The 72,089-nt window shown below is 47.1% G+C and overlaps 4 protein-coding genes across 4 annotated transcripts in view; 2 read left to right on the forward strand and 2 right to left on the reverse strand.

The window, feature by feature from the left end:
* The first annotated feature begins 14,379 nt into the window (after positions 1–14,379).
* Positions 14,380–40,693, forward strand: LOC144107413 (uncharacterized). Its single transcript, XM_077640403.1, has 4 exons — positions 14,380–14,522; positions 24,610–24,864; positions 36,622–36,823; positions 40,643–40,693. The coding sequence occupies exons 1-4, from the start codon at positions 14,380–14,382 to the stop codon at positions 40,691–40,693; spliced, it is 651 nt and encodes a 216-aa protein (XP_077496529.1).
* Positions 40,694–51,581: 10,888 nt separating this feature from the next.
* Positions 51,582–52,673, reverse strand: LOC144107415 (kelch domain-containing protein 3-like). Its single transcript, XM_077640404.1, has one exon. The coding sequence runs from the start codon at positions 52,671–52,673 to the stop codon at positions 51,582–51,584; it is 1,092 nt and encodes a 363-aa protein (XP_077496530.1).
* A 6,736-nt stretch (positions 52,674–59,409) lies between these two features.
* Positions 59,410–60,477, reverse strand: LOC144107418 (kelch domain-containing protein 3-like). Its single transcript, XM_077640407.1, has one exon. The coding sequence runs from the start codon at positions 60,475–60,477 to the stop codon at positions 59,410–59,412; it is 1,068 nt and encodes a 355-aa protein (XP_077496533.1).
* Positions 60,478–72,028: 11,551 nt separating this feature from the next.
* Positions 72,029–72,089, forward strand: part of LOC144107419 (kelch domain-containing protein 3-like) — a 1,041-nt gene continuing 980 nt past the window's right edge. The window contains exon 1 of the mRNA XM_077640408.1: positions 72,029–72,089. This exon is cut by the window's right edge and continues 980 nt beyond it. Within this exon, the coding sequence (XP_077496534.1) occupies positions 72,029–72,089 (61 nt within the window).

Here is a 72,089-nt window from a genome sequence, read left to right on the forward strand (position 1 = left end):
TGCACTTGGCACCGACGCTGCAGAACCTGTGCGTACTTGCAGTAATTGATGCACAGCTGGATCTACGTGGCTCACCACCCTTCATTAGAAAAATGGTCAACGCTTTTACTTCCCACCCATCGTAGTCGACGGTAGGTGCTGCATCTCAAGCAAACGGTCCGTCTTCGGTGTAGACAGCTTGGTGGCACGGCGATAATATAACTTTGGCATCGCAACATGAGACAGCAATAAACTCTTGTTTTATGAGCAGAGAACGCTTTCCTTCGTGCTTAATTTTCGCGCAACCGAGAAAGTCGCTTCCGTTTCGTTTATATACAGACCGCTCTGGTGCGCTACTTTCTCTGAAGGAATAACGAGAACAAAATTTCCAAACGAAGAATTATTCACCGATATCGATTAAACTCCAACCTGATGATTTACTCTAACGAATCGCAATAACATCACTTTGGCTTGAAGCTCGTGATTCTAGACGGCAGTTTAGCGTTTGCTATTCGTCCTTTTCAAGGCAGCCGGAAACGATTTGACTGATCTGCGATGTCTAGAGAAAGCCAGCCCCGCCGCCGCGGTGGCTCAGTGGTTTAGCGCTCGGCTGCTGAACCGAACTATGCGTGTTCAGCCCCGGCCGCGGCTGTCGAATTTCGACGGAGGCTAAATTTTGGAGTGTCGTGTACTGTGCTATGTTATTGCAAGTTAAAAAGCGCCTGGTGGTTGAAATTATCCAAAGCCCTCCATTAAGGCGTCGCTCATAGCGTGAGTAACTCTGGGACGTGAAACCTGCCTTAAGCCTTAAAGCTATTAAGAATGCCCTTCACCGCGCCACTACTTCGATGGATTAACACTCTTCTCTGGGCGAGTTGGTTCATTTCTAACCAGGAATGTGCTTGCGCAAAGAACGCAGGACACAACAAAGTAACACATACGACAAGTGCAGAGCGTTGTCGTATGTGTTACATTGCTGTTTCCTGTGTTCTTTGCGCAAGCACATTCTTCGTAACTTCGATGGGCAGATGGCTGATTCCAACGTTTCCTGCGGCCAGGGATTTTTCTTTTTCTTTTTGTTGTCTGTCTCTGGCCCGTCTGGATGAAGTGGTATCAAGACTGATTTAGATGCACAAGTTTCGCCTTTCATGCACATGCCCGAGCTTGGGCGACGTTTTCCTTGTTCCTAATATTTCCTGCACTTCAATCAAACGATCTGTAAGGAAAGCAATAATTTTTGCATCCTTTCGTTCCAATTCAAAAACATAACGGGCTCTAAACTTCGTACAGTGAATGAAGCGCCTTCAAGACCATAGTAGACAGCTGTGGATGATGCACCCATAAGATGAAACAATGTATGTGCTCGATTTTTCATTTCTTCAGCGGCTACAACCTCTCTCTACAACCTTTGTCCGTAAAGTTCCGAGACAGAGTCCATTAAAAAATGGGTTAAAAATTGTAATCATCTGTGCAGCACCCCTTCGAAAAAGTCTCCCTTGCAGTCTATACACACCTTCCAACGCTTCTTGAGGTCTTGGAAACAGTTTGAAAATGCTTCTTTTGACTGCGCTGTCAGCTCCTTTGTCCTGGCGTCTTGAATGGCCTCCACCCTCACCATACAGCTACTTTTTATGGCTCTCTTCACAAGAGGAAATAGGGAAAAATCGCATGAGAAGAGGTCAGGCGAGTGTGGTGGATATAGAAGTACAGTAATGCTGTGCTTGACGAGAGATTTTATCACGCTGAGAGCAGTGTGCGTCCTTGTGATATCCTGGAGAAGGCTCCATTATCCAGATGCCCATAAGTCGGGCCGATGGCTTCGCAGTGCACCCCGCATGTGTTGGAGCACGCGTATATAAAACTCCTGATTCACCGTCTGCCCTTTTGGGACGAACTCGTGGTGTATGACACCTCTCGCATCGGAAAAAACTATCAGCATCGTCTTTGTTTTCGTCTTCTGTCGCACCTTTCTCGACGCCGGAGAGCCTGAAGAACGCTATTCGGCGCTCCGGCTCTTTGTTCGGGAATCGTATTTAAAACACCATGTTTCTTCTTCAGCAATGATGCTGCCGACGAATGCAGCATTCTCCTTTGCCTCGGGGAGCAAATCAGCGCTCACTAATGTATTCATGTCCTTCTGGTCCTGTGTGAGAGAGTGCGGCAAAAGTCTGGAAGTGAGCTTTTGTTTTCCCCAGTTCTCACGCCAAATTTGGTGGCATGTTGTCTCACTAAGGTGGAGAGCATTTGATAACATGCGGACTGTAAAGGTGCGGTCTTGCTGTACGATTTCCGCGATCCGAGCCACGTTGTTTTCATTCGGTGAGGTTGAAAGGCTCCCCTACCTTGTGTCGTCTTCCACCGACGTTCGCCCCGAAACAGATCTGTCGTTCCACTCGAAAACTCGCGCCCGCGATAATGTCTCGTTGCCGTTAGCGGCGCGAAGGAGCTCATACCTCTGTGCGGCTGTCTTGCCAAGCTTCACGCAGAATTTTATGTTTACACGCTGTTCGAGGTAGACGTTCATCTCTCCACGTCCACTCACACTAGATGCGCACACGACAAGTGACAACGTAATTTCATACATGTTGTGGCATCTAGCGGCTGCCACAGCAAGTCACATAAAAAGCTCAGGTTAACCCGAAAAGATTACGCTATACATACGCACCAACTAGCACCAACATTTGTTTTGGGGAATCATTTCTAGATAAGAAAATAAATCGCTCTCGGAACATCACGGGCAAAGGTTCACTTTCTTGACGCCACGAGACACGTGGTTAATGCTTTCCAATCGAGTATTTCGCTAAATTGATTGGTAGTGCCAGTCGCATTGATAGGGTCTAAACATCTTGCGGCCTGACCAACTGCATTTGAAATATATATTGCTTGAATCTTGGCGAACATTTTTTTTCTTTTTCGTTTCACATGTGTTCGATTGCCGCCTTATCGTCTAGCAGGTGTTTGATATCGGTGTCATACAGCACTCGCCTATTCATATCGCGAGCAACAGCCTTTCTGTTCAACCCTACCACGATTGGGAAAATGTGGCGTGAATCGTTAGCATTTCAGATTTGCATTTTCTCTTCTAGCAAGAATTGCCTAAAATGGCTGAATTCCTGCAGCTGCTTCTGATGAACTAGGAACTTGTGATTTGGTCACTGTGCCTTCCATATTTACCTATAAATTTGTGGCTTTTCAGGAAAAAAATGGCGCTGAATTGTCTGATTTCTCGGTCGAGACACCAACCACACCGTGAGGGAAGGCATAAAGGAGGGACTAAGGCAAGAAAGGAAGAAGGAGGTGCCGTTGTGGAGCGCTCCGGAATAATTTCGACCACCTGAAGATCTTCAACGTGCACTCACATCGCATAGAACACGGGCGCCTTTTGTGTTTCGCTTCCACTAAAACGCGGCCGCCGCGATCGGGTTCGAATCCGGTACTCCAGCTCAGCAGCAGAGTGCGCTACCCACCGCCCCATCGCGGCGGGTATCTATCGTTAGTGGGAAAGTGTTGCGATCGCTACGCCGCAGGTGGAAGTTGATGAAGAGACGATTTTCAACACACAGCGCGAGAGCGTGCTGCATTTTAGCCCGAGGCGTGATCGGTTGCGGCGATGGCATTGAGCCCTCGTGCAGTGGCCAGCGAAGTTTACCTGTTTGCTCCGCCGCGGGTTCGAAACACAGTTGTGGCAATATTAATGTTTTGAACTCCTGCGCAATAATGGTGTCTGATAAATTACACTAGTTTTACCTCGCTCGAAGTGTGTGAATTGACAAATGAAGTCGACGGCTAGTTTGCAAGCATCTCTCGCTGTTGTCTTTTTTTTTAATCAGGGGGCACAATTTCTTTAGTTATTGAGCAGCAAAAAGAAAAACGTTAACACTATATCTGGATGATATGTACCGACTTGATCGCTCTGTTTTAACTCGACAGTTTTGCATCGACTTAATCGCGCTGCTTTAACGCGATAGCCTTGTATGGAATTGATCGCGCTACTTTAACGCTACGGCGTTAAAGCAGCGCGATCAAGTCGATACAAGAGCAGCCAGATAGACTCTTAACGTTCTTCATTGTGCTGCTTAATAACTAAAGAAATTGTGCCCCCTTATTCAAGAAATAAGAGAACGGCGAGCTGTGTTTGCAAACAAGGCGTCTAGTTCATTTCTCAATCCACACACTACGAGCCGGTTAACACCATTGTAAACTATCAGACACCGTTAGTTGGCAGGAGCTCAAAACATTAATATTGTCGGCGTCGGCGTTGTGAGCGAAAAATCACGGGAATGACTCTGGCAGGTTGTCCCCAGAGAGTAACCTGGGAGGCAGGTGGGCCACCAAGGTCACTTTACGTTGTTGCGTCATCGCAACCTACCCGCCATATAGCGAGCAGACTGCCTACCGTGGCATTGAAATAAACTACTGGTCGCTGGGGAACAGCAACTTTGGTCCCACAAGGCCCACAGCTGGTAGTACCTGCCATTGCGGACCCAACGCTTAACCACTCCACGAGTGTGATAGGAGGGATATGAGGATATGAGCACTCCCAAGGATCTATCAAATGCAAACTAGCGAACGACCTTCTGCATATATGGCAATTAAGCCATCAGGCTATCGCGTCATGCTCTTCAGGCGGAACTTAAGTGTCCCCTGCATTTTTTTTTTTTTACCGCGACAGCGTTAAAGTTTCCGTTCGGCCGGAAATCCTTCGTCAGCGACGTTATTAAGAAAATTCTGATTGGTCGAGACTGTAGTGAAGGACAAAAGCAGTTTTGCTGATATACTTAAGCCGCTCGTCTACTGAGCCGGAGTACCCGGAGTGGAACCCGGCCGCGGCGGCCGCGTTTCGATGGCGGCGAAGCGCAAAAAGGCTCCCGTGTGCTGTGCGATGTCAGCGCACAATAAAGAAGATCCAGGGGGTAGAAATTAATCCGGAGACCTCCACTACAACACCCCTTTCTTTCTGTCTTCTTTCACAACTTCCTATATCCCTTCCCTTACGGCGCTGTTCGGCTGTCCACCGAGGTATGCGAAACAGTTACTGCACCATTTCCTTCCCTCAAAACCAAATTTCATTTTTGATGATAAGAAAATAAAAGGTGGCCATTGGTATAAATAGAGGCCTTGTACGAGTACCTCACACCGAACCACAGAGAATTACATTAGAGGACCACTTAGTTCAATAATTTCACCAATTAGCGTCTCTAAATAATATACACGATGATGTGCAATACACCGTATATGATTGCAACAAGCATTTTGATGTCTGCGAAGGGTGCGGCCGTACTCACCCTTTAACGCTGTCGCGTCGTACTGTTAAGGTGAACTTAAGTTTCCCAAAGCTTTTCTTCTCAAGAATGAATCCTTAATCCCGCCGAAATATCACTCCTGTATTAAAACTGACACGAGCTGTGTACAACAGGATGTAAAGCTGGGCTAGTTGAAGGACGTTCACAAAGAAATTTGTAGGCGCAAATTTTGCAAGGAGAGACACTAGAGAGAACACAGGTCAAGCGCCGTTTTTACAAATTGGTTGTGAGAACAAAACTCTACAAAACTCAACTGAGTAGTGAAGCCTACGAGTGGCTCCGTTTGGAACAATCACCTGCCAGTGCAGGAGCGCATCGCGTAGCCACTACACCGGTGGTGACATGACTAAACGCCTAAACAGCTATAAAAAAATCCCGCGTTACACATCCGTAACTGTCGTGTATTTTTTTTCTCCTTATTTTGAAACCTTGCGCCTACAAATTTCGTTATGAGCTGTACACCGCTGTACAAAAGCTGTATCTTACCGGTACCCACCTATGGGGCGCAAACGTGGAAGCTAACGAAAAGGATTAAGCTTAAGTTAAGGACAACGCAGTCAGCTATGGAAAGAAAAATGATAAGTGTAACGTTAAGAGACCGGAAGCAGGAAGAGTGGGTGAGGAAACAAACGCGAGTAAAGGACATCCTAGTCGAAATCGAGAGGAAGAAATGGGCTTGGGCAGGGCATGTAATGTGAAGGCAAATTAACTTATGATCCTTAAAAGTAACGGAGTGGATTCCAAGAGAGAGCGAGCGTAGAATGGGTGGGGGGGGGGGGGGGGGGAACCTTAGGTGGGCAGGTGAGTTGAAGATGTTTGCGGGGATATGTTGGCCGGAGCTGGCAAAGAACATGGGTTAATTGCAGAGGCATGGGAGAGGTTTTGCCCTGAAGAGGGCGCAGTCAGGCTGATGATGATGATGATGATGATTGAAATTGACGGAACAGTTACCACCAGTAACGGCAATTCCAGCGACCGATTGGTTTGGACGCAGAGCTGATGACTCGTTACGGCAACGGCAGGGGTTATCGGTGGCGTTTATAAAAGTTCAGAGCGTCGAAATTTTACTGACAATTTAAAGCTCACGGATTCAGCCACCCCACAACAAGCGCATCCAATCCAACAAGGCGGCGCGCACCAGGCCGGCTGTTCCGCTGGTAGTTCTCGCGCTGGACGCTGCCAACTCAGTTATTGATGCTTTTTATCGAGTAATGTTATCAAGCAGGACTTTCCTATATTTGATTACACTGAGCAGCGCGCTGGCGGAAAAGTAATGGATTGCGATTTGCCTTGCGGCGTTTCCGCACGCAGGCGAGGCACCATCACGAAAAATTCCGGTTGAATTGCATAATTTATTCAACTAGGCATCACTCTAGATTGTGAACGTACTAATCTGGCGTATCTGCGTATTAGTGGTTATTACAAAGAGAGCCATTGAACTTCTGTGCACGTACTACAATAAAGTAAGAGATCACTGAGCTTAAGCACGTTCAAGTATTTTATTTTAATCATATTAACATGTTGCTCATAAGATGAATCGAAAACAAACTCCCCTGAAAAAAAAACCACAACAAAACACTCCTGTACGTTCAGCCATAGCGGTTTGAAATCACGACGGTAAGTTGCCTAATGGCCGCTGAGAGTTTCTTTAATCAGCGCATTCGACGCGATTGCATGATTACAGCATGCTGCATATTTGGCATTCCGATTTTTGAAGAATCTCCTGCGCTAATTACTGCCATATTTAGGTTCAAAAACAGACCACAATGTACCTTCTGATGATAAACATTTTTTTTATAAGTAGTTTAGCTTGACTGGATTTCTCTGAACTGGCGAAACACTGCAGTCTACTGCAACACAACTTTCCAGAAAAGGATTGTAGCGCCCAAAAAGACTTGCACATAGCAAGCGAGACGGGACAGGCGAAACTTCCAACTGTTTATCCACCGCTAATGCGAGAGAATAAAAGGACAACAATCAAGAAGGGTAGCAAGAACCACATAAGCGCACGAGGGTTTTACAAAAAAAGAGTGGAGAAATGATAGGTGAGGCACACACGTATCTCACCCGCGCGTATCTAAAAAAGTAGTTTAATTGTTTTAAATGATGATAGATGGGGCACTAACACAATCGCTGCAGTTTCCTTTAATATAGAAGGCCTCCAACAGTTCACGGGCTGTCTGGTCTTTACTTCTGTTTAAAACCTTTGCTTCTTTCAGCCTTGCCGCACACTTAATCTTCCTTTCTTCTCCGCAGGCTTTACAATGAAGCGGAAATGAGAACCAGTGCCATTTTGTAAATCCCGATTGTGTTCTGCTAATCGGTCGTCAATACAACGGCCAGTTTGTCCGATGTACTTCTTTCCGCATGTGAGAGGAATCTGATAGACGTCTCCCACGGCACATTTAACAAGTGGAGCTGCATGTCTCTTTTTACATTCAGTTTTGTTTACCTTGTTGGCATCGGTTTTAACGCTCAAGCAAACGAGCTTCTTTGGGGAGAAAAAAACACAGGAACCTTATATTTTGTTGCTACATGCTTCAAATTGCGCGCCACCTTATGGGTGTACGGGATGACAACCGGTCTACTTTTACTTTTGGTGACCTCATCTTGGTAACCTTTTTGCTACGTTCTTCCTTCAATTTTCGCAGCAAAGCTTCAGCTACGTCCGGAGGACACGCCGCGAATACCGATCACGATCTCGCTGCTTCAGAAAAAGGCCGCATAACGCGCCACCATCGCTGGAATTATCGACCCTTGTTACAAGATGTGGACGCTGCGGCTACAAAAACGTTCCGGAACATGTTACTCCCAAGGCTGTCTGCATCAACGGCAAGGTCTACTCGTTCAACAGCTACGACGCCGCCAGAAAGATCGTCGACGTGTTCATCTTCGACCCCGCTTCGTGCAGGTGGGATACGGTGCAGACGCGGCTTCCCTCCCGCGGGCAGCTCCACGTTACCCTTGACACAGTCGTAGCGTACGGCCACTGCGCGCAACTGTGGTGCGGTAGCAGCTGGCCATATGCGCGTGCCCTTTATCGCTTCGACACAAGCACCATGGCATGGAGCCGTCTGGAGGTGTCCGGTGAGGTGCCGATATCGAGTTGCAACGACACAACTTGTGTGGTAGGTCACCGTAGGTATATGTTCGGTGCCTTGGATCATTCGCCATATGTGCGGTTCCTTGGCTTTCATACGCTGGAGTGGCATCGCGAGTCCACCAGTGGAGAGTTCCCGGTTCGGCGTTAATACCACACTGCGTCTGCCATCGGGACCCGCATGTACGTGTTTGGCGGCAATCTAGCAGACCCTTTACCCGCCGCCCCAATCGACAGCTCCATATACTTTCTCGAAACGACCAAGCTTTCCTGGGTGCACCCACAGGTGCCAGGCGTTCCATTGTTTGTCGGCGAGGACATTCAGTGTTCGTGTACAACGAAACGTTGTACACTCTCGGAGGCTGCATCGATGTCGTGCGGATCCACTTCGCAGACGTCCACCAGTACGACCCCGAGACGTCGTGTTGGACAGAAGTGAGGCCATGTGGCTCACTCACAGTCAGCTTGCCCCCAGAAACTTCGTCGATGTGTTCATCTTCGACCCCGCTTCGTACCGGTGGGATATGGTGCGGACGCAGGTTCCCCGTGGCGAGCAGTTTAATGTTTCCCTTGACACAGTCGTAGCGTACGGCCAATGCGCCTATCTGTGGGGCAACCCGCTGAGCTGGCCATTTCAAAGTGTCATTTATCGCTTCGACACAAACACCATGACATGCAGCCGTCTGGTGGTGACCGGTGAGGCGCCGAGAACGCTTATCGGCAACACAGCTTGCGTGGTTGGTCACCGCATGTATGTCTTCAGTTTGTTGGGTAATTCGCGCAACTTGCACTTCCTTGACTTGGATACCCTGGAGTGGCATCTTGTCCGCGCCAGCGGAGAGGGCCCTGCTCTGCGCTCCTTGAAAACTGTGTCTACCATCGGGACCCGCATATACGCGTTTCGCGGCATCCCAGAAGACCCTTCCTTCGCCGTTTACTATTTTGAAACGACCACCTCTTCGTGGGTGCGCCCACAGGTGCAAGGCGTTGCCCCTATCCGTCGTCTAGGACACACGGCCTTCGTGTACAACGGTGAGCTGTACATTTTCGGAGGGTACAGCAATATCCTGCAGAACTGCTTAGCAGATGTGCACAAGTACGACACCGAGACGTCGTGTTGGACCGAAGTGAAGCCATGTGGCTTAGGCCCGTCTGCCAGGTTCTGGCATGGCTGCTCAGTGATGGGCGAAAGAGTGTTCATCTTCGGCGGTCTTGGCCCGGCACCCAAACAGGATCAAGTGCTGGTTTTTGAGAGGCGAAGAGCGCAGAGTGATCTCCACGTGTTGCACTTGGCACCCACATTAGAGAACCTGTGCGTACTTGCAGTAATAGATGCAAAGCTGGATCTAAGCGAAGCACCATCATTCATTACTGAAATGGTGAAGGCTGTCACTTCTCGCCCATCGTAGACGACGGCAGGTGCTGCAGTTCAAGCGACCGGAGCGTCTTCGGCGTAGACAGCTTGGTGGTACGGCGATAATACAACTTTGGCATCACTACACGACACAGCAATAAACTCTCCTTTTGTTCGAAAAAAAACGCCTTCTGTCGTGCTCGGCTCCGCGCAAACAAGAATGTCGCTAGTGTATTGTTTATATTCAGGACTGTCTGGGGCGCCAATTTTTAAAAAATAACGAGAACAAATTTTCTGAACGAATAATTATTCAGTGATATCGATTGAACTGCAGCCTTGTGGTTTCTTCAATCGAATCGCATTAAAGTACATACCTTTCGCTTGAAGCTCGGGATCAATTCCAGGTCGCAGTGTGACGTTTGCTGGTCATTCTTTTAAAGGCAGTCGGCAGATTGAGTTTAGTTGCTGGATTAGGTGCTAGCGGTGGATTTTTTTTTTCCGGAAACAATTTGCATTAACTGCGATGGCTTCACAAAGCCAGCTGTTGCTTATTTCCTTATGTCTGCCCAGAGTTTATGCTGGTGTAAATGTTTGTTGATTTTATCGCTTTATATCCGACTATTTGCTGTAAATTTTTCCTTATATATTCCAAGTGCAATTCGGTAGCACCCGAACAGGTCCGTGTCTTGAACCTGAGCCGATAGAATTCGTCCAGGCTTGTGTAACATATCGTATCAGCTGCAGATCCTATTGGACGGTATCGACAGCTTGCTCGCCAGTATTTGAACAGGTTATTTATACTGATGTAGGAGCGTTCCAGAGCACCGGGCGCGCAGCCATCCCATGATGGTGATAAAAGTTGGATCTGCCCCTGGCGATAATTCGACCTGATATCAGAGAACAGACGGACAGGCGTACTTGAGTTGAATTAAAATTCTCTACGGCAAGGTAAGCGGAATTTTCGTCTTTCGTTGCTTGAGAGAACCACGTCGATATTACATCTGTTTACCCCGGCTTACCCCGACGTTTTTTGGTGCAACACCTTTTATCATTCATATAAAGAGTGCCATAAATAGGGTATCTACTCTCTATATAATCATTTCCGGCACCATTTCACGCTCATTAGGAGACCTTGAAACCTATTAATACTTACCCCGCGTTGAGAATTGTTAACCAGTTGTGTTAAGAAATTCAGTAAGTGTCTTATTTCAAAAATTGTTTATTTTGGAAAGCAATAAAGTAAGACAGATGCCCTGATAACGCACAGCTAACATTTCCACATTAGTACGTCAGGGCAGTGCGTAGAGCTGTTCGATGTCTTAGGTCCACTTCCTGATACACTGAAGTGTCCATCGTAAGTGCAAATGCATTTCAGCACCCTTTTCATTTTTTATTTGTAACGCCCCCAGGACCAGGGTCGGGCGCTAAAGGAGGGCGTGGATTTGCACATGATATTCAATAATTTAGAGGAAAAAAGAAAACGCAGACACAAATAGAACAGTTTCTACTACAAATAATTATACAGTGTGTAAATATTGTTTACTCGGAACACCAGAATGAGCTTTGGGATCACTTTAAACAAATGAATATATGGTATTGAATTTAGAGCATCGTGTTATTGGTTCACGTTCTGAATTGAGCGAGTCACGAATCAGTGTAAAAATCATTCGTGTGCCGTGTAAAAAGATGTGAAGTTTTTCACGGTGGTACAAGTGGCGTGATGTGCATGTGGGTCGCTGAAGCAAAACATGGTGATGTTTTTTATGGTAGCTCATTTATTAGAATAAGCATAGCCGCAAAATTTGAAGACGTACTATTTAAGGTTATCGTCCTCGGTTAGAGCCCAATTTATGCTCTGCAGCAAGATCCTGAATTCCTCCACTTTGCCTCTTACGTCTAACACGTTGAAGGGCTTCTTTGTTATTAGCTTATTTCGTTCCCTGTTGGTCTGTTCTAAATCGACACCTCAGAGTCCTACGCCAGCTACATTGCACCTTGCCAAGCACCTCCGCATATTGCACGATACCGCCATCAATATGATGTCTATCTCATTGTCAGTCTCCCCATTCAGGCTGCTCTGTGCCCACTTTCGGATCTCGCTTTCGTGGAGCAAGGTATTCATGATCCGTAAATTATTCAGTTCTGCAATCGCTCCTAATAATGCCCAATTCTAATGCTTGAATCTATTCAGTGTGCAGTTACTGCCGGTGCTCGATCCTGCCTGCCTCTTGCCTACCTTGGCATTGAATTCCACCGGCCAATATTACAGTATACTGCGTTTTTACTTTACTCATTGAAGATTTGTTACCTCTTCACGGGAGCTTTAGTGTATCTAGTCATCGTGGCTGGATGTATGTGCGAAGCCCAGTACCAGTCTCAATTTCTACCTCTTATTAAGTTTCTCGACGATAACTTCCCCCTTCTCGTTAAGTTTGCAGGATTGCCGTATGTTGCCAGCTCTATCCTTATTGACCACAGATCCCACGTATAGCTATCCTGTGTCCGCTAAACCATGATAGCATACTAACTTCCTTTCCTTTTACGCTACATATGATTCACCTGTCCTCCTAACCTCAGTAAATACGATGATACATTTAAAGCTCGATCAACCAAAGCTCGATTCCACGAAGCTCCCAGCCTAGCAAATAAATTTTGATTCCGCAGCAAGTACCCATGGAGTTATAATTTCTCAATAACCATAGATTACGAAACAAGTGACGACTATTCTCGGATTAACGGAGTTCCTCAAGAATAGATGAGTAAAGAAAGGGGATTTATCATTTATTCTGCCTACAGTGTCTCGCAGCTTATGCCAGCGTGCTAACAGTAGCATCTAGGCGCCAAAGTCACGGCCCATGTTTTTATTTGAAGGGGCTGCAAGCTGCGCCTCTGCACGGAACAGAGGACGCGCCAATCGGCGGCGCTTCCGCCTTGGCTTCGAATCTGGTTGCGCAGATGGCGCTTTCATGCACAAGTCATTCGGGGTGCTTTCTTGGACTTCTTATGTACGCAGGCGCGAGTTGGCGGCAACTATTAATCTATGGCTGTAATAAATTAATTGTTGCTCAATAAAAGATACTACGCTTGTGTGAGAATTACAAAAGCGACAGGCGTAACCTGCGAACAAGGCCTCTTTTCATTAAGTATAATGCTAAAAGCAAGCCAGATCTATTACCCCAAACTACTGCAATGGATCTATCGAAATAAACTGCATGTCCCTCCTGTAGAACATATGAGCACATACCCGATCCGCGATCTTAAAAGGATAGCGCCAAAGATACGAACCAATTCCCGTAGGCGAACGATAACTTTTCAGTCCACTAAACTGTTGAACCGTTCATGAAATAGACGTGAACATCAGCAAATCCTTTCTATTTTTAAACGTGAATGTAGAAGCATCTTGGTTAACTCCGGAATTTCATACACGGCTCAATGACTTGCGTTAACAGTTTAATAACCATGTTCTAGATTTTTTCGGGCTGTGTACATGAAAATTGTATTGCCCCTGAACATGTATTGCGCGTTACTTTGTTCCAAAACCAAATTATTTTGAGATTCTGTTTTTTCCCTTTCGTGGTGTAAATGGTTCTGACGTTTTATTGCGGGTTTCGCATTCGATGCATAATGTTGCCTTTGCTTTTTGTGCAGACTTGCGAGCGTAACCAGAAATCTTGTTTTGTACTGCATGATTGAATTGTTTCCGACTGATCCACAGGGTGGTATATTTTTTTCCGCCTTTTTAAAACTTCTTTTTATCGCAATCGTTGTACTGACCCAAGTGTATCTGCGAGATTTGTTCATCAATGCAACCGCATGTACAAGGGGCCAAGGCTTCGTCAGGCTCTTAGCCTTTAGTCTTGGCCTCCTATTAGGCACAGTCTGAGAAAAAAAATATGAAGGAAAAATACGATGCCAAAAAAGTTTCTGGATGCCGTTACGTTAGTATTTTTAATTTAGAAGGTTGAAAAGTGCTTTCCTGAATTCTGAAAATTTCTCGGTTTAACTAAATAATTTTTCTTTTAAATCGAGTTTTAAAAGTACCCCATTGAACACTAATTTAAAGGCAGATATGGAACGCACAATATCCAAATCAGAAGTTTCTAGCTCACCAGGAACAGCTGCAGGAATCCAGCCACTGTAGGCATTTCTTGCTCGAAGATGAAATATCAATGTGAAATGCAAACCATTTATGCACGATTTTCACTAATGTGGCGGAGTTGAACAGAAAGTTTGTTGTTCGCGATGTGAATAGACGATAGCTGCATGACACCGATACCAAGCACATGCCAGACGATAAGGCGCAATCGAACACATTGCAAACGAAAGAAAAATGTTACCCAGGAATCAAGGCATATATATTTCACGTGCTACTTTTTAAGGCCGCCAAATACTTAGACAATTTCAATGCGGCTCGCACGACACATCAACCTAACGAAATTCTCGATTGGAAAGCATTAACCACGTGACTCGTGACGTCAAGAAAGTACTTCGCTCTGAAACAGACGCGTAAAAGCAGAAGAGCCTTTCTGAGTGCCGACAGTGACCCTTCGACACACTACATCCATACATCACGATCTCGCTACTTTACGAAAAGGCCGCCTAACGCCGCCGCCATCACCGGAATGACCGAGCCTTGTTGCAAGATGTGGACGGTGCGGCTGAACGGCGTTCCGGAAGATGTTACTCCCAAGGCTGTCTGCATCAACGGTAAGGTCTACTCGTTCAACAGTGGCTTCGAACCCAGAAACTTCGTCGACGTGTTCATCTTCGACCCCGTTTCGCACCGGTGGGATATGGTGCGGACGCAGCTTCCCACTGGCGAGCAGTTCAACGTTTCCCTTGACACAGTCGTAGCGTACGGCCAATGCGCCTATCTATGGGGCACCCCGCTGAGCTGGCCATTTCCCAGCGTCATTTATCGATTCGACACGAACACGATGACATGCAGGCGTCTGGAGGTGATCGGCGAGGCGCCGCCAACGATTATCGGCAACAGAGCTTGCTTGGTTGGTCACTGCATGTATGTATTCAGTGAATTGGATAATTCACATAACATTTGGTTCCTTGACTTGGATACCATGCAGTGGCATCGTGTCCCCACGATCGGAGAGGCCCCTGTTCGGCATATTTTCTACACTCTTTCCGCCATAGGAACGCGCATGTATCTGTTTGGCGGCAGGCTACAAGACCCTTCCTTCGCCCTTTACTATTTTGAAACGACCACCACTTCCTGGGTGCGCCCACCGGTGCAAGGCGTTGCCCCTGTGCGTCGTCTAGGGCCTTCAACCTTTGTGTACAACGAAGAGCTGTACATTTTCGGAGGGTACAGCGATATCCTGCAGACCTCTTTAGCAGATATGCACAAGTACGACCCCGAGACGTCGTGTTGGACCGAAGTGAGGCCATGTGGCTTACGCCCGTCTGCCAGGTCCTGCCATGGCTGTTCAGTGATGGGCGAAAGAGTGTTTATCTTCGGCGGACTTGGCCCGGCACCCCAACTCTATGAATGGCAGATTGCTAATGTGTACTGGACTCTGAGGGATCTCCACGTGTTGCACTTGGCACCGACACTGCAGAACCTGTGCGTACTTGCAGTAATTGATGCACAGCTGGATCTACGTGGCTCACCACCCTTGATTAGAAAAATGGTCAACGCTTTTACTTCCCACCCATCGTAGTCGACGGTAGGTGCTGCATCTCAAGCAAACGGTGCGTCTTCGGTGTAGACAGCTTGGTGGCACGGCGATAATATAACTTTGGCATCGCAACATGAGACAGCAATAAACTCTTGTTTTATGAGCAGAGAACGCTTTCTTTCGTGCTTGATTTTCGCGCAAACGAGAAAGTCGCTTCCGTTTCGTTTATATACAGACCGCTCTGGTGCGCTACTTTCTCTGAAGGAATAACGAGAACAAAATTTCCAGACGAAGAATTATTAACCGATATCGATTAAACTCCCACCTGGTGATTTCTTCTAACGAATTGCATTAACATCACTTTGGCTTGAAGCTCGTGATTCTAGACGGCAGTTTAGCGTTTGCTATTCGTCCTTTTCAAGGCAGCCGGAAACGATTTGACTGATCTGCGATGTCTAGAGAAAGCCAGCCCCGCCGCCGCGGTGGCTCAGTGGTTTAGCGCTCGGCTGCTGAACCGAACTATGCGTGTTCAGCCCCGGCCGCGGCTGTCGAATTTCGACGGAGGCTAAATTTTGGAGTGTCGTGTACTGTGCTATGTTATTGCAAGTTAAAAAGCGCCTGGTGGTTGAAATTATCCAAAGCCCTCCATTAAGGCGTCGCTCATAGCGTGAGTAACTCTGGGACGTGAAACCTGCCTTAAGCCTTAAAGCTATTAAGAATGCCCTTCACCGCGCCACTACTTCGATGGATTAACACTATTGTCTGGGCGAGTTGGTTCATTTCTAACGAGGAATGTGCTTGCGCAAACACAGGACACAACAAAGTAACACATACGACTTCAGAGCGTTGTCGTATGTGTTACATTGCTGTTTCCTGTGTTCTTTGCGCAAGCACATTCTTCGTTACTTCGATGGGCAGATGGCTGATTCCAACGTTTCCTGCGGCCAGGGATTTTTCTTTTTCTTTTTGTTGTCTGTCTCTGGCCCGTCTGAATGAAGTGATATGAATGAAGTGATGCCCGAGCTTTGGAGACGTTTTCCTTGTTCCTCTTATTTTTTGCACTTCAAACAAACGATCTATAAGGAAAGCAATAATTTTTGCATCCTTTCGTTACAATTCAAAAACATAACGGGCTCTAAATTTCGTACAGTGAATGAAGCGCCTTCAAGACAATAGTAGACAGCTCTGGATGATGCATCCATAAGGTGAGACAATGTATGGGCTCGATTTTTCATTTCTTCAGCGGCTACAACCTTTCTCTACAACCTTTGTCCGTAAAGTTCCGAGACAGAGTCCATTAAAAATGGGTTTAACATTGTAATCATCTGTGTAGCACCCCTTCGAAAAAGTCTCCCTTGCAGTCTATACACACCTTCCAACGCTTCTTGAGGTCTTGTAAACAGTTTGAAAACGCTTCTCTTGACTGCGCTGTCAGCTCCTTTGTCCCGAATGGCCTCCACTCTCACCATCCAGCTACTTTTTATGGCTCTCCTCACAAGAGGAAACAGTAAAAAATCGAATGAGAAGAGGTCAGGCGAGTGTGGTGGATATAGAAGTACAGTAATGCTGTGCTTGACGAGAAATTTTATCAGGCTGAGAGCAGTGTGCGTCCTCGTGTTATCCTGGAGAAGGCTCCATTGTCCAGATGCCCATAAGTCGGGCCGATGGCTACGCAGTGCACCCCGCATGTGTTGGAGCACGCGTATATAAAACTCCTGATTCACCGTCTGCCCTTTCGGGACGAACTCGTGGTGTATGACACCTCTCGCATCGAAAAAAACTATCCGCATCGTCTTTGTTTTCGTCTTCTGTCGCACCTTTCTCGACGCCGGAGAGCCTGAAGAACGCTATTCGGCGCTCTGGCTCTTTGTTCGGGGCTCGTATTTAAAACACCATGTTTCTTCTTCAGCAGTGATGCTGCCGACGAATGCAGCGTTCTCCTTTGCCTCGGAGAGCAAATCAGCGCTCACTAATGTCTTCATGTCCTTCTGGTCCTGTGTGAGGGAGTGCGGCAGAAGTCTGGCATTGAGCTTTCGTTTCCCCCAGTTCTAACGCAAAATTTGGTGGCATGTTGTCTCACTAAGGTGGAGAGCATTTGATAACATGCGGACTGTAAAGGTGCGGTCTTGCTGTACGATTTCCGCGATCCGAGCCACGTTGTTTTCATTCGGTGAGGTTGAAAGGCGCCCCTACCTTGTGTCGTCTTCCACCGACGTTCGCCCCGAAACAGATGTCTCGTTTCACTCGAAAACTCGCGCCCGCGATAATGTCTCGTTGCCATTAGCGACGCGAAGGAGCTCATACCTCTGTGCGGCTGTCTTGCGAAGCTTCACGCAGAATTTTATGTTTACACGCTCTTCGAGGTAGACGTTCATCTCTCCACGTCCACTCACACTAGATGCGCACACGACAAGTGACAACGTAATTTCATACATGTTGTGGCATCTAGCGGCTGCCACAGCAAGTAACATAAAAAGCTCAGGTTAGCCCGAAAAGATTACGCTATACATACGCACCAACTAGCACCAACATTTGTTTTGGGGAATCATTTCTAGATAAGAAAATAAATCAGTCTCGGAACATCGCGGGCAAATGTTTACTTTCTTGACGCCACGAGACACGTGGTTAATGCTTTCCAATCGAGTATTTCGCTAAATTGATTGGTAGTGCCAGTCGCATTGATAGGGTCTAAACATCTTGCGGCCTGACCAACTGCATTTGAAATATATATTGCTTGAATCTTGGCGAACATTTTTTTTTCTTTTTCGTTTCACATGTGTTCGATTGCCGCCTTATCGTCTAGCAGGTGTTTGATATCGGTGTCATACAGCACTCGCCTATTCATATCGCGAGCAACAGCCTTTCTGTTCAACCCCGCCACGATTGGGAAAATGTGGCGTGAATCGTTAGCATTTCACATTTGCATTTTCTCTTCTAGCAAGAATTGCCTAAAGTGGCTGAATTCCTACAGCTGCTTCTGATGAACTAGGAACTTGTGATTTGGTCACTGTGTCTTCCATATTTACCTATAAATTTGTGGTTTTTCAGGAAAAAAATGGCGCTGAATTGTCTGATTTCTCGGTCGAGACACCAACTACACCGTGATGGAGGGATAAAGGAGGGACAAAGGCAGGAAAGGAAGAAGGAGGTGCCGTAGTGGAGCGTTCCGGAATAATTTCGACCACCTGAAGATCTTCAACTTGCACTCACATCGCAGAGCACACGGGCGCCTTTTGTGTTTCGCTTCCACATAAACGCGACCCCCGCGATCGGGTTCGAATCCGGTACTCCAGCTCAGCAGCAGAGTGCGCTACCCACCGACCCACCGCGGCGGGTATCTACCGTTAGTGGGAACGTGTTGCGACCGCTACGCCGCAGGTGGAAGTTGATGAAGAGACGATTTTCAACACACAGCGCGAGAGCGTGCTGCATTTTAGCACGAGGCGTGATCGGTTGCGCCGCTAGCATTGAGCCCTCGTGCAGTGGCCAGCGAAGTTTACCTGTTTGCTCCGCCGCAGGTTCGAAACACAGTTGTGGCAATATTAATGTTTTGAACTCCTGCGCAATAACGGTTTCTGATAAATTACACTCGTTGTTTTACCCGGCACGTAGTGCGTGAATTGACAAATGAAGTAGACGCCTAGTTTGCAAACACCGCTCGCCGTTCTCCTTTTTTTAATCAGGAGGCACAATATCTTTAGTTATTGAGCAGCAGAAAGAAGAACGTTAACACTGTTGCTGAGTGCTCTGTAACGACTTGATCGCGCTCCTTTAACGCGATAGCCTTGCATCGACTTTATCGCGCTGCATTAACACCGTAGCGTTAAAGCAGCGCGATCAAGTCGATACAAAGCTATCGCGTTCAACCAGCGCGATCAAGTCGATAAAAAGCATCCAAAAACAGTGATAACATTCTTCTTTCTGTTGCTCAATAACTAAAGAAATAATGCCCTCTGAATAAAAAAAAGGAGAACGGCGAGCGCTGTTTGCAAACTAGACGCCTACTTCATTTGTCAATTGACACACTACGTGCCGGGTAAAACAACCAGCGTAATTTATCTGAAACCGTTACTGCGGAGGAGTTCAAAACATTATATATTGTCGGCATCGGCTTTATCGGTGTCGGCGTTGTGAGCGAAAAATCACGGGAATGACATTTGCAGGTTGTCCCCAGGAAGTATCCTATAGAGGCAGGTGGGCCACGCAGGTCACTTTATCCTATTCTGTCATCGCAACCTACCCCCCACATTGTGAGCAAACTGCCAACCGTGGCATTGAAATAAATTATTGATCGCTGGGGAAGGGCAACTTGGGTCCCACGAGGCCCACAGCTGGGAGTACCCGCCATTCCGGGAAGTGGACCATAGCTTAACCACTCCACGAGTGCGATAGGAGGAATATGAGGATATGAGCACTTCAGGGATCTATCAATGTAAAATAGCGAACGACCTTCTGCATATATGGCAATTAAGCCATCAGGCTATCGCGTCATGCTCTTCAGGCGGAACTTAAGTGTCCCCTGCATTTTTTTTATTACCGCGACAGCGTTAAATGTCCCGTTCAGCCGGAAGTCCAGCGTCAGCGACGTTGTTAAGAAAATCCTGATTGGTCGAGACTTTAGTGAAGGAGAAAAGCAGTTTTGCTGGTAGGGTTAAGGCGCTCGGCTACTGAGCCGGAGTACCCGGAATGGAACCAGGCCGCACGGCCGCGTTTCGATGGAGGTAAAACGCAAAAAGGTTCCCGTGTGCTGTGCGATGTCAGCGCACTTTTTAGAGATTATCCAGGGGGTCGAAATTAATCCGGAGACCTCCACTACGACACTTCTTTCTTTCTGTCTTCTTTGAGTCCCTCCTTTATCTCTTCCCTTACGGCGCGGTTCAGGTGTCCACCGAGGTATGTGAGACAGTTACTGCACCATTTCCTTTCTTCAAAACCAAATTTCATTTTTGGCACGAAAAAAAAGGTGGCCATTGGTATAAATGGAGGCCTTGTACGAGTACCTCACACCGAACCACAGGGAATTACATTATAGGACCACTTAGTTCATTAATTTCACCAGTTAGCATCTCTAAATAATATACACGATGATGTGCAATACGCCGTATATGATTGCAACAAGCGTCTCGATGTCTGCGAAAGGGTGCGGCCGTAGGCACGCTTTAACGCTGTCGCGTCGTACTCAAAAATTGGTTGTCAGAACTGAACTGTACACAACTCAACTGAGTAGTGAAGCCTACGAGTGACTCTGTTTGGAACAATCACCTGCCAATACAGGAGCACATCGCGTAACCACCACACCGGTGGTGACATGACTAAACGCCTAAACAGCTATCACAAAATCCCGCATTACACAGTCGTAACTGTCCGGTGAGTTTTTTTTTTCTCTGTCTTTTGAAAACTTGCGCCTACAAATTTCGTTATGAGCGGTACACAGCTGTACAACAGCTGTATATTACCGGTACTTATCTATGGAGCACAAACGTGGAAGCTAAGGAAAAGGATTCAGCTTAAGTTAAGGACAACGCAGTCAGCTATGGAAAGAAAAATGATGAGTGTAACGTTGAGAGACCGGACGCAGGCAGAGTGGCTGAGGAAAAAAACGCGAGTAAATGACATCCTAGTCGAAATCGAGAAGAAGAAATGGGCTTGGGCAGGGCATGTAATGTGAAGGCAAGATAACATATGATCCTTAAGAGTAACCGAGTGGTTCCAAGAGAGGGCGAGCGTAGAATGGGGGGGGGGGGGGGGGACGTCTTTGGGCAGATGAGATTAAGATGTTTGCGGGGATATGTTGGCCGCAGCTGGCAAAGGACATGGGTTAATTGCAGAGGCATGGGAGAGGTTTTGCCCTGAAGAAGGCGCAGTCAGGGTGATGATGATGATGATGATGATGATGATGATGATGATGATGATGATGATGATGATGATGATTAAAATTGACGAAACAGTTACCACCAGTAACGGCAATTCCAGCGACCGATTGGTTTGGACGCAGAGCTGATGACTCGTTACGGCAACTGCAGGGGTTATCGGTGGCGTTTATAAAAGTTCAGAGCGTCAAAATTTTACTGACAATTTAAAGGTCATGGGTTCAGCCACCCCACAACAAGCGCATCCAATCCAACAAGGCGGCGTGCACCAGGCCGGCTGTTCCGCTGGTAGTTCTCGCGCTGGACGCTGCCAACTCAGTTATTGATGCTTTTTATCGAGTAATGTTATCAAGCAGGACTTTCCTATATTTGATTACACTGAGCAGCGCGCTGGCGGAAAAGTAATGGATTGCGATTTGCCTTGCGGCGTTTCCGCACGCAGACGAGGCACCATCACGAAAAATTCCGGTTGAATTGCATAATTTATTCAACTAGGCATCACTCTAGATTGTGAACGTACTAATCTGGCGTATCTGCGTTTTAGTGGTTATTACAAAGACAACCATTGAACTTCTGTGCACGTACTACAATAAAGTAAGAGATCACTGAGCTTAAGCACGTTCAAGTATTTTATTTTAATCATATTAACATGTTGCTCATAAGATGAATCGAAAACAAACTCCCCTGAAAAAAAACCCGCAACAAAACACTCCTGTATACGTTCAGCCATAGCGGTTTGAAATCACGACGGTAAGTGGCCTAATGGCAGCTGACAGTTTCTTTAATCAGCGCATTCGACGCGATTGCATGATTACAGCATGCTGCATATTTGGCATTCCGATTTTTGAAGAATCTCCTGCGCTAATTACTGCCATATTTAGGTTCAAAAACACCCACAATGTACCTTCTGATGATAAACATTTTTTTTATAAGTAGTTTAGCTTGACTGGATTTCTCTGAACTGGCGGAACACTGCAACACTGCAGTCTACTGCAACACAACTTCCAGGAAAAAGGTTGTAGCACCGAAAAAGGCTACACATAGCAAGCGAGACGGGACAGGCGAAACTTCCAACTGTTTATCCACCGCGAATGCGAAAGAATTGAAGGACAACAATCAAGATCGGTACCGAGAACCACATATACGCGCCAGGTTTTTTTGCAAAAAAAAGTGGAGAAATGATAGGTAAGGCACACACGTATCTCACCCGCATGTATCTAAAAAAGCAGTTTCATTCTTTTAAATGTTGATAGATGGGGCACTAACACATTAACACGTTTTGGCGGGCTAGTTGGTTAAGCATCTTGAATAAACAGCGCGAACAAAGACGAGCACAAAAGACAGGAAAGCGAACGACACGGCGCTGACTAACAACTGAGGGTTTATTGCTGATCACACAAGTATAAATACATAGATGTCGGCAATGAGGGAAAGGTTTACAAAGTGCAAAAAAAACAAAAAAAAACAAAACATAAATGTGACAACAGCAACATAAGCACGCTAGAAATCAGCAGAGATTATCAACCCCCAGGAGTGACAGCTCTTTTTGCAGAAGTGTTAGCGAAGGGGTTCTTATACATGCATTTCCCTGCTTGAATATGTTGTATGCCTCGATAATTTCCCTCGCAGTTTTTTCCCGATTTTTGGCAATGACCTTGGTTTCATGATATAGCGGTACGCACTGTTTTTTCTCTTTCTTTGCCCATTCACAATCCCGGCAATGAATGCCGAGATGACCTGAAACTACTTTTGACACCTTATAGCTGTGTTCGGTCAGCCTTTTATTTATGCAACGTCCCGTCTGTCCAACGTACTGCCCTCCACAGGGCAGAGGGATGTTATAAACAACCCCCTTATCACAAGGGACGAAGCGTGACTGGTGCTTAGTTGTGCACTTCGCCACTGATTTCTAGCGTGCTTATGTTGCTGTTGTCCCATTTATGTTTTGTTTTTTGGTTTTTTGCACTTTGTAAACATTTCCCTCATTGCCGACATCTATGTATTTATACTTGTGTGATCAGCAATAAACCCTCAGTTGTTAGTCAGCGCCGTGTCGTTCGCTTTCCTGTCTTTTGTGCTCGTCTTTGTTCGCGCTGTTTATTCAAGAAGCACTAACACAATCGTTGCAGTTTCCTTTAATATAGAAGGCCTCCAACAGTTCACGGGCTGTCTGGTCTTTTCTTCTGTTTAAAACCTTTGCTTCTTTCAGCCTTGCCGCACACTTAATCTTCCTTTCTTCTCCGCAGGCTTTACAATAAAGCGGAAATGAGAACCAGTGCCTTTTTGTAAATCCCGATTATGTTCTGCTAACCGGTCGTTAATACAACGGCCGGTTTATCCGATTTACTTCTTTCCGCATGTGAGAGGAATCTGATAGACTTCTCCCACGGCACATTTAACAAGCGGAGCTGCATGCCTCTTTTTACATTCAGTTTTGTTTACCTTGTTGTGATCAGTTTTAACGCACAAGCCAGCCAGTTTTTTGGGGGCACAGGAACATTATATTTTGTTGCCACATGCTGCAAATTGTGCGCCACATTATGGGTGTACGGGATGACAACCGGTCTACTTTTGCTTTCGGTGACCTCATCTTGGTCACCTTTTTTATGACGTTCTTCCTTCAATTTTCGCAGCAAAGCTTCACCTACGTCCGGAGGACACGCCGCGAATACCGATCACGATCTCGCTGCTTCAGAAAAAGGCCGCATAACGCGCCAATATCGCTGGAATTATCGAGCCTTGTTGCAAGATGTGGAGGATGCGGCTGAAAAACGTTCCGGAACATGTTACTCCCAAGGCTGTCTGTATCAACGGCAAGGTCTACTCGTTCAGCAGGTGCGTCGCTGCCAGAAAGATCTTCGACGTGTTCATCTTCGACCCCGCTTCGTACCGGTGGGATACGGTGCAGACGCAGCTTACCTCCCGCGGGCAGTTTCACGTTTCCCTTGACACAGTCGTAGCGTACGGCCACTGCGCGCAACTGTGGTGCAGTAGCAGCTGGCCATCTGCGCGTGCCCTTTATCGCTTCGACACAAGCACCATGGCATGGAGCCGTCTGGAGGTGTCCGGTGAGGTGTCGATATCGAGTTGCAACGACACAACTTGTGTGGTAGGTCACCGTAGGTATATGTTTGGTGCCTTGGATCATTCTCCATATGTGCGGTTCCTTGGCTTGCATACGCTGGAGTGGCATCGCGAGTCCACGAGTGGAGAGTTCCCGGTTTGGCGAGAATACCACTCTGCGTCTGCCATCGGGACCCGCATGTACGTGTTTGGCGGCAATCTAGCAGACCGTTTACCCTCCGCCCCAATCGACAGCTCCATATACTATCTCGAGACGACCAAGCTTTCCTGGGTGCACCCACAGGTGCCAGGCGTTCCATTGTCTGTCGGCGAGGACATTCTCGTTCGTGTACAACGAAACGTTGTACATTCTCGGAGGCTGCATCGATGTCGTGCGGATCCACTTCGCAGACGTCCACCAGTACGACACCGAGACGTCGTATTGGACCGAAGTGAGGCCATGTGGCTCAGGCCCCTCTGGCAGGTACTGGCATGGCTGCTCAGTGATGGGTGAAAGAGTGATAATCTTCGGTGGCTTGGGCCTGGCACAGGAGGAAGGGCAAGTTGTTGGAGAGAGAAGGGCGCAGACGGATCTCCACGTGTTGCACTTGGCACCGACACTGGAGACCCTGTCCTTGCTTGCAGTAATTGATGCACGGCTGTATCTACAGCCTGTACCACACTTAATTGCAGAAATGGTCAAAGCTATAATTTTGAACCCATCACCGTCGATGGAAAATGCTCCATCTCAAGCGAATGGAGGGCAGCGCTAAATGGCAGCGATTTGACTTTTTTGTGTCGATTACTTTTCTTAGTTATGGTGCGTGTTAAGACCTTGGCGATGCAAGCATTCATGGGGGATTGGAATCGTCGTTGAATGATGATATGTCGCGTGAAATGTTTAATGCATCCAACCAGTTTTGCTGACATAAACTGAAGGTTTTGTTGCGACAGGTTTCAGTAATGTTAGAAGACCAGTCAACAGATTAAATCGTCTGGACAAATTCATCTTGGTTAAATAACAATTTAGTGAATGGTTTACGGTGAAAAAGTTTTGCAGCACCGGAGCACACACACACACAAAAAAAAGATAGTGATTGGTGATAGGGTGCTCAAATACGAGGGCATTATGATCTAAGGTAATGTCAGATAGAATATGGTCAATTAAAGTGCTAGAACCGGAAGGCCCACACCTCATCCTGGACTCAATTAAAGATTCCAGACCACAACCGAGAAAACGGTTTATGTAGCCAGAGGAATAAGAACTGCTAAGTTGAATCATATTGATAGTTAGTTCTCCAGGGATAATAATGTTTGTTTTCCAAATTGGGGAGCTCAGAACGTTCCTCAATCGGAAACCGATGTCTGAGTGCGAAGCGGATGGCGCACGACAAATGGAAGTAATTATTGCAACACGGTTCTTGACAGAGACAAATTTATTATCAAATTCTGACCGAAGAGACTCGCATTGTGTAGCGTTAAAGGCAAGATTAGCACGACGTATGTAATGCAGCAATGGCTTTAAAAATATGGCACAGCGACCCCCGCTGCAAATATCACCACTGGAAAATTCGGAAACATATCCTTGTAAACTCCACAAGTTTTTTTTTTTTTCATCAGGTGATAGCCGTGTTTCGGATAAACATACGAGAGAGAATGCATGGATAAGAATGGTAAGGAATGTGTCAAGATAGTCGTGGTGGTTACATTGGCTGCGAAGAAGTGTATCAGTGTTTATACTGGTGACATTTCTTATAAAAGTAGTTGTGTTCAGTACTCGAAATTTCTGAATATGCGCACAGTCTTACTTCTTGGTAATTTCGTGGATTGAAATCTAAGGTTGTTCCGCTTCTACTAGCAATTGCCATAGTAAACTCCTGATCCGAAGCGTGCAGTCAGCTGATCAGTCCGTAATTTTTACAGTCCTTCACGTCCATTTTTATGGGTTACAGATAATTTTAGCCTCCTTCCAGGATTCCATCCGGCAAGATCACGAGGCACTGCGCATGGAAGGTGGCCAGTTTTTCCAGTAGCATGTCCCCACTATCCTTCCCTATACATGCTGTTATGTGATCTTCATCCGATGCCTTGCTCCTTTGCACTGCCTCTAAGGCTACTTTTATTTCATACTTGGTTACTGGCGGGATGTCAAAATTTTTCTGCGTTACTACCTTGTTGTTATCCTTTCGATTACTTCGGCTGCTATATAGATCTCTGTAAAACTCCTCTCTACATTAACTGTCCGATCGATGACACTGTACTGTATATTTAATAGCGTACAAATCTAATTTTTCCTATGCCTAATTTCATCTTGAATGCTTTTCACCGAACATCCGCTCTTTTGGGCATGCTGGTTTCTCTCCATATTACAGTTCCGTATGTCGGTTATCTTACGCTGATTAATTTTGATAGCTGTGTCTTTTTCATTCTCTCGGTAGAGTTAGAGGCTTTCATATTCTGACGTATTTTTAACAATATATTCATTCTTCTAAGCGAGCTTACTGGTATCCTGCCTAACTATTCCACTGCCTACATTCAAATGCGCATTCCGTAATGTCATTTTATTTCTATATTGATTAAAGAATTAATTTATTTATACATTTACCTACTCACGCTCGCAGGGTCATTACAGTAGGTGGGTGTACAACAGTATTCTTCATATATTAGCGCCGAGGAAAGAAATATATAAGCAAGTAAAACAATAATAGAGGATAATGTAAGCACTGAAATAGGACATGGCAAGAGCATGCGACAAAATATCGGTGTAAACGAACACTGTGAATTGAACGGAAATACATGGTAATCTCGCTGCGCACACTAACAATTTGCTAAGTTTAAAACGTGCTAAATTGAACGAATGTTCTCCCCATCATGTTGACATACTCACCACGACATACACACATACTGAAATTCGACATACAGACCACGGAAATCAGTGTTAGATACGAGTGAATTCTTTGAACACAAATGTTATCATTTTCGATTTGATCCGAACATTCTTTCTGCAGCGAGATCTTAAATTTCTTCTAACTCTTGCCGCTGATTCGTCGATGGGCTTTTTTCTTACTAGTGTCTTCTACTGCCTCTTAGTCTATTCTCAATTAATACCTCACAATCCTATGGTAACTTCTTCGCCCCTTGCCAAGCACGTCCACACCCTGCACGATGCCACGATCAGTATCATGTCCATATTTTTTTCAGTGCGAAGGCAAAAATCCGGATGTTGAGAGCTCTGTAAAATCATCTATGGCTGATTTATGTCCGGAGGTTCACAGGCTGGAAAAAGAAAGAAATTACGTCAATACCCAAGACTGAGGGGCCGAACCCGCGGCGGCGCGAACAGATCAGCTTCAACAGCCGCTGTGCAGGCACACCTGCCGAAGGCGGAGCATCTGTTCGTGCAGTTTAAGCCCGCACCCAAAAAGTAGTTCGCCATTTATCCAATGTGAAAACAAGCAAATATCGTTGCGAAAAACCTTAAAGGGGCTGCGAAACGCCGCTTGAACGGTTGCCGGTTACTCTTCAGATGGATTCTTTGTCACACAGATGCTGTCTCAAGAAGAATTACGAGGATCGATGCATAGGAACGGGAGTTATTCAATGAAGAAATTTCAAAATACAAGCAAACAAAATGCTGCCCTCAACTCGATTTTCGCGCACCTTTCCATTCCCATTTCACTCTCCCAATGACGACACTCAGGGCTACCAATCAAAGCAGATTATCTTATCACGTGCCGGAGGTTTGCATTCCATGGTTCTCTGATCTCTGTAAGTCGTTCATGCCAAGGCTGGCAGCGCCGTTTGCATGGTTGCAACAACCATGTGAACGCCTAGCTGACCCAGCGATGCTTCACCATCACGTCGACGGCGCAGAAGGGAACACTGATCAGTGACATTCCCTTACATATGGATCCGAACTCAAGAGCGAGATACTGCGACGGCGTGACAGCCTGCGCAAGATATCAGACACATTTAGCGTAACCCCTACCACTACTGCTTACCGCGAACCGTCGCCCGAAGCTCCTAGCGCGCTGGTTGGCCACGGCGAGCAAGGAGTGCGCGCTGTTGACTGGAACGTAGCGCCATCTGACGCCACCGCCCAGTGATTCTCCACAAGCTGACGATGCGCACTGCCTGCTAAATGTGAAACGTACGCATATTTTCTTGGGACCGGAACGAACGCTTATAGAGTGCAATGGTTCGATCGGGTCGATTCCGCAAAACCGCTCTAAGATACATAGAGAGTAGCCATAAGTGTTTAGTGCTAGGTCGTAGGATATACAGAGAGGCGCAAAGACCTTCGATGCAAAAAGTAGCCAGTGCCTCTGGTGGCGTGTTTTTGTTTTACTTGATATACAGTGCTTTTATCTAGGACAAACAAGTTGGTTTTGTTAATGTAATATAAAACACAAAAACTTCACAAAACGTATCTCTAGTTATTAACCCAATTTGCAGCATATTTAATGTTTGTCCCATTATCAAGCTCGCACTAAGTGATTTCATATCGGCTGCTCAGAAACGGCACTGTATGGTGACATCGTCAGCGCCACGAATTTGTTTTTGCGAGCTAATTAAAATATTCAAAACCACAGTTTACGCAGCACGACCGATGCTAATAGCATCACTATAACTCATTCTATGCACCCAAGAAGCAAAACAATGCACTGAAAATTTGTTTCCAGGTCCGTTTAAGTGCCGTGAATGGCACCTCTCGGACTTCGTTTTACCTCGTGCCACATATTCGTCCTACGACTCATGTATTCTTCGAGAAGCAAGAGAAGCAAGCAAGAATCCGGCATGATACGCGGATCGTAGGGCGAATCGCTCCTACTCAATCCGCGCCCAAAAAGCAGTTCACACACAATTCACATATTAGCCAGAGGACCCCAACACTCAGTGCCTCACAGCTTCGACTGTGATTTTCAATGCTTCTGCATATTTTGATACCGCACTTTGTTGTCGTCTGTAAACTAACCGAAGTATAGAAAGAACGAATGATACATGGCAGAGTAATACAGTTTCGCGGACGCAATACTTCCGCCGCCTCCGCGGCACTGCCTGTTATATATTTATTTATTTATTGCAATTACCTACAGCGCCCATGAGGCATAATTGTAGGAAGGATATAACTACATACAACAACAAATGCAAAGAAGATATTGGGAAACATGTCAGCAAGGTAGCACAACATACTGAAACAAGACTAAATGAATTCACGAGTAGTATGAGTGACAGCATAACATACACCTGCACAGCGCTGGTGAACGCACGAGTCCTGGAAGAAATACATCAGATCATCGTTTCAACAGCACTTTGGAAACCAGGTGCACAAACCACATCATGCGGAAGCTTATTCCAGTCCAGAATTGTGTTAGGAAAAAAGGAATACTTAAATACATTAACGCACTATTGATAACTCTTAATCATTTTAGTGTGATCTAGTCTCTCCGAAATGTAATATGGCCCCTTTAGATAATTGTTTTCATTATTACCGACATAATCATTGTAAATGCTGTGCAAGATCTTCAGCCCGCAGATTTTTCTTCGGGTTCCGAACGTCTTCCACCCAATACGGTCACGAAGTTCTGAGCTCTCTATATATGAAAATTAAAATTCACACGCACAAACCTTCTAGGCTATCGCTGAAGCCGAACACACCACGTGTTAAACTGCACCATACTCTCGTGCTGAGCAGTGAAGAGAGTCGTCCTCAACAACTTCCATCTGCTTCGTCCCGCGGCGCTGCCCGCTCATTGTCGTCTTCTACGTAGCAGAAATCCATGATTTCACACTGATTCGAATGTATTTAACATTCCGTGTGGATTTTTTAGTCTTCTCGTTAAGTGTTCGGCGTGCCCTCTTCCGCAGGTCCCTTTCGCGGAAAAGGTACTCATGATACGCAAATTATTCCGGATGCACGAACTCTACTAATAAAACCCTTTTTTATTCCTAGAATATATTCAGGGCTCACCCACTGCTCGTTATCCTGCCTGCCGCTTGAGTACCTTGGCACTGAAGTGCTCCGATCATTATTACAGTATACTGTGTTCTTGCCTTCCACAATTGGAAAATGCCATCCTCAATTTGAAGAATTTATGGATTTAACTAAATAGTTTGCGTCATGAATCGAGTGTAGAAGTAGCCCGTCGAATCCTAATTTAAAGGTAGGCATAGAAGGCACAGTGACCAAACCACAAGTTCCTAGTTCATAAGAAGCAGCTGCAAGAATTCAACCACTTCAGGCAAATCTTGCTAGATGAGGAGATGCAAACGTAGAATTAACATGATTCACGTCACATTTTCCCAATCGTGGCGGGGTTGAACAGTGAGGTTGTTGCTTGCGATATGAATAGGCGAGGGCTGTATGACACCGATATCAAACACCTGCTAGACGATAAGCCGGCAATCGAACACATTGCAAACGAAAGAAAAAAAGCTATGCAGGATTCAAGCCATATATATTTCACGTGCTTTCGTTAAGCCGCCAGATACTTAGACCCTTTCAATGCGGCTCGCATGACATATCAACCTGACGAAATTCTCGAAAGGAAGGCATTAACCACGTGTTTCGCGGCGTCAAGAAAGTACTTCGCTCTTAAACAGACGCGTAAAAGCCGAAGAGCTTTTCTGAGTGCCGACAGTGACCCTTCGACGCACTACACCCATACATCACCATCTCGCTGCTTTATGAAAAGGCCGGAAAACGCCGCCGCCATCGCTGGAATGACCGAGCCGTGTTGCAAGATGTGGACGGTGCGGCTGAAAAACGTTCCGGAACACGTTACGCCCATGGTTGTCTGCATCAACGGTAAGGTCTACTCGTTCAACAGTCAGCTTGCCCCCAGAAACTTCGTCGATGTGTTCATCTTCGACCCCGCTTCGTACCGGTGGGATATGGTGCGGACGCAACTTCCCGATTGCGAGCAGTTTAACGTTTCCTTTGACACAGCTGTAGCGTATGGCCAATGCGCGTATCTGTGGGGCACCCCGCTGAGCTGGCCATTTCCAAGTGTAATTTATCGCTTCGACACAAACACCATGACATGCAGGCGTCTGGAGCTGTCCGGTGAGGCGCCGAGAACGCTTATCGGCAACACAGCTTGCGTGGTTGGTCACCGCATGTATGTCTTCAGTTTGTTGGGTAATTCGCGCAACTTGCACTTCCTTGACTTGGATACCCTGGAGTGGCATCTTGTCCGCGCCAGCGGAGAGGGCCCTGCTCTGCGCTCCTTGAAAACTGTGTCTACCATCGGGACCCGCATATACGCGTTTCGCGGCATCCCAGAAGACCCTTCCTTCGCCGTTTACTATTTTGAAACGACCACCTCTTCGTGGGTGCGCCCACAGGTGCAAGGCGTTGCCCCTATCCGTCGTCTAGGACACACAGCCTTCGTGTACAACGGTGAGCTGTACATTTTCGGAGGGTACAGCAATATCCTGCAGAACTGCTTAGCAGATGTGCACAAGTACGACACCGAGACGTCGTGTTGGACCGAAGTGAAGCCATGTGGCTTAGGCCCGTCTGCCAGGTTCTGGCATGGCTGCTCAGTGATGGGCGAAAGAGTGTTCATCTTCGGCGGTCTTGGCCCGGCACCCAAACAGGATCAAGTGCTGGTTTTTGAGAGGCGAAGAGCGCAGAGTGATCTCCACGTGTTGCACTTGGCACCCACATTAGAGAACCTGTGCGTACTTGCAGTAATAGATGCAAAGCTGGATCTAAGCGAAGCACCATCATTCATTACTGAAATGGTGAAGGCTGTCACTTGTCGCCCATCGTAGACGACGGCAGGTGCTGCAGTTCAAGCGACCGGAGCGTCTTCGGCGTAGACAGCTCGGTGGTACGGCGATAATACAACTTTGGCATCACTGCACGACACAGCAATAAAGTCTCCTTTTGTTCGAAAAAAAAGGCCTTCTGTCGTGCTCGGCTTCCGCGCAAACAAGAATGTCGCTAGTGTATTGTTTATATTCAGGACTGTCTGGGGCGCCAATTTTTAAAAATAACGAGAACAAATTTTCTGAACGAATAATTATTCAGTGATATCGATTGAACTGCAGCCTTGTGGTTTCTTCAATCGAATCGCTTTAAAGTACATACCTTTCGCTTGAAGCTCGGGATCAATTCCAGGTCGCAGTGTGACGTTTGCTGGTCATTCTTTTAAAGGCAGTCGGCAGATTGAGTTTAGTTGCTGGATTAGGTGCTAGCGGTGGATTTTTTTTTTTCCGGAAACAATTTGCATTAACTGCGATGGCTTCACAAAGCCAGCTGTTGCTTATTCCCTTATGTCTGCCCAGAGTTTATGCTGGTGTAAATGTTTGTTGATTTTATCGCTTTATAGCCGACTATTTGCTGTAAATTTTTCCTTATATATTCCAAGTGCAATTCGGTAGCACCCGAACAGGTCCGTGTCTTGAACCTGAGCCGATAGAATTCGTCCAGGCTTGTGTAACATATCGTATCAGCTGCAGATCCTATTGGACGGTATCGACAGCTTGCTCGCCAGTATTTGAACAGGTTATTTATACTGATGTAGGAGCGTTCCAGAGCACCGGGCGCGCAGCCATCCCATGATGGTGATAAAAGTTGGCTCTGCCCCTGGCGATAATTCGACCTGAATCAGAGAACAGACGGACAGGCGTACTTGAGTTGAATTAAAATTCTCTACGGCAAGGTAAGCGGAATTTTCGTCTTTCGTTGCTTGAGAGAACCACGTCGATATTACATCTGTTTACCCCGGCTTACCCCGACGTTTTTTGGTGCAACACCTTTTATCATTCATATAAAGAGTGCCATAAATAGGGTATCTACTCTCTATATAATCATTTCCGGCACCATTTCACGCTCATTAGGAGACCCTGAAACCTATTAATACTTACCCCGCGTTGAGAATTGTTAACCAGTTGTGTTAAGAAATTCAGTAAGTGTCTTATTTCACAAATTGTTTATTTTGGAAAGCAATAAAGTAAGACAGATGCCCTGATAACGCACAGCTAACATTTCCACATTAGTACGTCAGGGCAGTGCGTAGAGCTGTTCGATGTCTTAGGTCCACTTCCTGATACACTGAAGTGCCCATCGTAAGTGCAAATGCATTTCAGCACCCTTTTCATTTTTTATTTGTAACGCCCCCATGACCAGGGTCGGGCGCTAAAGGAGGGCGTGGATTTGCACATGATATTCAATAATTTAGAGGAAAAAAGAAAACGCAGACACAAATAGAACAGTTTCTACTACAAATAATTATACAGTGTGTAAATATTGTTTACTCGGAACACCAGAATGAGCTTTGGGATCACTTTAAACAAATGAATATATGGTATTGAATTTAGAGCATCGTGTTATTGGTTCACGTTCTGAATTGAGCGAGTCACGAATCAGTGTAAAAAGCATTCGTGTGCCGTGTAAAAAGATGTGAAGTTTTTCACGGTGGTACAAGTGGCGTGATGTGCATGTGGGTCGCTGAAGCAAAACATGGTGAAGTTTTTTATGGTAGCTCATTTATTAGAGTAAGCATAGCCGCAAAATTTGAAGACGTACTATTTAAGGTTATCGTCCTCGGTTAGAGCCCAATTTATGTTCTGCAGCGAGATTCTGAATTCCTCTACTTTGCTTCTTACGTCTAACACGTTGAAGGGCTTGTTTCTTATTAGCTTATTTCGTTCCCTGTTGGTCTGTTCTACATCGACACCTCAGAGTCCTACGCCAACTACATTGCACCTTGCCAAGCACCTCCGCATATTGCACGATACCGCCATCAATATGATGTCTATCTCATTGTCAGTCTCCCCATTCAGGCTGCTCTGTGCCCACTTCCGGATCTCGCTTTCGTGGAGCAAGGTATTCATGATCCGTAAATTATTCAGTTCTGCAATCGCTCCTAATAATGCCCAATTCTAATGCTTGAATCTATTCAGTGTGCAGTTACTGCCGGTGCTCGATCCTGCCTGCCTCTTGCCTACCTTGGCATTGAATTCCACCGGCCAATATTACAGTATACTGCGTTTTTACTTTACTCATTGAAGATTTGTTACCTCTTCACGGGAGCTTTAGTGTATCTAGTCATCGTGGCTGGATGTATGTGCGAAGCCCAGTACCAGTCTCAATTTCTACCTCTTATTAAGTTTCTCGACGATAACTTCCCCCTTCTCGTTAAGTTTGCAGAATTGCCGTATGTTGCCAGCTCTATCCTTATTGACCACAGATCCCACGCATAGCTATCCTGTGTCCGCTAAACCGTGATAGCATAGTAACTTCCTTTCCTTTAACGCTGCATATGATTCACCTGTCCTCCTAACCTCAGTAAATACGATGATACATTTAAAGCTCGATCAACCAAAGCTCGATTCCACGAAGCTCCCAGCCTAGCAAATAAATTTTGATTCCGCAGCAAGTACCCATGGAGTTATAATTTCTCAATAACCATAGATTACGAAACAAGTGACGACTATTCTCGGATTAACGGAGTTCCTCAAGAATAGATGAGTAAAGAAAGGGGATTTATCATTTATTCTGCCTACAGTGTCTCGCAGCTTATGCCAGCGTGCTAACAGTAGCATCTAGGCGCCAAAGTCACGGCCCTGGTTTTTATTTGAAGGGGCTGCAAGCTGCGCCTCTGCACGGAACAGAGGACGCGCCAATCGGCGGCGCTTCCGCCTTGGCTTCGAATCTGGTTGCGCAGATGGCGCTTTCATGCACAAGTGATTCGGGGTGCTTTCATGGACTTCTTATGTACGCAGGCGCGAGTTGGCGGCAACTATAATCTATAGCTATAATAAGTTAATTGTTGCTTAATAAAAGATACTACGCTTGTGTGAGAATTACAAAAGCGACAGGCGTAACCTGCAAACCTGCCCTCTTTTCATTAAGTATAATGCTAAAAGCAAGCCAGATCTATTACCCCAAACTACTGCAATGGATCTATCGAAATAAACTGCATGTCCCTCCTGTAGAACATATGAGCACATACCCGATCCGCGATCTTAAAAGGAGAGCGCCAAAGATACGAACCAATTCCCGTAGGCGAACGATAACTTTTCAGTCCACTAAACTGTTGAACCGCTCTGAAATAGACGGGAACATCAGCAAATCCTTTCTATTTTTAAACGTGAATGTAGAAGCATCTTGGTTAACTCCGGAATTTCATACACGGCTCAATGACTTGCGTTAACAGTTTAATAACCATGTTCTAGATTTTTTCGGGCTGTGTACATGATAATTGTATTGCCCCTGAACATGTATTGCGCGTTACATTGTTCCAAAACCAAATTATTTTGAGATTCTGTTTTTTCCCTTTCGTGGTGTAAATGGTTCTGACGTTTTATTGCGGGTTTCGCATTCGATGCATAATGTTGCCTTTGCTTTTTGTGCAGACTTGCGAGCGTAACCAGAAGTCTTGTTTTGTACTGCATGATTGAATTGTTTCCGACTGATCCACAGGGTGGTATATTTTTTTCCGCCTTTTTAAAACTTCTTTTTATCGCAATCGTTGTACTGACCCAAGTGTATCTGCGAGATTTGTTCATCAATGCAACCGCATGTACAAGGGGCCAAGGCTTCGTCAGGCTCTTAGCCTTTAGTCTTGGCCTCCTATTAGGCACAGTCTGAGAAAAAAAATATGAAGGAAAAATACGATGCCAAGAAAGTTTCTGGATGCCGTTACGTTAGTATTTTTAATTTAGAAGGTTGAAAAGTGCTTTCCTGAATTCTGAAAATTTCTCGGTTTAACTCAATAATTTTTCTTTTAAATCGAGTTTTAAAAGTACCCTATTGAACACTAATTTAAAGGCAGATATGGAACGCACAATATCCAAATCAGAAGTTTCTGGCTCACCAGGAACAGCTGCAGGAATCCAGCCACTGTAGGCATTTCTTGCTCGAAGATGAAATATCAATGTGAAATGCAAACCATTTATGCACGATTTTCACTAATGTGGCGGAGTTGAACAGAAAGTTTGTTGTTCGCGATGTGAATAGACGATAGCTGCATGACACCGATACCAAGCACATGCCAGACGATAAGGCGCAATCGAACACATTGCAAACGAAAGAAAAATGTTACCCAGGAATCAAGGCATATATATTTCACGTGCTACTTTTTAAGGCCGCCAAATACTTAGACAATTTCAATGCGGCTCGCACGACACATCAACCTAACGAAATTCTCGATTGGAAAGCATTAACCACGTGACTCGTGACGTCAAGAAAGTACTTCGCTCTGAAACAGACGCGTAAAAGCAGAAGAGCCTTTCTGAGTGCCGACAGTGACCCTTCGACACACTACATCCATACATCACGATCTCGCTACTTTACGAAAAGGCCGCCTAACGCCGCCGCCATCACCGGAATGACCGAGCCTTGTTGCAAGATGTGGACGGTGCGGCTGAACGGCGTTCCGGAAGATGTTACTCCCAAGGCTGTCTGCATCAACGGTAAGGTCTACTCGTTCAACAGTGGCTTCGAACCCAGAAACTTCGTCGACGTGTTCATCTTCGACCCCGCTTCGCACCGGTGGGATATGGTGCGGACGCAGCTTCCCACTGGCGAGCAGTTTAACGTTTCCCTTGACACAGTCGTAGCGTACGGCCAATGCGCCTATCTATGGGGCACCCCGCTGAGCTGGCCATTTCCCAGCGTCATTTATCGCTTCGACACGAACACGATGGCATGCAGGCGTCTGGAGGTGATGGGAGAGGCACCGCCAACGATTATCGGCAACAGAGCTTGCTTGGTTGGTCACTGCATGTATGTATTCAGTGAATTGGATAATTCACATAACATTTGGTTCCTTGACTTGGAGACCATGCAGTGGCATCGTGTCCCTACGATCGGAGAGGCCCCTGTTCGGCATATTTTCTACACTCTTTCCGCCATAGGAACGCGCATGTATCTGTTTGGCGGCAGGCTACAAGACCCTTCCTTCGCCCTTTACTATTTTGAAACGACCACCTCTTCCTGGGTGCGCCCACCGGTGCAAGGCGTTGCCCCTGTGCGTCGTCTAGGACCTTCAACCTTTGTGTACAACGAAGAGCTGTACATTTTCGGAGGGTACAGCGATATCCTGCAGACCTCTTTAGCAGATATGCACAAGTACGACCCCGAGACGTCGTGTTGGACCGAAGTGAGGCCATGTGGCTTACGCCCGTCTGCCAGGTCCTGCCATGGCTGCTCAGTGATGGGCGAAAGAGTGTTTATCTTCGGCGGACTTGGCCCGGCACCCCAACTCTATGAATGGCAGATTGCTAATGTGTACTGGACTCTGAGGGATCTCCACGTGTTGCACTTGGCACCGACACTGCAGAACCTGTGCGTACTTGCAGTAATTGATGCACAGCTGGATCTACGTGGCTCACCACCCTTCATTAGAAAAATGGTCAACGCTTTTACTTCCCACCCGTCGTAGTCGACGGTAGGTGCTGCATCTCAAGCAAACGGTGCGTCTTCGGTGTAGACAGCTTGGTGGCACGGCGATAATATAACTTTGGCATCGCAACATGAGACAGCAATAAACTCTTGTTTTATGAGCAGAGAACGCTTTCTTTCGTGCTTGATTTTCGCGCAACCGAGAAAGTCGCTTCAGTTTCGTTTATATACAGACAGCTCTGGTGCGCTACTTTCTCTGAAAGAATAACGAGAAGAAAATTTCCAAACGAAGAATTATTCACCGATATCGATTAAACTCCAACCTGGTGATTTCTTCTAACGAATCGCATTAACATCACTTTGGCTTGAAGCTCGTGATTCTAGACAGCAGTTTAGCGTTTGCTATTCGTCCTTTTCAAGGCAGCCGGAAACGATCTGATTGATCTGCGATGTCTAGAGAAAGCCAGCCCCGCCGCCGCGGTGGCTCAGAGGTTTAGCGCTCGGCTGCTGAACCGAACTATGCGTGTTCAGCCCCGGCCGCGGCTGTCGAATTTCGACGGAGGCTAAATTTTGGAGTGTCGTGTACTGTGCTATGTTATTGCAAGTAAAAAGCGCCTGGTGGTTGAAATTATCCAAAGCCCTCCATTACGGCGTCGCTCATAGCGTGAGTAACTCTGGGACGTGAAACCTGCCTTAAGCCTTAAAGCTATTAAGAATGCCCTTCACCGCGCCACTACTTCGATGGATTAACACTCTTGTCTGGGCGAGTTGGTTCATTTCTAACGAGGAATGTGCTTGCGCAAAGAACACAGGACACAACAAAGTAACACATACGACAAGTGCAGAGCGTTGTCGTATGTGTTACATTGCTGTTTCCTGTGTTCTTTGCGCAAGCACATTCTTCGTTACTTCGATGGGCAGATGGCTGATTCCAACGTTTCCTGCGGCCACGTATTTTTCTTTTTCTTTTTGTTGTCTGTCTGTGGCCCGTCTGGATGAAGTGATATCAAGACTGATTTAGATGCACAAGTTTCGCCTTTCATGCACATGCCCGAGCTTGGGCGACGTTTTCCTTGTTCCTCAAATTTCCTGCACTTCAATCAAACGATCTGTAAGGAAAGCAATAATTTTTGCATCCTTTCGTTCCAATTCAAAACCATAACCGGCTCTAAACTTCGTACAGTGAATGAAGCGCCTTCAAGACCATAGTAGACAGCTGTGGATGATGCACCCATAAGATGAAACAATGTATGTGCTCGATTTTTCATTTCTTCAGGGGCTACAACCTTTCTCTACAACCTTTGTCCGTAAAGTTCCGAGACAGAGTCCATTAAAAAATGGGTTAAACATTGTAATCATCTGTGCAGCACCCCTTCGAAAAAGTCTCCCTTGCAGTCTATACACACCTTCCAACGCTTCTTGAGGTCTTGGAAACAGTTTGAAAATGCTTCTTTTGACTGCGCTGTCAGCTCCTTTGTCCTGGCGTCTTGAATGGCCTCCACTCTCACCATACAGCTACTTTTTATGGCTCTCTTCACAAGAGGAAATAGGAAAAAATCGCATGAGAAGAGGTCAGGCGAGTGTGGCGGATATAGAAGTACAGTAATGCTGTACTTGACGAGAAATTTTCTCACGCTGAGAGCAGTGTGCGTCCTTGTGATATCCTGGAGAAGGCTCCATTATCCAGATGCCCATAAGTCGGGCCGATGGCTTCGCAGTGCACCCCGCATGTGTTGGAGCACGCGTATATAAAACTCCTGATTCACCGTCTGCCCTTTCGGGACGAACTCGTGGTGTATGACACCTCTCGCATCGAAAAAAAACTATCAGCATCGTCTTAGTTTTCGTCTTCTGTCGCACCTTTCTCGTCGCCGGAGAGACTGAAGAACGCTATTCGGCACTGTGGCTCTTTGTTCGGGGCTCGTATTTAAAACACCATGTTTCTTCTTCAGCAATGATGCTGCCGACGAATGCAGCGTTCTCCTTTTCCTCGGAGAGCAAATCAGCGCTCACTAATGTCTTCATGTCCTTCTGGTCCTGTGTGAGGGAGTGCGGCAAAAGTCTGGAAGTGAGCTTTCGTTTCCCCCAGTTCTAACGCAAAATTTGGTGGCATGTTGTCTCACTAAGGTGGAGAGCATTTGATAACATGCGGACTGTAAAAGTGCGGTCTTGCTGTACGATTTCCGCGATCCGAGCCACGTTGTTTTCATTCCGTGAGGTTGAAAGGCGCCCCTACCTTGTGTCGTCTTCCACCGACGTTCGCCCCGAACAGATGTCTCGTTTCACTCGAAAACTCGCGCCCGCGATAATGTCTCGTTGCCGTTAGCGACGCGAAGGAGCTCATACCTCTGTGCGGCTGTCTTGCCAAGCTTCACACAGAATTTTATGTTTACACGCTGTTTGAGGTAGACGTTCATCTCTCCACGTCCACTCACACTAGATGCGCACACGACAAGTGACAACGTAATTCATACATGTTGTGGCATCTAGCGGCTGCCACAGCAAGTAACATAAAAAGCTCGGGTTAACCCGAAAAGATTACGCTATACATACGCACCAACTAGCACCAACATTTGTTTTGGGGAATCATTTCTAGATAAGAAAACAAATCGCTCTCGGAACATCACGGGCAAAGGTTCATTCTTGACGCCACGAGACACGTGGTTATTGCTTTCCAATCGAGTATTTCGCTAAATTGATATGTAGTGCCAGTCGCATTGATAGGGTCTAATCATCTTGCGGCCTGACCAACTGCATTTGAAATATATATTGCTTGAATCTTGCCGAACATTTTTTTTTTCTTTTTCGTTTCACATGTGTTCGATTGCCGCCTTATCGTCTAGCAGCTGTTTATATCGGTGTCATACAGCACTCGCCTATTCATATCGCGAGCAACAGCCTTTCTGTTCAACCCTACCACGATTGGGAAAATGTGGCGTGAATCGTTAGCATTTCACATTTGCATTTTCTCTTCTAGCAAGAATTGCCTAAAGTGGCTGAATTCCTGCAGCTGCTTCTGATGAACTAGGAACTTGTGATTTGGTCACTGTGTCTTCCATATTTACCTATAAATTTGTGGTATTTCAGGAAAAAAATGCCGCTGAATTGTCTGATTTCTCGGTCGAAACACCAACCACACCGTGATGGAAGGCATAAAGGAGGGACTAAGGCAAGAAAGAAGAAGGAGGTGCCGTAGTGGAGCGTTCCGGAATAATTTCGACCACCTGATGATCTTCAACGTCCACTCACATCGCATAGCACACGGGCGCCTTTTGTGTTTCGCTTCCACTTCAACGCGGCCCCCTCGATCGGGTTCGAAGCCGGGTAATCCAGCTCAGCGGTCGAGCGCGCTACCCACCGACCCACTGCGGCGGGTATCTAATAATAATAATAATTGGTTTTGGGAGGAAAGGAAATGGCGCAGTATCTGTCTCATATATCGTTGGACACCTGAACCGCGCCGTAAGGGAAGGGATAAAGGAGGGAGTGAAAGAAGAAAGGAAGAAGAGGTGCCGTAGTGGAGGGCTGCGGAATAATTTCGACCACGTGGGGATCTTTAACGTGCACTGACATCGCACAGCTCACGGGCGCCTTGGCGTTTTTCCTCCATAAAAACGCAGCCGCCACGGTCGGGTTCGAACCCGGGAACTCCGGATCAGTAGTCGAGCGCCCTAACCACTGAGCCACCGCGGCGGGGCGGCGGGTATCTACCGTTAGTGGGAACGCGTTGCGATCGATACGCCGCAGGTGGAAGTTGATGAAGAGACGATTTTCGACACAGCGCGAGAGTGTGTTGCATTTTAGCACGAGGTGTGATCGGTTGCGCCGATAGCACTCTGTCCTCGTACAGTGGCCAGCGAAGTTTACCTGTTTGCTCCGCCACGGGTTCGAAACACAATTGTGGCAATATTAATGTTTTGAACTTCTGCGCAATATCGGTGTCTGGAAAATTACACTAGTTTTACCCGTTTCGTAGTGTGTGAATTGACAAATGAAGTACACGCCTAGTTTGCAAGCACCACTCGCCGTTCTTTTTTTTAATCAGGGGGCACAATATGTTTAGTTACTGAGCAGCAGAAAGAAGAACGTTAACACTGTTTCTGGGTGCTTTGTATCGACTTGATCGCGCTGCTTTAACGCGACAGCCTTGTGCCGACTCGATGGCGCTTCTTTAACGCGATAGCCTTGTATCGACTTGATCGCGCTGCTTTAACGCTACGCGATCAAGTCGACACAAGAGCAGCCAGATAGAGTGTTAACGTTCTTCTTTCTGCTGCTCAATAACCAAAGAGATTGTGTCCCCTGATTCAAAAAGAAGAGAACGGTGAGCGGTATTTGCAAACTAGACGCCTACTTCATTTGTCAATTGACACACTACGTGCCGGGTAAAACAGCCAGTGTAATTTATCTGACACCGTTATTTCGCAGGAGTTCAAAACATTATATATTCTCGGCATCGGCTTTATCGGCGTAGGTATTGTGAGCGAAAAATCACGGGAATGACTCTGGCAGGTGGTTGTCCCCAGAGAGTAACCTAGGAGGCAGGTGGGCCACCCAGGTCACTTTACGTTGTTGCGTCATCGCAACCTGGCCGCCGTGCAGCGAGCAAACTGCCAACCGTGGCATTGAAATAAATTATTGGTCGCTGGGGAAGGGCAACTTGGGTCCCACGAGGCCCACAGCTGGGAGTACCCGCCATTCCGGGAAGTGGACCATCGCTTAACCACTCCACGATTGCAATTGGAGGGATATGAGGATATGAGCACTTCCAGGGATCTATCAATGTAACATAGCGAACGACCTTCTGCATATATGGCAATTAAGCCATCAGGCTATCGCGTCATGCTCTTCAGGCGGAACTTAAGTGTCCCCTGCATTTTTTTTACCGCGACAGCGTTAAAGGTCCCGTTCGGCCGGAAATCCAGCGTCAGCGACGTTGTGAAGAAAATTCTGATTGGTCGAGACTGTAGTGAAGGAGAAAAGCAGTTTTGCTGATATGGTTAAGCCGCTCGTCTACCGAGCCGGAGTACCCGGAATGGAACCCGTCCGCACGGCCGCGTTTCGATGGAGGCGAAACGCAAAAAGGCTCCCTTGTGCTGTGCGACGTCAGCGCACATAAATATCATCCAGGGGGTCTACATTTTTCCGGAGACCCCCATTACGACACCTATTTCGTTGTTCTTTCACTCCTTCCTGTATCCCTTCCCTTACGGCGCGGTTCGGGTGTCCACCGATATATGTGGGACAGTTACTGCATCATTTGCTTTCCTCAAAACCAGATTTCATTTTTGATAAGAAAAAAAAGATGGCCAGAGGTGTGTTAATAGGTATAAATAGAAGCATTGTACTAGTATCTCACATCCTGATACCTGATTTAATATCTGCTGCAGGTCCTTGGACCCAAGATAATAAACTTATTTTTGGAATATGGCGGTGTGCTCGGCTTGAAGTACTTTGGCACGGGTCGGCCCGGTATTGCACTGCCTCCGGGATCGGCCCGGGGCGTAATAGCGCACGCCTTTTCTTTCTATCTTTGCTCTCCTGTATATTCTTTGCTCTCCTTTCAGCACGCGGCAGCGAGCGTTGCTCGGCTTGAGCCAGTAGGCAGGCCCGTGCACTTTTCTTTTCTTTCTATCAGCAACAGCAGCAGCAGCAGCAAGGGTACCTCACACCGCACAGCTGAGAATTACATTAGAGGACAACTTAGTTCATTAGTTTCACCAATTAACATCTGTAAATGATATGCACGATGATGTGCAATAAACCGTATATGATTGCAACAGGAGTCTCGATTCTGCGAAAGGGTGCGGCCGTAGGCACCCTTTAACGTTGTCGCGTCGTACTCTTAAGGTGAACTTAAGTTTCCCAAAGCTTTTTTTTTGTCATGTATAAATCCTTAATCCCGCCGAAATTGCACTCCTGTATAAAACTAACAACAGCTGTATACAACAGGATGTAAAGCTGGGCTAGCTGAATGACGTTCATAAAGAAATTTGCTGGCGCAAACTTTGCAGGTCGAGAGACAAAAGAGGACACAGGACAGGCGCCGTTCTCACAAATTGGTTTGAGAACTCAACTGAACTCAACTGAGTAGTAAAGCCTACGAGTGGCTTTGTTTGGAAGAATCGCCTGCCAATGCAGGAGCGCATCACGTAACCACTACAACGGTGGTGACGTGACTAAATACCTTAACAGCTATCGCTGAATCCCGCGTTACACGGTTGTAACTGTTCTGCGAGTTTTTTTTTCTCTGTCCTTGGAAAGTTCGCGCCTACAAATTTCGTCATGAGCTGTACACAGCTATACAACAGCTGTATTTCACCGGTACTCACCTATGGGGCACAAACGTTGAACCTAACGAAAAGGATTCAGCTTAAGTTAAGGACAACGCAGTCAGCTATGGAAAGAAAAATTATGAGTGTAACGTTAAAGAGACCTGAAACGGGCAGAGTGGGTGAGCAAACAAACGCGAGTAAATGTCATCATAGTCGAAATCAAGAGGAAGAAATGGGCTTGGGTAGGGCATGTAATGTGAAGGCAAGATAACTTATTATCCTTAAGGGTAACGGGCCGGATTCCAAGAGAGGGCGAGAGTAGCATGAGGGGGGGGGGGGGGGGGGGGGAACTTATGTGGGAAGATGAGATTAAGATGTTTGCGGGGATACGATGGCCGCAGCTGGCAAAAAAAAGGGTTAATTGCAGAGGCATGGGAGAGGTTTTGCCCCGAAGAGGGCGCAGTCAGTCCGATGATGATGATTAAAACTGACGGAACATTTGCCACCAGTAACGGGAATTCCAGCGACTGATTGGCTTGCACGCAGAGCTGATGACTCGTTACGACACATGGGTTATTGGTAGCGTTTATAAAAGTTCAAAACGTCGAAATTTTACAGACAGTTTAAAGCTCACGGGTTCAGCCACCCCACAACAAGCGCATCCAATCCAATAAGGCGGCGCGCACCAGGCCGGCTGTTCCGCTGGTAGTTCTCGCACTGGACGCTGCCAACTCAGTTATTGATGCTTTTTCTCGAGTTATGTTATCAAGCAGAACTTTCCTATATTTGATTACACTGAGCAGTGCGCTGGCGGACAAGTAATGCATCGCGATTTACCTTGCGGCGTTCCCGCACGCAGACTAGGCACCATCACGAAAAATTCCAGTTGAATCGCATCATTTATTCAAATAAACACCACTCTAGATAGTGAACGTACCATTCTTGCGTATCTGCGTATTAGTGGCTATTACGAAGACAGCCATTGAACTTCCGTACACGTACTACAATCAAGTAAGAGATCACTGAACTGAAACGCGTCCAAGTATTTTATTTTATGGCTTATGGTTTATGGGGGTTTAACGTCCCAAAGCGACTCAGGCTATGAGAGACGCCGTACTGAAGGGCTCCGGAAATTTCGACCACCTGGAGTTCTTTAACGTGCACTGACATCGCACAGCACACGGGCCTCTAGAATTTCGCCTGCATCGAAATTCGACCGCCGTGGCCGAGAACGAACCCGCGTCTTTCGGGCCAGCAGCCGAGCGCCATAACCACTCAGCCACGGCGGCGGCAAGTATTTTATTTCAATCGTATTAACATGTTCCTCATAAGATGAAACGAAAAAAACTCTGCTTAAAAAACGCACAACAAAACACTCCTGTACGTTCCGGCGTATCGGTTTGAAATCACGACGGTAAGTGGCCTAATGGCAGCTGACGGTTTCTTTAATCAGCGCATTACTGTATGCTGCATATTGAGCAGTCCGATTTTAAAAGAATCTTCTGCGCTAATTACTGTCCTATTTGGGCTCAAAATCTACCACAATGTAGCTTCTGATGATCCACATTTTTTTATAAGTAGTCTAACTTGACTGGATTTTCCTTAATTGGCGAAACACTGAAGTCTGCTGTGACAAAACTTTCGTCGAGGAGAAAGGCGCAGCCGACTGCACAGGCTGCGCCGTCTGGCGAACTACGAGGCAACCAGCGTTCGGACTTTTGGCGGGCGAGAGCAACATGCGATTGCTTCCGAGTTGCATGTCGTGTGGCCTTTGACATTAATATCACAGGAAATATTACTAGTGTAATTACTGAAAATAAACGTGGACGACATAAAAGATCATACTCAAAGCACAATTAACGAGAAGCTCGTCACTTGCGTTTTCCTTCTCGCCTTGGAAGTCATCCTTGAAGGTATTGGTGAGCGCTACCAAAATGCGGAAAGGGACGCGTCCCTTTCTGTCTTTTGGTAGCGCTCACCAATACCTTCAAGGATGCATTTCCAACTAGCCCCAGTTGTAGCACTTCTGATTGAGAGTCTTATATATTGTTTCACCCTGCTGGTTGGTTTCTGCGGTACCACCCTCAATTTGACAAACAAATTTTGATTCCCCGGCAAGTAGCCAAAATTTGTTCGTCATATTGGAAACTTCGTGAGGTGGGGTTTCCATAGATCGAGCTCTAACTGTACCATCGGATATACTGAGGTTGGGAGGACAAGTAGCCATCAGTGGTTAGGGCGCTCGACTACTGATCGGGAGTTCCCAGGTTCGAACCCGACCGCGGCGGCTGCGTTTTTATGGAGGAAAAACGCTATGGTGCCCGTGTGCTGTGCGATATCAGTGCACGTTAAAGATCCCCAGGTGGTCGAAATTATTCCGGAGCCCTCCACTACGGCACCTCATTCTTCCTTTCTTTCACTCCCTCCTTTATCCGTTCTCTTACGGCGCGTTTCAGGTGTCCAACGATATATGAGACAGATACTGCGCCATTTCCTTTCCCCAAAAACCAATTATTATTATTCAAGTAGCCATGGCATTAAATTTTATCAATAACCAGACATTACGAAACAAACGACCATTATACTCTACGTAACGAAGTTTTTAATGGAATAAGTAAGAAAAAGCTATTTATCCTTTATTTTGTCCACGATGTCTCGCAGCTTGTCAGCATGCCAAGAGTAACATCGAGGCGCCAAAGTCTCGGCCCTCGTTCTGTTTTAACGGGGTAGCAAGCTGCGCCTCTGCACCGAACAGAGGACGTGCTTGTGGGCGGCCCTTCCAGCCTTGGCTTCGAATCCGGTTGCGCAGATGGCGCTTTCGCGCACTTTTCATACACGCAGGCGCGGGTACCAGGGTGCAAGTTAAGCGCCCTTCCTTTCCTAAATATTGTCGGAGAATAGAACGTTGCCAACGCCAATGAACGCAATGAACGCCGACGGCCTATAGAAACAGAGGCGAGCGCTCACTTTTGGGCAACGGCGGCTGAGTGACGTCAAAGCTGTCACGTGGTTTCTCCTTGGTTCAAAGTCGAAATCACACACACGAAGAATAACCTACAGAGGAGAATAATAAAGCTTTCGCTTTAAAGAAAAACGGCGTTTCAGAACGTACTCGGTTGCTTCGTAAAGTGTGAATGCGAGCGAATTGCAGTTTAAAAGCCAATGGTTAGTCGTTAGCCGTGTCAAAAAAACATGAAAATTGGTTTTTGGGGAAAAGAAATGGCGCACTATCTGTCTCACATATCGGCGGACACCTGAACCGCGCCGTAAGGGAAGGGAGAAGGATGGAGTGAAAGAAGAAAGGAAGAAAGAGGTGCCGTAGTGGAGAACTCCGGAATAATTTCGGCCACCTGGGAATCTTTAACGTGCACTGGCATTGCACAGCACACGGGCGCCTTTGCATTTCGCCTCCATCGAAACGCGGCCACCGCGGCCGGGTTCCACTCCGGGTACTCCGGCTCAGTAGACGGGCGGATCTCCGGATTCGCCTAGTTCTCCGGGATCTCCTAGTCATTGGTGGCTGAACACGAACCTTGGTTGTAAAAGAAGGGAAGAGTTCCTATAGAGTGGTTAGCATTGCCCCACCTCTACTGAATATGCCGTGACTCAGAAAGAGCCTTTTGAACGGGCGCGGCCCGGTGTACCGCACAATGGTTCCCTTGAAGTCAATCTCGTGCTCACATGCCTCGCAGTGTTCCGTCATTGCGCTTCCTTCCCTGTTCATTTGTTTGACCTCCGCTTTGTGCTGCTTGATTCTTTCGGCGAAGTTCTTGGTCTCGCCCACGTATGACGCCGAGCGCTTCGAGTAGGGGGATCTTGTATACCAAGGCTTTGTGTGGAGGTAAGCACACGCCACATGCTTTTATATAACAAACGGCACGTCACGTGATTTCCACCAGTTGCGAGAGTGCCGTCGGCTCCGCCCGCGCAGCTGTGGCGAGGCGCAACGATTCGCGTGGCATGACGTCAGAGCCAAGCCTCCGCCCCTCCCGGTTTGAAGGTGAAATTTCACAGCCATATGACCTTGAGCTTTGTATGGGAGGAGTATAGCTTTCGCTCCAGAACGATGTCTTGCAGAGAAAAGAATCAAAGCAACGACGCAACATCCAGAGTGTGGAGCGGAATCGAGCAGCAGTAATGTTTTCCAGACGGCGTGATCCATTAGTTAAACCTTAGTGACGTTACAGATGAACAAGTAATAATGCATTGTATTAGACAATGTGCCGCGTATAGGCAGAACCTAATTTATTTAGCTTATTTTGTGCGTTGAGCGCCAGAGACTTGATAAAGAAAGTTGTGCGATGGCGTTGCATTACGCACCTTTCGGAACTTTCGTTTGGCATGCATTATTTCGCAGCGCTAGTCCTGATAAATCGCTGAAAATGTTTCGTACTTACCATTTTAGTATTTTAGCTGGTAAAGTAAACAGTGTTTGTAAAGGTGTTGGACAAGCGCGAATGAACTGTTCTTTAGTTGAGTGCAGGTGGGGGCACACTGTAACGTTGATGACAACACAAAAAATGCTACCTTTTCACGAAATATACAAGCAGAAACGATCGGTGTACATACTTTCTGAAATATCAAGCAACTGCAGTAGATTTGCTGGACATTATTTGAATAGAGACACTGGTCTTTCACTGTTGTAGACAAAAACCACGGACAAATTATGCTAAACAGACACTTTATCACCATATCTTGAAATTAGGTAATTATCCAGACATTCTCGAGATCGCTGGAACCCGTGGAAATCTGCGAACCTTCAAACGCTGAACACACTCTTTTTTTTACTTTAAATAATATCCAGATGGTGACTAAAACAGATATGTAATTGCAATGTTATTGTGTTCTGATTTTTTATTTATCTACGAAGTGTCATGTGTAATTCTGTATGGTGATAATTGTTGTACCTTGTTGTATACTAACTGTCTACATGTATTTTGTACCCGCTGCTGTTGCGCAAAGTGGGGCCAGGCCCTCGTCAGGAGACCAATTACTTCTGTTTGCCTTGCCCTACGGGTAGTGCGATGTATTGTCCATACAATAAATTATAAATCAAATCAAACAGCAGACTCCCTTTACCGCGATAGGGGTAAGTATTTCGTTCAGCGGAGAGCTTCATTGAACTCTCAAAACTGCGTTCAACCTTTCAACTCTCAACTGAATCCCGAACCACCTTTACAGGCTGGAGGTGTCCGAAACTTGTTTCACCCCTATTTGTCCCCTCAAGTTTGACCTATTTTCTTAACTTCTGAGCTTCCGCATCGGCGCGGTTCGTTGCAACCTTCTCAGGCCTCTCTTAAATTTTATTTATTTATTTATTTCATAAATACTGCCGACTGCCCTTTGGCGGTCAGGGCAGGAGTGCACAAAGGAAAAAATTACAAAGTGGTAACAACAAAATAACAGCGACAAAGGGCGATTACAGTACGAGGACAAAATTCAATAAGACCAACTGGAAGCAAAAAAAAAAAAAGTACAGGCAAATCATCCGACGTCAAACAGACTAAGTGAACAGAATAAAAACAAGGAAACCGAAATACACTGTTTACTAGACACGCTACTGCGATACATGAGCCGAAACAGCAGACAAGAAGGATTCTGAAGATACCAGGTTGGTGATATCGCTTGGCAGTCGGTTCCATTCGGAAATGGTGCGTGGAAAGAAGGAACAAGAATATGCTTTTGTTCGGCATCGTGGCATCAAGATAGTCCTTTCGTGTTTGTTACGGGTGGGGCGTGTTGTGTTGTATTGCATGTAACTCTGAAAATTCAGTTTTGTTTTATTATGTATGATATTGAACAACATTTTTAGTCGGTGCTGCTTGCTACGGGATTCAAGAGTGGGAAGCCCAGATCTGTTGAGCAAATCAGACACCGAGACCTGCCGACCATAAGCGTGGTAAATAAACCGGAGTGCTTTCCTCTGGACGCCTTCAAGATTTTTTATATCCGTTTTTGTGTGCGGATCCCATACAGCGTCGGCGTATTCGAGCACTGGACGCACAAGTGATGTGTATGCTGTCAGTTTAGTTTTGCTCGTGCAATGCTTTAGGCGGTGCTTTAATAATCGAAGTTTTTTGGACGCTGCTGAGACAATGGACTGGATGTGTACGCTCCAGTTCAGGTTGGATGTCATGGTTACCCCAAGATATTTCACCTGAGTCACTGAGTTGATCGGAAGGCCATTGATTTTGTATGTGCATTGGATTGCAATCTCAGTTGACTGCTGTTCTGCCTCCATTAGATCCTCATCATATTGATCAGACAAGTGTTGAACAGACTGCTCCACCTTTTCGACCATGCCCATCGAGAATAAAATAAGTAGCTTCATGTTAATTTCGACTATCCCGCTAAGCTGGGCTTCTTTTTCTTGCGCAAACTAGCGAAAGTTTTTCGCCCCTTGTATCTTACGAGATGATACGTTTGGCATTACCATTTTTTTTTCTCTTGCCATCTAAAGCGTTAAAAGCTAATTTCATCACGGCAATGCAGGGGCTACGATAACACAAGTAATCACATAATCACATCCGCAGCATAAAAAACAGTCATTATTCAGAAGCGCCTCCTTACAAAGCAAATACACATCGGAATATTACACAGATGAAATGTACTCAAAAATACAACCACTCAGGAAGGAAAGCGGTTGGAAAGATGCAACAGCAGCAAGCACAGAAACGAGAATTTTAAAACAAAAAAGCGTTCTCTGAACTCGTGCCAACCTGCAAGATTTGGGCGGCCAGGATTAAACGCGTCGCCGCTCGTATCACCACCAGCGTTCAGCAAATGTCACATGTGTGCACATCCTTACATACTGCCCACTAAATAAGAGCAGTGTCATTTGTTGCCACTGTTAACACTACGCGCTAACATCCCGGCTGCTTTCATTCCGTACGTAACCAGACGCGGATCGTCTTGACATAGCACGGCTACCGGTCGACGAGCAAACCGGATTTCAAGCCAGTCTGCTCGATGCACGCAAGGGCTCACTGTTGTTCGGTTCCGGGAGGGTGCAATGCTACACGCCAGAAGAAACGCATCCGGGATAAGCTCCGGCCGCCTGTATGCCTACAGCCTCTCGCGACACTGCTGGGTGAAACTGGCGCAGTGAACGAAGTATTCTGGTGTCTCCACCGGAGCAGACGCACGGCACGTGTCGCTTGTCTCAAGTACGCAACGCAGCCTACATCCTCCTGGCCACACACAATGGCCGCGCACTCGGAAATCGAGCCAAATCGCGCAGTGGCGGCGTGTCACGGAAGGTGGTGCTAACGAAGAAAATACGGTATTTTTGTGCGATGCGTAGGTTGAGGAGCCGACGGATGCCCTGGTTCATCAGTGCGCTCACGTCCCCTAATATGTCTGGAGGTCCCTAGGCTGATTACCGGCAGAGGTGAATTCACTGCGCCGTTCGTTGTCTGCGACACCGCAGTGACCTGGCACCCTCTTCGATCGAATGACACATCAGCGGTCACTGCTTCCCAGACTGCTGAAGCTGGCCCGGAAGTCGCACAGGAGGCCGCATAGGGGCGTTTGTAACGTGCGCCGTGTTTCCCAGAAGGCATTGAAGTTGGCCAAAGAACCGCCGCATGTGGCTGCGTCCAAGGCGCTCCATCACTTTGATACGCAACACGAACTCGGCGGTTAAGATTGCCCTGATCTGAAGGTGTTGATCTTCTTTATAATAAATTCTGGCAACTTGCCCGTATCCAGATCCGCATCGATAACAGCAAGCATGCACAGGTTTTGCAGCGTCGGTGCTAAGTGCAACACGTGTAAATCCGTCAGCTCCACTTCCTCCTCGTAAATGTCCTCCAGATACTCTTCCTCCTCCAGGATGGGTGGTGGTCCGAAACCACCGAAGACCAACACCCTTTCTCCGAGCACACTGCAGGAGGCCGAGTGTCTTGCAGACGGGCCTGATCCAGTTGGCGTCACTTTAGTCCAGCGCGACTTTTCAACGTCATACTTGTGCATATCTGTGTAGTGGGTGTTCAACAGTTCGTTGTAACCACCATAGATGTACAGCTCCCTATCGTACACGAAGGCAGCGTGACACTCGCGTCCCTCCGGGGCCACGCCTTGCACCTGTGGGCGCACCCACGTCGCAGTGGTCGTTTCCAGATAATATAAGGAATTGTCATAACGCACGTTGGGCTGTGAGCCGTCAAGGTTGCCACCCCAAACGTACATGCGGGTTCCGATAGTGGTCGTCGTGTGCCAACAACGCCCATCTGGGGCCACGCCGCTGGTCGGGACACGATGCCACTCTAGGGTCTCGAGGTCCAGAAAGTGCACAAATTCCGATGAATCTCTGTGGAAACCTCCAAAAATGTACATTCGCTGACCAACCACGCACGCCGAGTGGTGGATGTCCGCTCTCGGCACTTGGCCGCACACCCCCGGGCGACTCCATGTCATGGAAACGGTATCGAAGCGGTAGAAGCCGACTGGGCTTAAGCTTTCTCCGCCCGACAAGTAGGCGCAGTGGCCGTAGGCTACAACACCGCGGCCCATAATGTTAACCGGCACCTCTTCGAGAAATGACTGAGTATGTATGAGATTCCAGCGGTACGATGTAGGGTTGAAGGTGCACACGTCGATGAGGTAGCCCGAGATTTCATCACTGTCCGGGTAGCAGATGTCGAAAGAGTCGAACGAGTAAACCTTCCCTTGGATGGTGACAGCCGTTTCGCAGACACCTTCCAGAATACGGTTTAGCCGCACCGTCCACATCTTTCGATGGCAACCAGTTCTTACAAAACGGATATCTGGCCGCTTTCTTTGCAGCTATCGGCCAAGCGCTGTAATCGGACCTAGTAGACGTTGTTTGCTTTTCTTCGGGCCTTCTTTTCACAAAGTGAGCTGCTGGTGCGCCGTCTGCAGGAATCACAGGCGTGGTCGGCTGTGTTCATAGGCACACGCAAAGAAGAGAGGAGGAAATTGCGATAGAACGCTCTCGTCCGAATTGGTACGAGGCGAAGGGATACGGGTTGCACAGTGGGCGAAACATGCGCTTGCGAGCGCCACACATTTCGTCTTTCCCTTTACCTTTTTAAGGACACCGTCACGTGTGATGACGTCACACACCAGAAGTAATTGGCAGATTGACTAATAAACATTTTGTGTGGCTGCTTTTGTATGCTAAAGATATTACGGCTCCTGTACACTTTGAAGTTTTTTTAGGCTGACGGAGAATTTCGGCCGTAAGTGCAGTGTCCGCGAAAATCTGGCTCGACGTGCGTGTGAGGCCAGAAGAAAATACGAACAACAGGGCTAGGCTTCCATTAGTGCGGGCGACAGGTAGTTCGTGCTCTGGCCGCTGCACGGGAGCAGCAAGTCAACGTGCGGCCATTGCAATAAGGGATCAAAGCGCTCGGAAAACTGGCCGCAAACGCGATGCGCGATGAAGTGCGCAAGTCTCGTCTCTCTTCCTAGTTTGGTGACTTTTTTTTTTGTGCTTCGCCTTTTTACGGAAGAAAATCCTCACATCCCGGAGTCCATACGAACGTCCCGCAGTTCTTGAGCAAAACAACGTAGTCGCAAGCCTTAAGCCATGCGTGCCTCACAATTTGTCGTCACATTCCTCGTTACAGTTCACTCAGTTTGAATGCGGAAGGACTGCAAATGGGGCGTGTTGTTAAGGGTTCATACTCAAGCAGCACGTACAAGAGGATTGAACAACGCAGGCAGATAATATATAAAGATGTTTTTTTTTGCAATAAGGTGTTTGTCTGGACTAGTCGGTACATGGTACTAACTGAAGGCAACAGCGCACGAAGGACGGGACATAGAAAGAGACAAACACAGCGCTGTTTTGTTTTTTTTTTTCCTTGCTAAACTAAAGAAGAAAAACGTGTCCAGTGGTTCAAGCACAGCGCTTGCTAATCACTTCTCTGTTCAATAAAGAATTCCACTCAACAGGTGCCGTGTAAAAGCAATGCAGTTTATCAAATACAGTTCTTGCTGGAGGATCCATTTATCAGCCGTAAAGTTTGTTCTAAAAAAATAGCCTGAAAGCCGGCGAAAATGTACTAAATAACAACTCTTGTACCCGACTATTTATCTTCGCATGTGCGCGAATGTGAGAAGAAATCGAACTAATGAGTAGTGCAGCTAAAAAGATATACATTAGGGCAGTTTTTATCAAGCAGGATCAGCGCGGGTGCGAGATTAGAGAGACGTGTCGCATCAGCGAAGCATTGTGGAAGAGTGTAATCAAGAGTACAGTGGCTGTGTCCGATAAAAAGCCGTCTTTCATGCATCGCACTTGTCAACTCGGTTTTGTTATCCTTGATTGTGAAGTTATGTCATTTTCTCCCTGGGTATCGCATACTGTTGTTAACCAGCGCTCGTTCCGTACGCTTATTTTCCTCCACGTACGTTTTTGTCTTGTACGCTCTGCTTTTCTTTTTGAAGCATTATTTCTCAGAGTCGTTCTGGCCTCCGCTTCGAAATTTCAATGTATGTGGTGGTGGTGGTAGTGGTTTTATTAAAAATAATAGTAAAAAGGAAGGAAAAGATTTTTGCTAGCCCCGGCATCTGCCATCGATACTGAAGCACTTGAGCTAATGTATGTCCTGCCGATTTCATATTTGTTAAATGATTGGACACCACTCGGAACCTATGCCATCTGTCCTCGACAAGTCAGGTTAGCGCACATCTCGAGCTTCGTAGTCTGCTTGTCCTCTGCAAGCAGAAACGCAAGCAGCAGACGTTTATCTGCAGATGACGCGTCGTCTGCAGCAACTTCGCCTTTGGAAAAAGCGATAAATGAATGCTGTCCACGATAAAAGGAAACAGCCGAGGAACATGAGCGCTGCTGTTTCAGTTTTCTGTCAAGAACAGCTACCAGCACTAAGCAACCAGGCAGCAGAGATCAGCGCGCCAGAAGTCGGTGTCTGCACGAATTGCCGCGGTGTGGACGCTGGAGCGATATTGTCGCGTTTGTCGCTAAACGTTGGCGTTTTGTTTGTTGATTACTACACATGAAAAAATTACTTGTGAAAAGTAATTTAATTGAATTAATAATTACTATCCTGCATTCACGTGTATGTAAGTAAACTACACTACCAATTACTGCTTCCAAAAAAATAATGAACATACATTAAATACTTCCCAAAATCAATTAATTACTTGAACATTCTTTGTGAAGCTTATCACATTAAGAAAAAAGAAGACTGGATTAGCGATCCGTCCCTTTCCCTTTACACAGCCAAGTATAAGTTCCTGTGCTCGCGTCGTTGCTAACTTGTCGCGAATAACTTGCCTATATATGATTTGGGAAAGGGTGGCCAAAGGCATGGGTATATATATATATATATATATATATATATATATATATATATATATATATATATATATATATATATATATATATATATATATATATATATATGTGTGTGTGTGTGTGTGTGTGTGTGTGTGTGTGTGTGTGTGTGTGTGTGTGTGTGTGTGTGTGTGTGTGTGTGTGTGTGTGTGTGTGTGTGTGTGTGTGTGTGTGTGTGTGTGTGTGTGTGTGTGTGTGTGTGTGTGTGTGTGTGTGTGTGTGTGTGTGTGTGTGTGTGTGTGTGTGTGTGTGTGTGTGTGTGTGTGTGTGTGTGTGTGTGTGTGTGTGTGTGTGTGTGTGTGTGTGTGTGTGTGTGTGTGTGTGTGTGTGTGTGTGTGTGTGTGTGTGTGTGTGTGTGTGTGTGTGTGTGTGTGTGTGTGTGGTTTTATGGGGGTTTAACGTCCCAAAGCGACTTAGGCTATGAGAGACGCCGTAGTGAAGGTCTCCGGAAATTTCGACGACCTGGGGTTCTTTAACGTGCACTGACATCACACAGTACACGGGCCTCTAGAATTTCGCCTCCATCGAAATTCGACCGCCGCGGCCGGGATCGATCCCGCGTCTTTCGGGCCAGCAGCCGAGCGCCGTAAATATATCGTTCACCCAATTAATTGTTCACATTCATGCATTTATCACAGTCATCAAAGCGCAGTTGCCATAATCTTGTCCTTAAAATTTTCCACATTGCAGTTTGAGCGTATTATTTTACTCTCATTAATATTTCACTCATTAGTCTGTCTCTAGTTCGTTCAACTAAATACCGTGTTACCAATCTTCAAATTAAGCATCGACTAAGCGTCGACGTCGACTCAAAATAAATCTCTGTCTAAATTAATTGTTTCTCAACTTTGCATTTTACCTCTAGCAACCAAATACGTTTATCTTTCTAAAATATATATGAGCGTGGTTTCATTAAGAATAAAGCAGTTGTTAGTGTAGCGCCTGTCCCTGTGTTTCTCCCTTCTTCGTGGATTGTCTAGTGTTCGCGCTCATCGTTCGCCATATGAATTGTTCACATTCATCCATTTATCACAGTCATCAAAGCACAGTTTCCATATTCTTGTCCTTGAAATATTACTGGTTGCAGTTTACGCCTGTAATGCTACTTTAATTGGTATCTGACTCATTAGACTGTCTCTAGTTAAATCTACTGAATACCGTGTTACCAATCTTCAAATTAAGCCAATACCACGCACACATCCATCACTACATCATAAACTAAAAGTCCTTTAACATGCTTCCGGGTACCCACCGGTGATTCAATGGGTACAAGCTTTCCCCTGGTCTGGTGCTCGGCTTATTTAGTGTGAAATGCTTGGGAAATGGGTCTTTGACCCGACCTTGAGAAAAAGAAAATGCCTTGTGTCACGGCGCTCTTTGGACTTAGATGCCCTTGCGCCATAAAAATCCATAATCATCATCGCATTTTCACCTGGCTGATACCGAGTCTAAGTCTGCCTAGGGCAGGTCCATGTGACATTATCTATGGTCGATTCACCCTTACACCACGGACATTCGTCTACGTATTGTGTAGGGAAAATCTGTAGAGTTTATCAGGCATGTTACACGACAGCGCGAGAATGACGGGGAAAGCTGTCGTCACACGGGGCACTCTCGCATGGAGCACACGACGGAGATGGCAGCGCCACTATGCGGCCCCGGAGCCGCTCCGCTGACTGAAGCCGTTGGCCGTGTACTCTTGAAAATGACTACGTACTTACGTATGCCCGAAATCGGAAAATGCGCCTAGAAGTGCTACTGCACTTTAAAAAAATATATTACTCTGAAACTACGCCAACCTGCAATATTTGAACGCAGGGATCGCACACGTGGCAGCTCGCATCACCGCCACCGTTGAGGGAATTTCACATGTGTGCACATCAATACATACTGCGCACTCAAGAAGTGCAGTGCAGTGAGTTGCCACTGTGTCACACCCGCTGCACGCTAACAGCCCGGCTGCTTTCATTCCATACGTAACCAGACGCGGATCGTCTTGACATAGCACGGATGCCGGTCGATGAGCAAACCAGACTTCAAGCCCGTCTGCTCGATGCAGGCAAAGTCTCACTGCTGTTGGGTCCCGGGAGGGCGCACTGCTACACGCCGAAAGAAACGCCATAGGGTAGTCCCGGTTAAGCTCCAGCCGCATGTATACCTACAGCATCTCGCGACATTGTTTTATGAAACTGGTGCAGTGAACTGACCAGTGTTCTGATGTCTCAACCGGAGAGCAATAAGTACTTTTGTTTGGCGAGTTGGTTCGTTTTGCATCAAAGGAATACACTTGCTCAAAAAAACGCAGGAAGAAAAGAAACGTAGCGCCAGGACAGAGCTCAAATTTCCAAACGTTTTATTTTTGGGACAAAAGCTGCATTTATACCCGAGAAAAATCACAGTCATCGGTGCTATCCGGAATACACACGCGTGTACTGAGTCAGCGAAAGAACCCCCTGGTAAGATATGAAACGGTCACGTTTCAACGTATCTAAAGAGCAATCCAAAGGTTCTTTGCGGCTCTTAAAAAGGTCGCAGATGAAGATGGTGCAAGAACTACGCTCACAAACACAAACACATGCACGAATGCATGCGCGCAGACACCCAAACACACCTACACACACTCACATGCACACATGCAGAGGTAACAGCGTGTCTTAATAGCAAGCCGAGTAATCTAGCTAAATACCCACAACAACGCAAAAAATTCAGTATACTATAACAGATAAACAGCAAGCTAAAAAATTGGAGGGGACATACAAGCTCAGCCCTGATGGCACGACACGGTATCGTTAATGAGTTGATGCTCATATATACGGAATTGGTGATTCTCAACTTTGCATTCATGGCTCCCTGCAGTCCTCACACCACTCCTTCCGCAATGGTGCACCGGTTAAGGAATGCGCCACAGCCCCGCGATGGTGGGGCTGGTGCGATCCAAATTTCCCTTGCCGAGACACCTCTCGCGATTCATCACCAGTTTAACATCCACCTGAAACGGCGGTAAGTTTGCTCACAATTCGGTGGACAGGTTGTTAGGTTCTGGTTTTATGGGGTTTAACGTCCCAAAGCGACTCAGGCTATGAGGGACGCCGTAGCGGAGGGCTTCGGATAATTTCGACCACCTAGGGTTCTTCAACGTGCAATTACATCGCACAGTACACGGGCCTTTAGCGCTGCGCCTCCATCGGAAGGCGACCACCGTGGCCGGGATCGAACCCGCGTCTTTCGGGTTAGCAGCCGAGCACCGTAACCGCTGAGTCACTTCAGCGGTCCCGTGACTTAGGCGGCCCAACTAAGCTGCTTCTCCGGCTGGCCACCTGGGCCACCCTACGCCACCGAATTTTTCTCTCACAACGCCAGCATTTTGGGTAACGGGGTTAACGCTGTCGAGTTAAAACAATCTCTGTGAATGTAACTGAATATGCTAGGCAAAAGCAGCTCCAGCCACAAAAACAAAGTCAATGAATGCCACGCAATACACGCAAATAAGGCGACAGATCTCACATGTCCATCTAAAAGGGTTGTTTCTTTGTTCAAGCAAGCACGCCACGTGTCGCTTGTCTTAAGTCCTTAACAGAACCGCCCTTCTCCGGGCCACACATAATCAATGCGCACTCGGAAATCGACGCGCATCGCACGTTGGAGGTGCGTCTGGAAGCGCGCCGACGACGAAAACAGGCTATTTTTGTGCGATTCGTAGGTTCAGGAGCCGACCGAGGATTTGGGGGGATCAGTGTGCGCACGTCCAGCAGTGCAAGCGGAGTTCCCTCGAAGGTAGGCGACGTGCAGCAGAGTCACGTGAATTCGCAGCCCCGTTCGTTGCCCGCGACTACGCAGTGATCGGGCAGCCTCTTCTACCCAATGACACATCAGCGTTGCGCGAGGCGCTCGATGCGCTCCCGGATCGCGCACAAAAGCTGGAATCCACGTTCACTGTTCTCTAAGCTGCTAAGGCTAGCCCGGGAGGGGCACAGGTGGTCGCATCAGGGCGGTTACAACGTGTGCCGTGCTTAGCAGGAAAAAAAAAGTAATTACTGCCGGCCTAAATACAGACATTAAAATCTTCACATTAGACACCGCACAACCACATGTGGCTCTGTCCAAGGCGCTCCACCACTTTGATGCGGAACACGAAGACAGTGGTTAAGATTGCCCTGATCTAATGGTGCTGATCTCCTTTATAATCAAATCTGGCAACTGGCTCATATCCAGATCCGCATCAATAACTGCAAGAATACAAAGGTTCTGCAGCGTCGGTGCTAAGTGCAACACGTGCAGATCAGTCATCTCCTCTTCCTCCTCAAGGATGGGTGCAGGTCCGAAACCACCGAAGATCAACACCCTTTCTCCGAGCACACTGCAGCAGGGCGAGTGCCTCGCAGACGGGCCTGATCCAGTTGGCGTCATTTTAGTCCAGCGCGACTTTTCAACGTCATACTTGTGCATATCTTTGTAGTGGGTGTTCAGCAGTCTGTTGTAACCACCAAAGATGTACAGCTCCCTATCGTACACGAAGCCAGCGTGACACTCGCGTCCCTCCGGGGCCACGCCTTGCACCTGTGGGCGCACCCATGTTGCAGTGGTCGTTTCCAGATAATATAAGGAATTGTCGTAACGCTCGTTGGGCTGTGAGCTGCCAAGGTTGCCACCCCAAACGTACATGCGGGTTCCGATAGCGGACGCCGTGTGGCAGTAGCGCCTAGCCGGGGCCTCTCCGCTGGTCGGGACGCGATGCCACTCCAGTGTCTCCAGGTCCAGAAAACGTACAATATTCAATGAATTCCTGTCGAAGCCTCCAAATATGTACATCCGGTGACCCAGCACACACGCCGAGTGGCTGATCTGCGATCTCGGCACATCGCCGCGCTCCTGCGGACGACTCCATGTCATGGAAACGGGATCGAAGCGACGTAGGCCGTTCATCCCTGGGCTGTCGTGCCATCCGCCCCACAGGTAGGCGCAGTGGCCGTAGGCTACAACGCTGCGGCCAAATATGAGAATCGGCCCATCTCTGGGGAGCAACCGAGTCTTCCGCATATCCCACCGGTACGATGCGTGGTCGAAGGTGTACACGTCCAGGTTGTAGCCTGAGCTTTCATCATTGTCCGAACGACTGTAGCTGCAAGAGTCGAACGAGTAGGTCTTCCCGCTGACAGTGAAAGCCTTGTCGTTGAGGCGTTCTGGAATGCCATTCACCCTCACCGTCCACATTTTTGCGATGGCAAGCGGTCCTTACGAAAGATAAATCGGGCCTTCTTTCTGCAGAGCTATCGGGCGCACGCTTGAATCAAACCTGATAGTCATTGTTCGCTTTTCTTCAGGGCTTCGTTTCACAGGATGGATGGATACGGCTGAACCCTTTACATCGGGCGGTGGCTCAAGCCACCTAGCCATGTCTTGTGAAATTTTACTCCTGTCTTGCTTTTAGCCACCAATCAGACAACCTTCGCTTGGTTACTTCTAACCTCTTAAAATCCACTTTCCCTTCACTATCCCTAAACCCCAATGCCTTGGGTAAGTCAGCCCCGCTGCCTTCCACTGTAGGGTGAAGCCCTTTACAGAAAAGTATCAAGTGTTCAGCCGTTTCCTCCTCCTCTCCGCACGCAATGCACAAAGTGTCTATCTCCTGGTACCTGACTCTATACTTCTTAGTCCGCAAAACTCCAGTCCTGGCCTCAAACAACAAAGAACTTCCCCTACAATTATCATAGATATTTTCTTTGACAATTTCCTGTTTAAAGGTCCGGTATGTTTCTAGTGCCGATTTCGTCAGCATCCCTGTTTTCCACAAAGCTCTCTCTGTTTCTTTAACCTTTTTCTTAACCGTGAGAGCTGCTGGTGCGCCGTCTGCCGGAATCGCGGCGTGGTCGGCTGGGCTCATAGCTACACGCAAAGAAGAGAGGGGGAAGAAGGCTGTCGTCTGAAGAGTGCGAGGCGAGGGTAAACGAGCTGCACAGTAGGCGGTGCGTGCGCATGCGCGTGCGACACTTTTCGTATTCCTCTTCACCTTCGCTGAGCGCATCGTTCTTTGTGGTGATGTGAAACGTGAGAAAGAATTGGCCGCCTGTCTAATGAACATCTCGTCTGATAACTTTGCGTGTCACAGCTATTGGGGCCCTGTCCACGTGCAGTATTTCAAGGCCGGCAGGACATTAAGAAGGGAAGAGCAGAGTCCGCGACGACCGACAGTTCGACGTGCAGCTTAGGTCGTAAGAAAATACAAACATCACAGCTACGCTTCCATAGCTGCAGCCGCGAGTTAGCTTGCTAAAGCACATCGGGAAATCTGGCCGCATACGCGCAACGCGGCAAAAACGCTCATATCCCGTGATCCAAGGGCGCGTGCCGTCGCTGTCTAAGCAAAACCACGTAGGCACGAGCCGGAAGCCATGCGTGCCGCGAATTTCGTCTCTGCAGTTCCCGTTACAGGTGGTATCCGTTCTGTCAGTTTTAATGCAAAACAAATACAAGTTGGGTGTGTTGGTAAGGATTTATACTAGACTTAAAAGAACGCAAACAAAACTATGGAACACGAAGGACCGATTTAGTGCTATTGTTCTTTTTTTTTATCCTAAGCCAATATTTAAAATGTGCCCAGTGGTTCAAGGGTTGGTGCTTCCTTATGGATTGTCGGTTTAGTTAGGCATTTCATCCATTACAGCCGCCTAAATCCAATGCAGTTTATCACATACCATTTCCGCTCCAGGATCCACCTATCAGCCGCAAAATTTGTTATAAAAACGTACCCCTGAAAGAATGAAGTTGTGCTAAATAACGGCTCTTGTGCCCACCTGTATACCTTTGCATGTGCGCGTATGTGAGAAGAAAGCAAACAATTAACGCGTGGCGCGTGAAAGGAAAAACATTACAGGGTGACTTTTAGCCACCTATATTGGTGCGTGCGTCAGATTAATCCAGCCCACAGTCATTTGGGCTGGATAAAAATTTGACCAACACTGTTCCCACTTCGAGTTATTGATCAATTCGCTCTCGCCTTACCATGCGCTAGCCGTTCCCGTTAGCTCAGTTAGTAGAGCTACTGCTCCGGTGAAGCGGCGGTCTCGGGTTCGAACCCCGGATGAGGGCGAATTTTTCTTTAACTAAAGAAGTTTCTGTGGAAACTGTATAGGTTTCTTTTGCAGCCATACGGCTGCGCTTGGGTGGATGCCATTGGGTAATTTGCTCCCTTGTCCAATAAAGACGTGTTTCTCGTGCACCACATTTGTCAACATGATTTTTTTCCTTTAACGTCAAGGGTTTTTTTATCCTGCAATATCAATAATAATTATAATTGGTTTTGGGGGAAAGGAAATGGCGCAGTATCTGTCTCATATGTCGTTGGACACCTGAACAGTGCCGTAAGGGAAGGGATAAAGGAGGGAGTGAAAGAGGAAAGGAAAAAAAGAGGTGCCGTAGTGGAGGGCTCCGGAATAATTTCAACCACCTGGGGATCTTTAACGTGCACTGGCATCGCACAGCACACGGGCGCCTTAGCGTTTTTCCTTCATAAAAACGCAGCCGCCGCGGTCGGGTTCGAACCCGGGAACTCCGGATCAGTAGCCGAACGCTGTAACCCCTGAGCCACCGCGGCGGGTCCTGCAATATCAACGTGTGGCATTTTGCCCCTCATTAAAGCAATCTGTAGTCAGTGATCGACCCGTAACCTCGCTTTCCTGGGTGGTTTCGTATCCTACAAGTTAAACTCTTGCTTGGGCTAGTGGGTTCATGCTGGTCCTGTCGTTTGTGTTCTACTTTTGTCCTAGTTCGTCGCGTAGTTTTCATAACATCTTCGTCATCTACCTTCATTCGATTGCTCGACGGTTCCAAGACCATTTTTGTTTACGTGCCACCGCCTTGTAAAAGCAGATCTCTGCGCTATGCAAAACGCCATTGTGGAGGAACATGATGGTTTAGGCCAATTTGGGTCTCTAAAAACATACCATAATACACAAATGGTCTTGTTTTTAGTTGTTGAAACGTGGCCAATACGCTATGAACTCCATCAGCGATACCGTGCTCACCCAAAAAAAATGCTAAGAAAATGTGTACGGTAATTCTATGGGAAGCTCTTCGTTGTTCGAGGCCGAAACGGGAGTTTTGCGGACTAAGACATATCTAGTCATGTACCACGATATAGACATTTTATGCTCTGCGTGTGGAGAAGAGGAGGAAACTGCTGAACACATGTTATATTTCTGTAAAGAGCTTCACCCTGCAGTTTAAAGCAGCGGGGTCGATTTATTCAAGTGAAGGAAAAATAGATTTTAAACGCGTAGAAATAACTAAGCGAAGGTCCACATCACTTTATTTTCCTTAAAGACCCCTGATGTGGCGTTACATAAGGGGTGGGTTTACATAGTGCAGGCATTCACAGTAGTTGAGAATGTTGACGGGAAGGATATGGTGGGGAAGGGCATTCCAGACCGTTGCTGCTCGTAAAAAAAATGATTTGTTAAAAGAGTGGCATGAGCATGTGGACGTAAAACTTGGAGCCGATGACGGATGCTAGATTATCTGCGTGGTGGGAGTGCGCATATGTAGTGTTTCCTCTAGTAGTGGTGAATAAAAGTACTTGTGTAGCTGGGCAAGGCTGGAGATGCGACGGCGAGTTAAATGATTAGACAGGTTACCGGATTGGTGGCTAAAATGAAGACACTGAGAGTGAAACTTCGCGATTCATGGCTAGGTGGCGTGACCCACCACCCGGTTTAAATCTATAATAATTGTAAGGGAAGCTCTTTGTTATTCGAGCCCAGGACGGGAGTTATGCGGACTAAGACAAATCGAGTCAGATACCATGAGATAGACACTTTATGTGTTGCGTGTGGAGAGGAGGAGGAAACGGCTGAACACTTGACAGTTTTCTCTAAAGGGCTTCACACTACAGGGGAAAGCAGCGGGGCTGATTTATTCAACGCATTGAGGTTTAAGGACAATGAAGGAAACGTAGATTTTAAGCGGGTAGAAGTAGCCAAGCGAAGGTTATCTGATTGGTGGCTAAAATCAAGACACGAGTAAAATTTCACAAGTCTTGGCTAGATGGCTTGAGCCACCGCCCGATTTAATGGGTTCAGCCTTATCCATTCATCCATCCCCTCACCATGAAGGGAAGGAAATAATCGCAGGGCTATTGGCCCGAGTGGGAGCACTTTAGTCTTCTCCAGCACCCAGTAGATGGCACACCGTGTCTCCCATCGAATTCATATCTATATCCACGGTGATAGCGACCGAGTTTGCCTGTCGCGACCTTCACTACAGGGGCCGCCAACGGATGAGCTCGATGTGTACTATTCCCCGACCCAGCAAATGCAAGGCTGCTGCGGCTGAGCGCCGCCGGAGGCGTTGGCGCTGTCAAATGGAGACGGACCCGGTTTGTAGAGGACACCATTCATCGCTACGCGTGTTCCCTCTGCGGGGTGCTTTCCAGAAAAACACTGCTGCTGCCCTGCGCGCACGCTCTTTGCGTGGCCTGCAAGATCGACACCTGCCAAGTTTTTTTTTTCTTCATATCGCCCTTGTCAGCGCCGTGCGCTCTTCCCTCTTCTGTGTATGATTTGACCTTAATATGTGCATATAGTCATGTTTCTTCAGAAAATAAACAGTTGTTAGAAAGCGCCTTGCCCCGTGTGTTCGTCCATTTCCGTATTTTGATAGCGCTCACCATTACCTTCAAGGATTGACGCCGGAGGCGTTTGACATCTGGACCGGGAAGCCTTCGACGATGAAGAGTGCACGAAGAGTCCTTTCCCGGAGAGGAAAATCGGGAGCCTTAAAGTAAGTGTGCAGTTTCTGATTAGCAGTTTACTTATAATTTAACTGTTCATTTACCAAAGCTGTTGTGATAGGAGAAAAGTTTGGTTTGGTTTATTGGTTTTAACGTCCCAAAGCGACTCAGGCTTTGAGAGACGCCGTAGTGAAGGGCTCCGAAAATTTCAACCGCCTGGCGTTCTTTAACGTGCAGTGACGTCGCACAGTACATGGGCCTCTAGAATTTCGCCTCCATCGAAATTCAACCGTCGTGCCCGGGATCGAACCCGCGTCTTTCGGGTCAGCAGCCGAGCGCCGTAACCCCTGAGCCACCGCGGCGGAGGTTTACGTCAACGCATTGCTTTGAAAAAATTGAAAATTGTTTTTTGGGGAAAAAACAATTTTCAATTTTTTTTAACCCCCTCACCTCTTTCATTTCATTTCTCCATTCTGCCTGCTATCCTTATTTCCGCTGCCCCAGCTCAGGTGCGTCAGTATCGATGGCAGATGCCGAGGTTAATAATAATTGGTTTTTGGGGAAAGGAAATGACGCAGCATCTGTCTCATATATCGTTGGACACCTGAACCGCGCCGTAAGGGAAGGGATAAAGGAGGGAGTGAAAGAAGAAAGTGGTGCCGTAGTGGAGAGCCCCGGAATAATTTTGACCACCTGGGGATCTTTAACGTGCACTGACATCGCACAGCACGCGGGCGCCTTAGCGTTTTTCCTCCACAAAAACGCAGCCGACGCGGTCGGGTTCGAACCCGGGTACTCCGGATCAGGAGCCGAGCGCTCTAACCACTGAGCCACCGCGGCGGGTCTGATGTTTAGGGCTCCTGACCGTTTCAGGATGAATGGCCGAGTAGCCCAAAAGAAGTTATTACTCAGTTCATGCTGATATAAAACCATCGTTCTTTCACGGTGATGGTGACGGTGGCGGCGAGCTTGATAAAGGTGGGATCAGTTAATTGGCACTGCATTTCCCGGTAGTCTAGAGATTACATATTTATTTATAGTGTTTAGATGTAGCGGATGGTCAATGCATAGATTGACAATCATAAGATGGCCGAAAATTCAATATCTTTCGGAACTACTGCTATAGTAACTCCGGATGTCTGGAAGCACGTTTTATGCTCCACATGTGGTACATTTTTTTTCATGCTCAGAGTATCAGCTACAACTTTCTACTCTCAACCGAACGCTTAGCATCAAAAAGTTAATCCACAGATTTCAGTTAGCTGCTGCTAATTAACGCCTCTCACCTATTTTATGACGCTCAACTCAGTCGCCGCCATGTTCAATTTATCATACTATGTAAAAGACCACTTGTTTAAAACCCCTAATTTTCTTTGAATGCTATTCGTCTAAGTTGTTCCACCACAGCACAGGTCGTTATACTTCACGCTCCTCTGCCACAATGGATCTGCCCCTGGTTTATATGGCCTCCCGAAGATCCACAAGCCAGGCGTTCCAATGCGACCAATAGTGGATTTTACCCGCTCTCCCTTGTACCGGCTTTCAGGCTACTTGCACAAAGTTTTTTCGCCACTCGTTGGCAAGAGACCGACTTTCGTACGCAACTCCTTTGATTTTACTGAAAAAATACGCGAAATCACGATTGACAGCGACGAGATAATGGTGTCATTTGACGTCAGATCACTGTTTACCAGCGTCCCCGTGGATCTGGCGGTGGAGGTATGCCGTTCAGCGCTTCGGGACGACGACGGACTGAGTGCTAGGACACCCATCGATCCATCGGACCTGTTGAAGCTTCTGCAGTTTTGCTTGAAGAACACGTACTTCATCTTTCGGGGCACTGTCTACAAGCAGGTTCATGGCACTGCCATGGGAGCATCTATCTCGGTCACAACCGCAAACCTCACAATGGAAGCACTGGAAAGCCGCGCTTTGGCTTCGTTCGAGCCGCGCCCGAAGGTCTTCCTGCGGTACATTGATGACTGCTTTTGCATAATCAAAAAGAATGCCTTGGCTGCTTTCACGAACCATTTGAACAGCATGGAAGATTCCATCCAGTTTACCGTCGAGGAGGAGATTTCTGGCCGTCTTCCTTTTCTGGACGTCATGGTGGAGCGACGTGATGACCGCCTATTATTCAAGGTGTACAGAAAGGACTCGCACACAGGCCAATACCTTCACTTTAATTCAGTCCATCCTACGTGCCATTAGCGCTCCGTCGTTTCTACCCTCGTCCGTCGTGCGGAAAGAATATGCTCGAAACCCGAAGAAAAAGCCTCTGACATACGCCAAGTGCGACGCGAGCTCAACAATTGTGGCTACCCACAGCACTTCGTGAACGCTGTAATACAGCAGACAACGAGACCAGCTCAGCCCGTTCGCCTACCTTGCCGTGCCCGAGCTGCAATACCCTATGTGCCAGGCGTGAGCGAGTCATTGGCCCGCATTTTTCGCACCTACGATGTGCATATAGCTCACGTGCCTGCGTGCAAGCTTCGTCACGAGTTGGTGTCCGTAAAGGACAAGCTAAAAAAGGAAAAGTTTCCCGGAGTAATTTATAAAATCCCCTGCTCAGACTGCGATCACTCCTACATAGGTGAAAGCGGAAACTTTGAAAGACGGCTGAATGAGCACAAGAATGATGTCAAGAAAAAGAAGGCTTGTTCCAACGCACTGGCTGAACACGTTGAAAACACGAAGCATGATATCGCTTGGGAAGAAGCGGAAATTATCGGCCGTGAGAAAAACTGGATGTCACGCCAATATCTGGAGTCTCTGTTTATCCAGACAACAGATCAGACGCTCAACCGTAACATCGGCAATCTACCGCCCTCGTACGCTAGATGCCTGCGACGATTAGCACAACGTACTTAAGCTTTGTGTGCGAAATTTTTCCATCAGTGAACAAGACTTCCGTGTGGAAGTCGAAACGTCCTTCCATCTTGACAACACCTTTTGGTCGGCGCTTCATTATTTTCACCAATGTATTCACCCGACCAGACGAGATTTCGTCGAACCTTAGATTACTTTAAGTGGACAAGACATACGGTGATATTCACATTTCCTATTTTCGCAGTTACGTTCGTATACGTCCGCTGCAGCACAGTCTTGGAGGCGATCTTGTGTAGGGCTTTTATTTTTCAGTTTTTTGAACATTGCAGTGCGTGAGTCCTCTTTGTGGGAATCCAGAGGAAGCCGATTCAGGCTCTATACACTCTAAACTTTGTTTATTTTTTACGTTTGTTTACAATGTTCATTGGAGAAATAGAGTCCAGGCCTTCGTTACATTGCTACCTTGTCTAGTGTTCTGCGGCCCTTCGAAAAAGAGTGCGTCTTCCATGTAGTCGAATGCCCGCACTGTGAGAAGGATGTCCTTGAAACGGCATTGGGATTCTACGTTAAAGATTGTCGAAATTATTCCGGAGCCCTCCTATACGGCACCTCTTTCTACATTTATTCTATCACTCCCACCTTGATCCCTTCCCTTACTGCGCGGTTCAGGTGTCCAACCATATATATGAGGAAGACACTGCGCCATTTCCTTTTTCCAAAAGCCAATTATTATTGTTATTCTACAATTCGACTGGAAAGTCAGGACATTCATCTTCTATTGCTGAAGTTTGAAGAGTTCGTCGGCACATCAGCGTAGAAATCAGCATTGCTTTGAAATAAACAAAGGCATTCCTCGTGGAACTGTTCTACGACAACTAGCCAGCTGATATCAATGGAGAATCAGGTAAATAAACTCACGGAACAGGAGAAGTGATGCGCCGTGGTGGCCGAGTGGGTTTGGAGTTCCGCTGCTGATTGGTCGGTATCAGCGGCAAAAAAAAATCCAAAGCCAGTAGTTACAACTTTTTCAGTGCAAGTGCGCACTTGCGCACATGTGGATCCAGAAGAGCCTCTTGCTCTTCGGGCAACGTTTTCAGTGCGCACTCGCCTCTCGCACACATGTAGACTCGGCAGAGCGTCTTGTTCTTCGGAAGACCACTCCAAGGCTTTCTTATGACGATGACAGGCGTTTATCACAAACATCCTGTTGTCAATGACGCAGCAGCTCAAAGCATTACTAGTGCATTATCCTTACTGCTTTTCAGTCACTTGGGTTCAGCCCGAATCAGTGTGCTGTACCTGTAAATGCCTCCAAAGTGGTTTCGAAGGCCCTGGTTTCAAGTTCCAAAGGTGTACATATCTCCTTTGTGGACGAATGCAGAGTGGCAAAAACAACCAAAAGGGAGAGCGCATTCGACGTGCAGGCGCACCAAAACTGACGCAGTGGCCTCCAAGCAGCAGAGACTTGGCTTAGGCGACGTCTTCAAAAGGACCGCTGTCGAGGCCGCCCCTGACATACATATATACGCGCTCCCTATGGAACAGGCCGCATGACACTTGAGACATGTGGAAGCGTCTCCACGGGTGGTGACGAAATGCCTTTGCATGATGGTCAGGCCGAGAAGCCGCACATGCTGCGAGGACTCCGTCGTCCAGTCACCGAAGATGTATACAAGGTCGGTCAAAAGTCAGGGTCTGGTTTTAAGCAGCATATTCAGGCAGTTACGACACACCTAAAGCTCAGAATATCTTTACAAGACAGAAGAAGTACCATTATAATCTCTCCAGAACCTTGGTAACTTTATCGGAGTCTTAAGCACCCGGATATTCCAACGAAAAGCAGACCCTATGGCCTGGGAAGTTTTGACCAATCCTGTACATGCAGTGACCCACCAACCACGTTGAGCGGCCTTTGACTGGTGTAGACGAATCACCTTATACTCGTGGATGACACCATATCACAGTCTTGGTGTCCAGACGGCAGACGGCGTTATCCGATGCTCCGTCGTTCATGCCACCCCACAGGTACCCTCCATGGCCGTAAGCAACCAAAGTAGCAGTTAATCTATTCGGCCTGCCGTTCGGGTAGGGTATGTGTGTTCAGGAGATCCCATTGGTAGGACGCCGGGTCGAAGACACGTCGATTGGTTACCCTTGTAGTTCATCTTGTCGTTTATGGAGACAGTCCACTGGCTATCCCCTCGCGCACCATTCAGGCCTACCGTCCACATGTCGCCTCTATAGTTGGTGGCTCTCGGTGAAAAAAGCTGCATTTTCTTTTCGGCCTCTACAAAGTGGCGCACAAGTTGCAATTTTGCGATTTAACGCCTGTTGTTGTTTCCCTCCGTAAACATGGCACAGAACATCTGTGGAACTTACGCATTTTCTTCTTCCAAGCCTTTCATTATTTTCCTCGACGCTTATGATGCCATACTATGCGTCCTAAGGCCACCCACTTGCTCACCACAAGTTCTGGGGTATCGATTCTAAAGCGAAAAGTGCTAATAATTAATAACAATAATAATAATTGGTTTTGGGGGAAAGGAAATGGCGCAGTATGTCACATATATCGTTGGACACCTGAACCGCGCCATAATTGGGAAGAGATAAAGGAGGGTGTGAAAGAAGAAAGGAAGAAAGAGGTGCAGTAGTGGAGGGCTCTGGTATAATTTCGACCACCTGGGGATCTTTAACCTGCACTGACATCGCACAGCACACGGGCGCCTTAGCATTTTGCCTCCATTAAAACGCAGCCGCCGCGGTCGGGTTTTAACCCGGGAACTCCGGATCAGTAGCCGAGCGCTCTAACCACTGAGCCACCGCGGAGGGTGCTAAATTAGATATTTAGGACGAGAAGTTGCGGCGGGAGAGCCCATCTTATCGCCGTTGGTGTCTATCCACTAGAGCATGAGTACATCATCATCATTATCATCAGCCTGACTACGCCCGCTGCAAGGCAAATGCCTCCCCCATGTCGCTCCAATTAACCCTGTCACTTGCCAGCTGCGTCCACCGTATGCCTGCAAACTTCCTAATCTCAACCGCCCACCTAACCTTCTGCCGCCCCTTGCTACGCTTGCCTTCTCTTGCAATCCACTCCGTTGTCCTTAAGGACCGGCGGTTATCATGCCTTCGCATTACATGCCCTGATAATAATAATAATTAATTTTGGGGGAAAGGAAATGGCGCAGTATCTCTCTTATCTATCGTTGGACACCTGAACCGCGCCGTAAGGAAAGGGATAAAGGAGGGATTGAAAGAAGAAAAGAAGAAAGGTGCCTTTGTGGAGGGCTCCGGAATAATTTCGACCACCCGGGGATGTTTAACGTGCACTGACATCGCACAGCACACGGGCTTCATACCGTTTTGCCTACATAAAAACGCAGCCGCCGCGGTCGGGTTCAGTAGCCGAGCGCCCTAACCACTGAGCCACCGCGGCGGGTAGTATAGCAGGCAGAATAGATAGCGGGCAGAATGGAGAAATGAAATGAAAGAGGTGAGGGGGTTAAAAAAATGAAAATTGGTTTTTGGGGAAAGGAAATCGCGCATAATCTGTCTCACATATCGGCGGACACCTGAGCAGCACCGTAATGGAAGAGATAAAGGAGGGAATAAGCGAAGAAAGGAAGAAAGCGGTGCCCTGCCGAAGCCCGTTTCTTCCTCTTGATTTCGACTAGGATGGCATTAACCCGCGTTTGTTCCCTCACCCACCGGTCTCTTAACGTTACACCTATCATTTTTCTTTCCATGGCTCGCTGCGTTGTCCTTAACTCATAAATAAAAAATAGAGGAATCTTGTCTTCGATCGTGACCTCTTCTTTGTCCATGCCGCCAGACAGCGCGCATTTGGTGCATCGTGCTTTCCACTCTCTGAAGAACAAGTTCTCTCCCTAGGTCGTCTGCTTTTCCACTTATTTAACAAGTTTAACGCAAGTGAATATTTGGTATTAGCTCCATATGAAAATGAGCCGAGAATGTTTTTTTCTTACGTCGTCCTGAGAGAAGCGACATTCGTTCGACAAAATCCACACTTTTTCCATACACTAGCCGAGCCAGATACGAAGCGTCTATCTGCCGGCGTTTGCCCAGACGGTACACGGCGGTGCGGGGCGTCCTGTTTCGCCAACACGACACGTCGAGGCAATCGCTGTCCCTGTAAAAACAGAGCCCGCCCTCATTCTTGAGAGAGCTGCCAGCTCCTGCAAGATGTGGACGGTACGCTTGACTGGCGTTCCACAGCGCGTCGACAACAATGCTGTTTCCATCC

Source organism: Amblyomma americanum, chromosome 10 (genome assembly GCF_052857255.1).
Source record: "Amblyomma americanum isolate KBUSLIRL-KWMA chromosome 10, ASM5285725v1, whole genome shotgun sequence".
Lineage (NCBI taxonomy): Eukaryota > Metazoa > Arthropoda > Arachnida > Ixodida > Ixodidae > Amblyomma > Amblyomma americanum.

Excerpts from the sequence above, each read along its gene's own strand:
- LOC144107415 (XM_077640404.1), bottom strand. The coding sequence starts at position 52,673 with ATGTGGACGGTGCGGCTAAACCGTATTCTGGAAGGTGTCTGCGAAACG.
- LOC144107418 (XM_077640407.1), bottom strand. The coding sequence starts at position 60,477 with ATGTGGACGGTGAGGGTGAATGGCATTCCAGAACGCCTCAACGACAAG.
- LOC144107413 (XM_077640403.1), top strand. The coding sequence starts at position 14,380 with ATGTGGACGGTGCGGCTGAACGGCGTTCCGGAAGATGTTACTCCCAAG. Across the intron at positions 14,523-24,609 it reads TTCGACCCCGTTTCGCACCG|GTGCCAGGCGTTCCATTGTC; the intron begins GTGGGATATGGT and ends GTGCACCCACAG. Across the intron at positions 36,824-40,642 it reads CTTCGCACCGGTGGGATATG|CAAGAATTGCCTAAAGTGGC; the intron begins GTGCGGACGCAG and ends TTTCTCTTCTAG.